This window comes from Grampus griseus (assembly GCF_964374135.1).
Source record: "Grampus griseus genome assembly, chromosome: 15".
Classification (NCBI taxonomy): Eukaryota; Metazoa; Chordata; class Mammalia; order Artiodactyla; family Delphinidae; genus Grampus; species Grampus griseus.
Window position 1 is genome coordinate 55598030 of NC_139009.1, and position 72089 is coordinate 55670118.

At 40.0% G+C, this 72089-nt stretch overlaps 1 long non-coding RNA gene across 2 annotated transcripts; it reads left to right on the forward strand.

Moving 5' to 3' along the window:
* Positions 1-2904: 2904 nt before the first annotated feature.
* On the forward strand, positions 2905-56455 carry LOC309834022. 2 transcript variants are annotated; one of them, XR_014297832.1, is made up of 6 exons: positions 2905-2920; positions 36622-36674; positions 42383-42437; positions 42537-42598; positions 53174-53332; positions 55993-56455. It is a non-coding gene; the product is annotated as an uncharacterized lncRNA (long non-coding RNA). The 2 variants fall into 2 exon arrangements; XR_014297833.1 differs by having other exon boundaries at positions 56123-56455.
* Positions 56456-72089: the final 15634 nt, after the last annotated feature.

Consider the following 72089-nt stretch of genomic DNA (forward strand, 5'->3'; position numbering starts at 1 on the left):
ACAGTCACAGTTACCTGCGTAATGACAAGAAAAAACAAGGTATAGAACATTCCTATCATTCCGAAAGTTCCATCATTCCTCCTTCCAGTCAACTACTCGCCCCCTCCCACCCACGTAAAGCAATTTCTGACATGTATAATCAAAGGTAGTTTTGCCTGTCCTCAGACTTCATGTAAATGGAAGCATAGAGTATATAGTTTTGCTTTCTCTCTTCTTTGTGTCTGCATGATTTTGAGGTTCACCCGTGATGCTTTGTGTAACAGTATTTTGAACCTTTTTATTGCTGAGTAGTATTCCATTGTGTAGATTTACTTGGTTTTTAAATAGGGGCTTTGCATGAATGAGAGCCTTTTTTTCCAAATATGGATCAGAATCTTGCCACCGAAAGGGAAAATGTAGAACTAAAGGATGGAACGATCTGCATGGCAACCTCACAGCTGGATCACCCATCACATTTCTCCTGTTTTAACGATGTACCTTTAACTAGTGTCAGTGGGTTTCTCCCTCCCTCTGAGTGTCAACAGGAGGCTCCACCCTTGTCAGTGTCTTGGTCTTACCCTCCAGGCACCTGGCTATTTCAGGCTCTCACTCTTGGGGGCCAGACCCACCAGGTCTTTCCTATCACCGCCAATCCACTTTCTTAGACGTGTGATCCACCAGCCGCTTCCTTTGCCCAGGCACCTCTACATGCTGCAGGGTGGAGCTGCAGTCCCAGGTCCTTGGCCGTAGGTACCTGGCACCAAGGTACCAGAGAAGAGATTTCACCTGGGCGCCTCCTTTAGCTCATGGCTGTTTTCTCATCATCCCACTTGCTGCTTGGATTGTCAAGACAGGCAGAGTGGGATATCTGAGGCTAGCAGGGAGGGAAACTGCTCATCTTGGGGCTTGTCTTTGAGAAGCAGCTGATATTCCTTTTGATCAATTACTGAACACTGAACAGAGCAAGGCTGGGTGGCCTGAGGAAGTGTGTACGATGTGAAAAAGGCATGCTCTATGGGTGTCTGGAGGATACGTAACTTCAAATGCACAATTTTAACAAAGTGATAAAATAAAAGATTTTTCTAGAGAAACATACTGCATTCTGAAGGGTGACTTGGCATGGTCAAGTCCAGTTAGCTGCTGCATGGCCTCTTGCAGCTATTACTCTGCATTCCTGAGGCAGTGAAGAAGGCCATTACCGCCAGAGAGAGGCCTGGGATTAGCCAGGTGAACTTGGCTATCACCACCTGTCTTACGCTCCGTTCATTAGTTTCTTTAACAGTTTGCCTCAGCTATTTACACAGATAGGATTCCTGTCCAGCAGGGAGGAAAGTGTCAGGGTAAGCAAGCCATGGTCTGGAGCCGGAGGGTTAGTTTTATCCGACCATTCTTTTCTTCCCCATGATACAAAGGTTCTTTCTCCTCTTTTGAAAATCAGGCTTTCAATGGATGACTCCATTGTGGTACATTCCTATAGTAAAATAATATGTGACAATGAAAAGTGAGTAACCTAGAGCATGTATCAAAGTGAATATATCCCAAGAAGTATGGAGTTAAAAAAGCCCACAAATTATACATGTACAATAGGATACTACTTATGCAAAGTGTTAAATATGCAAAATGATCCTGTATATCGTCTAGGGAAATTTACATTTGTATAAGAGTATAAAAATACGCTCTAGGATGATAACCTCCAAATTCAGAAGCAGGGTTCCCTCTGGTGGGTGTTTGGACAGGAATGCATTTGGGAGGGGTGCACAAGGAACTACAACTATGCTTGTACTAGTTAATTTTTTAAGCTCGGTGGTGACCCCCATATTCTATTCAACATAGAATAGAATTCAACATATTCTATATTGTTATTCATCCTTTTTTGTGTATTGAAACATTTTATAATAAATAAACAAAAATTAGTCATTACAATAAGATTATAATTGGTTTTTATTCTCCATATCATTAAACTTCTAATATTCATTCATTTTCACCAGTTGCCAAATTACAGATTTTGGCTGAGAAATGAAGTTTAGGGGGGTGTTTTTTGATTTCAAAACTTGTAAGCGTTGATGAATTTTTCTTAGAAAGCAGGTTTACTTTCTGAAACAAATACATGGTATTATGTCAACCTAATTAATGATGTGGAACACAGGATTTTGAATAAATGCCGCTATAACCCTTTTTTCCAAAAAATTCTATAATTTATACATTAATTGATGAAGTATTTATTAAGACTACCATGTTATTGCACTGGGGTAAGTATCATGGTGGGTGGAGATGGAAAAAAATTTACGTAACAAAATGTAGAACACAGAATGAAAAGTGGAAGAATTTTAGCCAGTTTCCAAAGAGGAAATGCATCAAAGTACGATGTGCGTAAACCCACTGGGAGCAGCTGTACTAGAATGAATGAATGTGGTTTGCTGAGCTATTTCAGCCCTGTCCCAGCCTGGAATGGGGTGGCAGGAGCTGGACTTGGGTCAGGGCCTTCAGTAGCTGAGATCAGACCTCTCAAACTCCATCCAGGCCCATGTGCATCCTTTCCTGGATTCCCAATGTTATGAATCCAGGATTCATAAGGATCCCCTCCCCCTCTCCCCAGCCTGTCCCAGAGCTGTGGGTAATGCTGACATCTGGCACGCATGAGAATGCAAGGGGCACCTTATGAAAATGGAGATGTAAAGCCAGAAGAAGAGAAATGATGCAATTTCTTTCCCAGCTGAGGAGAAGGATAGCAGGAATGAATGTGGTCTGGGAAGAAATTTATATTAGGGGATAAACAAATGAGTTTTGTGCCCACCCCTTTCAGTCTCCTCAATGCCATGTTCATTTCTCTTTTTTGATTACCAGGTAGTGCTGTCCTCAGTCTCTTGGGACATACTTCTTTCTGGATCTGGCACAAACTACCCCTCAGGGCTTAAAGACATGCAGATGACAGATGATCAAGGTATGCATGTCTTAATCAAGCTGCCGTATTCACCCATCTAAAGAGCTGTTTAAAAAACACATCTAGCAGGTCTCAGCCTCCAATATTCACATCTTATTTACTCCAACTTTCACTTTTGAAAAATCTAAAGACATTCTCATGCAGGCTGTGACCAAAGGAAAGGGCAAGCTAAAATTCCGTCTGCAAGGGAAGGACATTTCTTTATTTGAAATTTACTTGCTGATTTTATTAGCTGCTGTCCTGACCTTTCAGCCAACTTAAGGACTGTTTACGTTAACACTGAAAATGTAAACTTGCATGGCCAGAGTGTTTTTCTAAATGATGCTCTTTAGATAGTTTTTCATTTGTTGGATGATAACGACTATTTTCTCTTTTGACTTTAAAACTGAAGGAAAGTACTGTGGCACAGCTTCCTTCTCTGTTTACAGACCGAGCACCTGCCACATGCCCAGCCCTGGGCTGGGTTCTTTCTACCCAATCCTATCCCTTTGCCCAGAGACCAGAGTCACATTTCAGAAATATTATTTCCACCTCGTACACTGTTGGTGGGAATGTAAATTGGTGCAGTCACTATGGAAAACCGTGTGAAGTTTTCTCAAAAAACTAAAAATAGAATTACCATATGACTCAGCAGCTCCATCCTGGGTATATATTTGAAAAAAAACAAAAACACTAATTCAAAAAGATACATGCACCCCAGTTTTCCTAGAAGCGTTATTTACAATTGCAAAGCTATGGAAGCAAACTATGTGTCCATCAACAGATGAATGGATAAAGATGATGTGATATATAAAGATAAAGATGATATGATATGATATATACATATATATATATATACACACACACACACACAAAATGGAATACTACTCATAAAAAAGAATGAAAACTTGCCATTTGCAGCAACAGGGATGGACTTGGAGGGCATTATGCAAGTGAAATAAGTCAGACGGAGAAAGACATACTGTATGATATGACTTAATGTAGAATCTAAAAAATACAACAAACTAGTGAATATAACAAAAAAGAAGCATACTCACAGATATAGAAAACAAACTAGTGGTTACCAGTGGGGAGGGGGGCAACATAGGGGTAGGGGAGTGGGAGTTACAAACTATTGGGTGTAAGATAGGCTATAAGGATGTATTGTACAACATGAGAAATACAGCCAATATTTTGTAATAACTGTAAACGAAGTTTAAATTTTAAAAGTTGTATAAAGATAAAAAAAAAATTATTTCCACATATCTACAGATAGAAGAGACCAGATATTAGAGAGTATCTCAGCACAAAACAAAGCAGTTTTGACCCTGGTATTCTAGAAGATTCCACTTGTTTTACTTTTGCTGATATTCCTTCAGGAAAAGTAATTTCATAGTGAAATGCTACAGATATAGGATGGGACACCACAAGTAGAAGATGAACAAAAAGGCTTACCTAGTAAATTTCTAAGTAAGCCCCTCTAGAAGTGCTCTGGGTGGGGAACACTTCATGGAATTTCTCTGCCAAATTGACCCCCTCCCCTGGAAATCACCGTGGGGGGTCCTTTCCCACGCTGGACTCCTGAGAAATGCAAAGCAGCTGATCCTCTTAAACCAAAGTTTGGGAGCTCTCACTTAGAAAGAGGTGCATGAAACAAAATGAAGTACGTATTTGACCATTACCTGCCGTTCTTTCCAGTTGGAAAATTCAGATCTTCCTTGAGCTATGATGAGATGCCATAGTAATAAGCCAGATTTCTACCTCACTTGGTGTTGTACATGATGTGCCTTATTAAATATTTCAAACTCACTAACACATGCACTGAACTATTCACTCAAGACCAGAGTGATCTGCTCAATGAAAAACCATTCATATCTTTGAAAAATAAAATGTACTGCTTTACAACAATTGATAATTCCCCTTTTCTGTGTACTTGATAAGTGTCAGGCCCTTCCAAGGTGTTTTTCATATATTATTCCTAATCATGATAAAAATCCAGAGAGGTGAGCATTATCGTAACTATTTCATAGGCGAAGAAACTGAAGTCGAGAAACAGTAACTGACCTGCTCAAACTTATACAGACAGAAAGTGGCAGCACTGGGGTGGAAAGTCATTTCTTATCTGATGCTGGAGTGAGCCCTTTGTTCACTTTACCAAACCTCTCCCATGTTTAAGACCATCAACATGGTCAGTGCGTGCCTGGTTAAGTAAATATGGTACCGAATCCATTTGCCTTGTTTAGAACAACCAGGAGAGAGATGAATTTCATTGACTTGACAGAGGATGAGTGTATTACAATTAGACATGTTTCATGATTCATGGGCCTTATCTTTGGAGAGGATCTTTGACAGGGAATTTGCCTTTTTGATAATGCATAGGACATGGGAGGGATTTTGCCAAAATAACATACTTTCTAGTACTTACCCTTTGCAGGGGGTTTTGATTGTTTCTCTTATCATTACATGGGATATTAACCTGGAGAGTTTACTCTCTTAGCTAATGAATGCCTGGACACAGTGAAATTTTAATTTTCAATCTTGCCAGAAATAAAAGCGTGGCAATGAGACACGTAAATATTACACTTAACACGGCAGTCCTTTCAGTGGCAGGAAAATTGCTTCTTTGTGGTACAAAAGAGACTTTCTATCTGCAACTTGTATAAAATAAGCCCTGATTTGGGGTTGTTTTTGGAGGGCAAAGGGTGATGTTGCCTATCTGATTGCACTTAGTGTTACATTTTAATCTATGATTTTTACAACCTGACATTGAAGTTCAGTTAGCTCAGATTACAAGCGAAGTAATTCACTCCTTAATGAAGTGTCCCCTGCATGACATATTGACCACGTGAGCTGACAATCATGGCTCTAAAACAGGCCTCGATTACATTTTCTTTTGTCATTGAAAGTAGGTTGTCAGTTAATAAACTTAAAACAAGGCATGCTGACCTGCCATTCTTCCAGAAGTATTTTATTGGAGCATCAGAGAAGCACATACTAACATCAACTATTGAAATGGAGGGAAAGAGTAAAAAATGCATATATTCAGTGTTCTTCAGATGAAGAGCCTTCCCCATGAATTTATACAAGTTCCCCGCCACATTTTTTTTTTTTTTCCCGGTACGTGGGCCTCTCACTGTTGTGGCCTCTCCCGTTGCGGAGCACAGGCCCCGGACGCGCAGGCTCAGAGGCCATGGCTCACGGGCCCAGCCGCTCCACGGCATGTGGGATCTTCCCGGACCGGGGCACGAACCCGTGTCCCCTGAATCAGCAGGCGGACTCTCAACCACTGCGCCACCAGGGAAGCCCTCCCCTCCACTTTTAATTCTGAAAAGAACTTTCAAACCTATAGAAAAGAAAAGTAGAAAACAGAGCACCATGAATATCTGTACACCTTTCACGTGCATTCAACCAACTGTTAACATTTTGTCACCATTGTGCGCTCTGGGTGTGTGTGTTTGTATTATTTTAGAGTAAATTCCAGACATCATGACACTTCACTCCTAAATACTTCAGCATGTATCGCCTAATGATTAGATCATTCTCCCCTATAACTAAATAACCATTATCACACACCTAAGAAAATGAACAATTCAATAATATAGTCTAACATATAGTTTATATTCCAGTTTCCCCAGCTGTCCCCAAAATGTATTTTAAAGCTGTCTTTTTAAAATGCAGATGTGAATCAAAATTTATACCCTATATTTGGGTGTTAAGCATTTATACAGAATTTTACCAGTAAAAATGAAGGCAGCTTTGATCCACAGTGATCTGAAAGGGCTGGTGATAAAGTGTTAGGAATGTTTTGTACCGGAGTATTTCTAATAGATTCTACTTGCAAAGTATGTATCCATCTTAGTGGTCGTTTTTTCCTAAAGTATTTCAATCAATTTCCCTCTTTATTATATTTAAATTGGTGGAATGGGGAAATATTATTACTGATTCATGATTTAAAAAATTTCAATCTCGGGGTTCCCTGGTGGCGCAGTGGTTGAGAGTCCGCCTGCCGATGCAGGGGACACGGGTTCGTGCCCCGGTCCGGGAAGGTCCCACATGCCGCGGAGCGGCTGGACCCGTGAGCCATGGCCGCTGAGCCTGCGTGTCCGGAGCCTGTGCTCCGCAACGGTAGAGGCCACAATAGTGACAGGCCCACATACCGCAAAAAAAAAATTTCAATCTCATAGAGCTATTATATGTTTTATTCTAAGGTTTCAAATAGTTGTTGGATTAAAACCCCAATCTAGAGGATTCATTCCAGCCCTACACAAAAAGGAAAAGAATCATGAACTTTCCTGTTTAAAGCAAAGTTTTTCAGCAATATGTTTAGGATGAATTATGTTTCAGATAATTGAGTTTTCTTCTAATTTAGACTTCTACTTCTCTTGAAAGCAAAATGTGTTACAATTAAAAGTGGAAAGAAAAATTAATTTCAAAGAATATTCACTGGGGCAAATGATGGTTTTATTACTGCCATGGACATTCAAAGATCAAGTTTAAGGGAATGTGATTGAATTCAGTGTCACAAATGCACTTGTCATGGATAATTACATGTAGCTAAGGTTTTGTAAAGTGGCTGTATGATTGCTTTAGAGTTGTACTTAAAGGAAATACCGAGAAACTGCATTTTGTGAGTTAGTTTTTGTGGATCTTATGTACTCTATTTTATGTCATATTTTCATCAGCAGTGCAAAAACTATTGCAGAAAATAGAAGAGGGGAACTGTGACCTTTTAAGTTCACTTGGTAGAAGACAGTAACTTTGTTTTCCAAATAGCAAAACAATATTATCCTTTTTCATATTAACTCATAAAAAGCCTTATGTTCAATGCAGTATATTTAAAAACACACTCCCCAAAACCCTTGTCCATTGGTGATTGCTATTGAATTTTAAAATTAGCTAGAATTTTTTTCCTCCAGAGTAGAAAAAAGATAGTAGAAAAAAGATAGTAGAAAAAAGACATATTTCATCACATCTAAGACATTTTTCAGCTTTTAATATTTGAAATAAAGCTGTATCTTAAAAGAGAAAAATTTTAAATTAGGAGTATTTTTTTCCTTCCTTAGTGATATTATATAAAGTTATTGTGCTTCTTATAGTTGATGGCTTCTTACTTTCCATAAAAAATAATGCTGAACAATACAATATTATGCTATACTATATGTACCCACCTATGAGTAATCCATAACAAACAGACATAGTTTAGTTTTTTATGAGGGTTCTAGAACTGAGTATTTGTATGGTTGAGAAATTAGACATGTGGTCCCAAAGACCTTATCACACAAAGAATGGGTCATCTTTGCATAAATCAGCAAACATTAAACTAGATTTACTCAGAAATATCAGTGGCTGATTTATCAAGTGCCTCTTTTTTTTTTTAGAAGTTTAGTAATTTATTTATTTATTTTTGCTGTGTTGGGTCTTCGTTTCTGTGAGAGGGCTTTCTCTAGTTGTGGCAAGGGGGGCCACTCTTCATCGCGGTGCGCGGGCCACTCACTGTCGCGGCCTCTCTTGTTGCGGAGCACAGGCTCCAGACGCGCAGGTTCAGTAGTTGTGGCTCACGGGCCTAGTTGCTCCGCGGCATGTGGGATCCTCCCAGACCAGGGCTCGAACCCGTGTTCCCTGCATTAGCAGGCAGATTCTCAACCACTGTGCCACCAGGGAAGCCCTATCAAGTGCCTTTGAAGGAACATAATTTAATGGTTTTAACCTAGTCAGCTCCTGCATTTCTATTTCTGGTTTTGGTCGGATTTATTTAAAGGGTTTCAACTTTCTATTCAGAGCATCAACCAGTTCTACTATTAGAAATGATGCTTTCAAAGTGCAGGCAATGTGGATGTCAGCCTGGTATCCACTCAGTCTGAGAGGAATGTTTCTATAGATAAACCATTTTGCTACTGAAAGCAATCTTAATACTGGAAGAAAGAATTCCCAGATTATTCTGAAGATACTAAATTTGTAGTTATAGTGTTTCCTTGTTTTATGAATGTGAAAACTAGCTGAATATTTCTATTGGAACCTGTCTGGTGGCCCAAGGAAAACAACTGTTTCAGCATTGTGGGAGATTTTGGACATTGGGATAACTTAATGCTGTTACAGAGGATGAGCGTTGTCATGAGGGCTCCCTGTTCTGGTCTGTGGAGCCTTCCGAATACATGCACAGGTCCTGGTAACTATACACACTTTTCATGTAGTTTAAGGTTATTCTGACCTCTCAAGTAAAAATTCTGTGTTTAAGCTGCAGCTTCAAAGTGCTACATTGCTACAATCACTAACCAATGGTCAAAATTCACTCACGGCCCAAGCCAGCCTGGCTGAACAGGGCTGCAACTCTAGAATATCAACTCAGCATGTACAAAGAACCTTAACTGATTCATGAAAAACCAGAGGCATCCACCCAATTTTCTATAATGAATCCAAGATCCTCTTAGACAAACATTTTGCCACAGACTCCTGGACACTAAGGCCTGTATGGCAGAGGCTTTGCTTTTTTTTTTTTTTTTTTTTGCGGTATGCGGGCCTCTCACTGTTGTGGCCTCTCCCATTGCAGAGCACAGGCTCCGGACGCGCAGGCTCAGCGGTCATGGCTCACGGGCCCAGTCGCTCCACAGCATGTGGGACCTTCCCGGACCAGGGCTCGAACCCGCGTCCCCTGCATCGGCAGGCGGACTCTCAACCACTGCGCCACCAGGGAAGCCCAGGCTTTACTTTTTAATTTGCATTTTCAAGTACCTTTTCTTGAAATCTATCTATAAACAGAAAAATACATAAATGATAAGCCTAGTGAATTTTCACAAACTGAATGTACCTGCAGGAAGTATCCAGCTCTAAAAGCAAAACATTTCCAGCTGCCCTAACCCCCCGCCCCCAGTTGCCTCCCTCGTGCCCCTTCAATTCAACTACCCCAAGGGGAATTTTTGTACCTTACGGATTTTGATCTCCATGAATGAGCTTGTTCCACATTTTGCCCAGTCCCATTAATTAAATGGACACAAACTCTTCTTTATTTTTAGTAACATCCTAAATACAGAAAGCCTGTCTCTTCAGGCCTGGATTTCTCAAAGCTGTCCTCAAGGAGTTGGTAGATATGAGGGGAAAGTGATGCCTTAGTTTTTTCACAGAAAATTCTCAAAGGATGTAGATGTGATCTTTCACCTCCATGCTTGCAGGGAAAAGGCTGCTTCATACTCTAGTTTCAGAAAGAAGCCGTTGAGAAGAAATAAAATAGGATGTCGGGGGCATCTCCCAAAAGAGTTATAATAGAGGCAGAAGGGGTGGTCTTGAGGCAAGTACACAGTCACGTTGATATAAGTACCTTAGTTATGGCAGAGGGAAAGCTGGGGTTTTCTGTGTCAGATAAGCAGAGTATCTAAATGCCTTTAAATGCTGGGGAAACCAAGGGCTAGGAGGAAATCTTGGAAAGTTAACTTTTTTGAATGTGGAAATGTAATGGGGACCACCTTCCGTATCTTCCAGTTTTATTGCCTACATGAGCTCCCAAATGTGATTAGTGCTAGGACCAGAAAACAAAAAAAAAAACTATTTTGTGAAATAGTTCCTTGTTATTAATGGGACAGCAAGAGGAGTGGGGAGCTCAGTTAGTCTCAGCTCCCTGTGCTGGGGGCTGCTGTGGAAGGAAATGGACTGGAGCCATCAACTCCTTTCCATGATTGTCGGTACAGACTTTATGAAAAGAATTCTAGGGCTTCCCTGGTGGCGCAGTGGGTAAGATCCACCTGCCAATGCAGGGGACATGGGTTCGAGCCCTGGTCTGGGAAGATCCCCCATGCCGTGGAGCAACTGAGCCCATGAGCCACAACTACTGAGCCCATGTGCCACAACTACTGAAGCCCACGTGCCTAGAGCCCATGCTCCACAACAGGAGAAGCTACCACAATGAGAAGCCCACGCACCGCAATGAAGAGTAGCCCCTGCTCGCCACAACTAGAGAAAGCCTGCGCGCAGCAACAAAGACACAACACAGCCAAAAATAAATAAATTTAAAAAAAGAAAAAAAGAATTCTAGAGATGTTAATATTTGACTCTAAGGCTTTTAATTGTGTATGGCTTGGCAGTGGGGCAGGGTTGGACATGTCACTGAAATTTGCAAGTGATGCATGCCCACCATTCTGAGAACTATATCCCCTGCCTGTATGATTTAGCATGACAACCAGATTACATTTATACAATTAATTAATGTTTGCTTGACCACTTTTATCCAATTTCTTTCCATAGCACATAAAAGAGAACCTGACATAAATTCCTCTTTCAAAACAATTGACTTAGCAACTGCTGACCTTCTGTTCTGTCATTCTAAGGATTGATTGGATATTGTTGAATTGTTTCATTCTACAGTAATTAAACATAAAATTAATTATGCTAGTAACCCATTATTTCCCTGAACCAAGGACTAAGTCATTTGTTTTCGCTTGGTTACTCTGAGAATCTGCCATTAGAAGAGCAAGAGAAAAAAATCACACTGTTGCAAACAGAAACTAAATATTTTAAGGCACATTTTAATGGCTAAAATATAATCTGAAAGCTCCTAATTTCCATATGCATAACATTGAATTTGTTTAATGTCATTTAGGCTATAAATTTTTTACCTTATGATTCGGTCATTTAAATATTTTCTCAGGTGGCTAATCATTTAGAAAACATGTCAAAGAAGAATATATGTTAAGAAAGAGAGATGGATGGATAAGACCAGAAGCGACGCTAAAGTCATCATGAATCTCTTAGTTCTTGATCTGGTTTGCTGCTCAGCCAAAATGAAATTTAGTTCACAAGTCATTTTCTTTGTTGGTTTTGTGTAGAAAATGCTTAAAATTACCCTGATATTATGAACATTAAGTCTGGTGCTGAGAGGCACACAAGGCTGACAGGACTAAATTGTCAAAATGTGTGTGCTGAGAGAAGCCAAAATAGGTTTTTGTGGTTTTCATTAGTGCAGGTCATATTAATATAATTAACATGATTGAAGATAATACCACTGGATGAGGCAGCAGATACCTAGCCTTGACCTATTACTCACCCGTAGGCTATAAAATGATGCACCTGACAAATGGGTATTGCAATCTTACATATTTAATATTTGGAATCAGCCTTTTGCTATGGGTTTCCCTATGGCTTTGAGGTATGCTCTGAACTTCAGTAGAGGAAATTCTTGGTGCTTTTCAAAATTCACAACTATGATCAGCATTTTCAGTATTGAGCAAATTTTTGTATTATGGTTAGACTTCCTGCAATTTGGATTCTCATAGTATCTGTTGTTTCCTTTGCTGTGTACCCCGTCCTTTCATCTGGCAACTGTAGCTCTTCCTTATGCTGGAATCTTCTCCTAACCTGCCTGTGGTTCTAGTTGGGGCTGTGAATTGTGATCTCCCACTATTCTGGTCATGGAGTGGGCGTGGGACCCAAGAGAGCCATTTCATGACCCTTTTCAGGATTTGTCCAGTTGGAAATAAGAGGAATGTCCTGTGGCAAACAAACTGCCTACCAATATCTATTGTCCCCTTTTTCCTGATGAACAAAGTCCCACTTTTTTTTTGTTTTTTAGCGCGGGTATGTTCCCAGTTGAAAATACCCATCTCCTCACACTGTCCTGGGACCACAGATGCTCATTTGCAGCCCATGTGGTATAAATGAAAGTCTGCTATGTGGGGCTTCTGGAACATTATTGTCCTGATGAAAGGGGTCACTGTCAGCTGGCAAGTGAATTTTGCCCTTACTTCTGTCCCCTCTGCTGGAAACTTGTGCATGATGACGTCTTCAGCCTGCTAAGAACAATGGAGTAGGACTTGGGAGGACCTTGAGTCATTGAGAACATCTCAAGTAGCTGCATCAGCCTCAGTCTGCTCACCTTTGTAAATCTTACTATGTCAGAAAACCTCTATTTAGTTATGCTACTGTGTGTGAGTTGCTGTTACATTCAGAAGGACATGGTCCTAACGGGTATGGTCCTTTCCCTACGTTGGGACTGCATATAGAGAAGGTAAGTCTGAGAAAATGAAGACCATCTATAGAAAAAAGAGTCAAGAGACCAATAACAAGTCCAGATTTTCAAGTCTCTTGTGTCTAAATTTCTCTGCAGCCTGAGGCTGTGTTATATGAACCAATGGAATCCTGTTCTGCTGAAGTTTCTTAAAGTTTGGTTTCTGTCACTCACAAATAACAATTCCTGGAGATATGAAAATAAAAGCACACTCTCCATGCAAGAAATATCCCAAACCTATTAGTACTTCCCTTAGCTCCCTAGCTGCTGGGATGAGAAGAAAGAATTTGAGTTCTTGATTTGATGGTGCTTGTTTAGGGGCTTTGGAATATCACCTCACATTTCCTCATCTTCAAAAAAACGAGAGTGGATTAGATGACCCCCTAAGATACTTTCGGTTCTAAATGATTATGATCCCATGCTAATTTTCCACAGTATGGGCTAGGAAAGTAAGTATGGAATACATAAATCAATAGAAAAGAAATGTATTTAGAGATTTTCCATAAAAACCCACTTCTACAAATTAATAAAAAAGAAAGAAGTTAGGGCACAAGTAAAATTTGCTGTGGATGTGGTCATGCAGGTCCTAAGTGTTCTTTGTCTACGAAGGTGGTATTCACAGAGTGAAGGAATGAGACAGGCTTTCCTGAGGATTAAATGACTTCTAAGCATCAAATTGTAGATCTGAAGAGGACTTCATCACATACTTAAAACCATCATAATAACAATAATTATAGCTAACTATGTACTATGAACTCTGCTAGGTATTTTGCACCAATTATCCCATTTCATCATCATAATGATGCTTTAAGCTATATGATCATATTCCCATTTTATAGCTATTTGTTTTATTGTTTTACTTATAATCTGAATAAGTCCTGTTTTGAAAATAGTCGGAGCTTAGTATTTGCTTTTCTTAATAAAGCAGGGAAATCTGAATACCAATGTTAAATCCAAAGCTATTTCTCCATTTCCTCATTGCATATTAAAGGAAATAACGGGTTCCGATGGAAATGCTGATTTGGAGTTAATGGTGTAATTGCATCCAAAACAATTTAGTTTATTAATATAGTGGTGCAAGAGAGGCTTCTTCCACTACATGGTCAGCGGAAATTCAGAGGCACTCATTGAAGCAAAGTTGCACTGACCTGGGAGAAAATATGGATGAACAAAAATCTGTATACAAAATTGACTTGGTAGGGCTTCCCTGGTGGCGAAGTGGTTAAGAATCCGCCTGCCAATTCAGGGGACATGGGTTCGAGCCCTGGTCCGGGAAGATCCCACCTGCCGCGGAGCAACTAAGCCCACGTGCCACAACTACTGAGCCTGCGCTTTTGAGCCCGTGAGCCACAACTACTGAAGCCCATGTGCCACAACTACTGAAGCCTGCGTGCCTAGAGCCTGTGCTCCGCAACAAGAGAAGCCACCGCAATGAGAAGCCCTCGCACCGCAACGAAGAGTAGCCCCCGCTCGCTGCATCTAGAGAAAGCCCGCGCGCAGCAACGGAAGACCCAACGCAGCCAATTAAAAAAAAAAAAAATTGGCTTCGTAACAAATGTTGAATTAGACTTAAGAGCCATCAAATGGCTTCTGTCCAGACAATTTTTGCCTCTGGGAGTAGGTTTTATTTATTTTTTATTTTTTATTATTTTTTTTTTTTTAGGTACGTGGGCCTCTCACTGTTGTGGCCTCTCCCGTTGCGGAGCACAGGCTCCAGACACGCAGACTCAGCGGCCATGGCTCACGGGCCCAGCCACTCCGCGGCATGTGGGATCTTCCCGGACCCGTGTCCCCGCATCGGCAGGCGGACTCTCAACCACTGCGCCACCAGGGAAGGCCCCAGGGACTAGGTTTTGAAGGGAGACACAGCTAACATTTGTTGAGCCCCTTCTGTGAGGCAGGCATTGGGCTAAGATCCTCTCCACACTGCATCTCATTAAATCGCCAAGGCAGCCCAGGGAGACAGGTAGAATTGATTCCATTTTACAGAGGAGAAACGGAGAGATTAAATGACTTGCTCACGGTCACACAGGCAGGCAATGGTGGATGGGGCTCTGAATCCAGCTGTCTCACCCACCAGAGTCCAAGCTCTCATAGCCGGTGGGAATGTGGTATGTCAGTTTCCCAAGTTCCATGATGAGAAAAGTCCAGATGTCTAGTGAATGAAGGCAAGTGTCAGCTGTTGACTGTGACTGGTTTTGTACTCTGAGATAGCAAAGAGCTGAGAATGAAGAGTTTAACCTAAGGAAAATTAGTTGAGTGGGCTATATAACTGAATTTGTTTTCATTCTCCAAAGATTTTCTCTGGAAGCTCCCAGCCTATGTTGAAAGCAGCCTTTTGTAAGTTTTACTGAGTTGACGTCTGGGCTTTTTCTTCCAAGGAGATAGATGTAAACCTCTTGATTTGGTGTTTTCCCAGCACGGGAGATAGAAAATCAGAAAAGTATCTTGTCCTGGTTGATCTGTTCTTATGTCTCAAGGAAAGGGTATAAATTGAACTGTTTCAATGTTCCATGAGTCTGAAACACTCTCCTTGAAGTGAGAAAAAACAGAATATTTTCATATCGCTCGGTTTGGGGAGCAGAAGAAGAGAAAGTATTTAGTTATCCCTGTTCACCAAAAGGTAGTGGAATGGGTTTGGGTCTCCCTGAAAATAACTGGTGCCACTTATGTCCTCTCTTTTGTCTTCCTCACCATTCAAGTAAGGTCTGTAAGTTGTTAAAAACCTCTAGGGAGGCAGATAACAAACACTTCCTCTTAGTAACCCTCTGAGCCCGTCTCAGTGCTTAATAATCCGTATGGAGGGACATTTCCCCTCTAAGTAAACCTAAATTATTATCGTGCAGGTTAATTCCATTTCCTCTCTTCTCTCCAGTGTGGAGGAAGAATAGCTGTTTACCATCGTCCTCAGAGTAGAATTGAACACACCCGAACACAGAGGCATCCACTCATCCTTAGACTCCATCATTCAAGCAGAATAGCCTTGATATGTCAGTTGTTCTCAGTGGTTCTCTGACCAGAAGCACCAGCATCTCCTGCGAACCTGCTAGACATGCAGATTCTCAGGCTCCACCCCCAGACCTGCTTAATCAGAACCTGAGGGTGGGCCCAGCCATTGGGGTTTTGAGAAGCCTTCCAGGGGATTTTCATACTCCTTCAAATCTGAGAATGACTGATATGGTAGTTCTGATCAGATGTGGGTAATTATTACTAATAATAATCCTAACGATTCATTTTTTTTAAGTTTGTGTGAATGTCTGCATATAACAATGCATACATTTATGCATTTATTTATGTGAGACACTGGCAGCTGTACCTAGGTTTCCGTGTAATCGGAATTTAACAGATGGAAATGGTGCTCTCTGTTCAGGCACAAACGTGCAGAGCTGACATTTCGCTTGTGGCCACCTGGGTTTTACATCATAAGTGTACAGCTCATACAAATAAGAGAAAATACAGGTGGGAAAAGAGAAAACAGTGAGAAAGGAAAACGCTCCGAACAGATAATCATTATTCTCTTTATTTTTGTTTTCTCTCAGATTTTGCTTCCTATACACAACAGAGAAAAAATTCTCCCAAGTGAAATAATACTATGCACACGGTCTTCTTCTTCTTTGTTTTTACCCATTTTATCAACATATTTTATTTGACTCAACCTCTTCAAAATATTATTATTTCAACATATAATCAGTATAAAGTTATTAATGAGATATTTTATGCATACAGTTTTCTAATCTGCATTTTAACTTAAGAATATGCCATGAGTGCCAGCAAGACAACACACACACACACACACACACACACACACACACACGGTCATTTTTAATAGTTCCATAGCCCATGGCTAATTACCTATTGATGGACCATTAGGTTATTTTCAGTTTTCCCCCTTCCTTCTCTCCCTCCCTCCCTTCCTTCTTTTTTCCTTCCTTTCCTTCATTCTTTCCGATTTTAGAAAACTAAATGGAAAACTAAAGAACTAATGGAAAACTAAAGTTTTCCATTAAGCAATGAATAAAGAGGTGAGACAAACGACAAAATCCTCAGACTTGTGTGGCTAAGACCTCACTGTTCTCTACCAGTTTTATGAAAACTAGAAAACCAGTGTTAGCTGGCTTTCTGTTTCATTATACATCCTCCATTTTTTGAGGAGTTTCAGGTATTCTTTGGGCTTATAATTAGACATGATTGGGAAGACTTTTTTTGGGAATACTAATGTGTGGTACATTCTACACGTAGCCTTGCTATTCTTAAGAAATCTATTTTGAAAGTTTGATCAATTTATATTGATGTTGATTCACTGGTACCTTTCCCCTGATTTGCTGTGACTGCAAACGTATGTTTTTAGAAAGATGATTCAGGTTTAGGAGCAGTTTATACCTGTGAGATATGGTAACATTAACTAGAGGGCCTGAGAATGGCACCCTTGGCTTTGGCTTCACGAGCTCACAGTGGAGCAAGCCTTTAAGAATTCCAGTGGTAGTACATCCTGTACAGAAGAACTGTAGCCTGAGGAATGTTTTGAGTTTCTCCCAAACGTTTTAAATGATGTTGCTGTAGTCCTTATGCAATTTGTAGCATCTCTTGCTTTGGACTTTATCCTTTACAGAGATTTTGTTATGATAAAACTAACTAGGCAAAACCCGTCTCCCACCATTTTATTTCTTTTCTTCCCATGCTGTCACATTAGGATGTAAAAAGTGTTTTCTCTGAATAGAGTAGAAAAAGAAAGATCTTATTTTCAAATTAACTTGGAAAGGTGTAAATTTTTTAAAAATCAAACATTCCTATAGCAGACAGTTTTGTATTTTAGAAATAGTAACTCATTTAATGTTTATATGAGTTGGGTATGACTATTATTCTCATTTTGCAGGGGAAAATGAGGCACAGAGTAACTTTCTCAAGGCCACACAGCTAGGAAATAGAAGAACTGGGATTCAAACATAGATAGGTTGGCTAGAGTCCATGCTTTTACCCATGTATTATGTAATGTACTATGAAGCTTTTATGGGATTATTGCTCTAGTTAAGTCATTCAAGGTCATTGCCTCTAACCTTGGGTTTAAGGTAGAAAGGTTCATGTTTGAGGATTTATGGATTAGGAGCTGCAGCAATGGTCCAGATTTTCTATTTTCCTCCTATTCAAAGTGATGAGATTAAAAATCTGACATTTGTAAAGGACAATCATTCCTGAATTGGGAGGGGGTGTTGTTTCTACTATTTAAGTAGGGGTTTTGTAGGAATGGTTGAATTTATTGAGAAAAATGTGCTGTTTTGTATCTGGATTCCAATACTATATATTTTTTTCTAATAGAGGTTAACTTCTCAAAAGGACAGTTGGCGAAGAAAGCTTGAACTAGAACTAGGCTGTTGGCATACACCTCCCATCTTCTCCTTTTGCTCTATCCCTTCACCCAACCTTGCAGAAAGTAAAAATGCCAGGAAGAAAAATGGAGAAAGTGATACTATTAAATATAGAACAGGTGCTATTTTCATAGATGTTTGTGGTGTTGGGAAGTTTTCGCTCTCTTATTTTTTATTTTCTCTATAAAGGTTTATTACCATTTTTCAGAGACATACATACTGCAACAGACTCCAAGATTACTAGGGAAAGGGCTTTTATTCACTTGTGTTAGGGAGGAGGATTTTGTGAGAGAGAAGGGAGAAAGTGTGAGAGCCTACTAGATCAGGATCTATCTTAACTTGGTGCTCAATTGAATAAAATGTTTGGAGTGAAGGAGTAGAGTTTTCTGATTTTATTTATCTTTTATGGTGAATCTTGTTCAACTTTCTTACAGAAAAATACAAACAAAGATAACTGCCATGAATCCCAGCTTCCCTAAAACCAGAACTTAATTTAGCAGCTGCTCCAAAAAAATCCCCCCAAGAAAAAACTACCAATTCTGTTTTCAACTAAAATTGGTAAGAAAAGATAGCACAAATAAAGTGTTGAAATCATAAGGCTTTTTTTTTTTTTAACAGAAATTAAGGTTTTATGTACTTCAACTTGCAGACTTCAACACTTGCAAATTAAGGTGGCAAAAGGTTAGAGCCTTTCAACTCTAGTCAACAGATAAAGTCTTGATCGTTAATATTCAGTGAATATATGCACATAATGGAAAATATGTTCTAATTGCTAATTCTTTTGCCAAGTGTTAACAAAGATTGTTTCACAGTTTCCAACCAGTCGTAGAAGTTAGTTTCGCTTCCTTCTCTTACCTTAGTTAAACATATTCTAAATTGGTATGTAAAATCCCCATATCTTTTTTTTTTTTTTTTTTTTTTTGCGGTATGCCGGCTTCTCACTGTTGTGGCCTCTCCCATTGCGGAGCACAGCCTCCGGACGCGCAGGCTCAGCGGCCATGGCTCACGGGCCCAGCCGCTCCGCGGCATGTGGGATCTTCCCGGACCGGGGCACGAACCTGCGTCCCCTGCAGCGGCAAGCGGACTCTCAACCACTGCGCCACCAGGGAAGCCCCCCCCATATCTTTTTGACTTCTCACTGAGAGTTGACACATATTGCAAACAAGCAGTTAAGCCCTGTCATTAAAACTTATGACAATACTATTTGTGTACATATAACCTTCAAGGTTATGTGAAGGTGGTTAATTCATCTCTCTGTGATGATCTTTATTTTTTTTTTCCCTTTACTTTTGAAAATGAAGTGAATAAGGAATAAAAATGCCTAGAGCCAGCACGAAGATCTTGGACCAAGTGACCTGGGTTTCAAATGTGATCATATTCCACTGAAGAATCGCGTTTGGGGGGAGTTGAATGTACATGTGAATGGTTGTGCCGAGGAGGAGGTGGTCAGGAATGGGGAAGATGGGGGTGGGTGGGGTGGAGAGTAGCACAAAAAGAGACCACAGTTTTCTACCAGGCGCTGCTGGTGTTTTCAGATTAAGATGGGGGATTAAGGAATTTTACTCAGCAATTTGAGATGCTTTGTTAGGGGCTGAGGAGATTTGAGCTGCTTTGTTCTCAAACCACATGTTAGTGAAAAAGCAAACAGGCACTTAATCCTGACAGACAGCAGAACTTGACATCAATTTGCCCCTTGGGAGGTGACCAGGAGTTCTCTGTGACGGGCTAAAATGGCCAGGCCTTGTTTTCCTGAAGCCTAATGCCAACATTCCATTCTAACCTGTGTTTCTCAGCCGTGTGGCCATGACTTGGATGGTTGGACTGACCAAGAGTTTCTTCATAATGGAGATTCTTACCCTTTTTTCTAAAAACTAACAAAAAAAAACCTTTTAAAGGCAAACAACCTACAAGGTGCCAGATACTTAAATAGATTTCAAACAGGTCTAATATATTGGCCACTTAGTTTTGAAATGAAATATAGAAAAGCTGAGATTCTTTCCTTTTGAAAATAATGGATTCTTCCTTTTGGCAATAGAGTCGCAGGACAACATATCCATTTTTGAGCCTATATATGATTATGAAATAAACATCAATTCTTTTTTTTTAAGCATCTTTATTGGAGTATAATTGCTTTACAATAGTCTGTTAGTTTCTGCCTTATAACAAAGTGAATCAGCTATACATATACATATATCCCCAATCTCCTCCCTCTTGCGGCTCTCTCCCACCCTCCCTATCCCACCCCTCTAGGTGGTCACGAAGGACCGAGCTGATCTCCTTGTGCTATGCGGCTGCTTCCCACTAGCTATCTAGCTTACTTTTGGTAGTGTATATATGTCCATGCCACTCTCTCACTTGGTCCCAGCTTCCCCGTCCCCCTTCTATGTGTCCTCAACTCCATTTTCTACGTCTGTGTCTTTATTCCTGTCCTGCCCCTAGATTCTTCAGAACCATTGTTGTTTTCTTTTTCTTTAGATTCCATATATATGTGTCAGCAAACGGTATTTTTTTCTCTTTCTAATTTACTTCACTCTGTATGACAGACTCTAGGTCCATCCTCTTCGCTACAAATAACTCAGTTTCGTTTCTTTTTATGGCTAAGGAATATTCCATTGTATATATGTGCCACATCTTCTTTATCCATTCATCTGTCGATGGACACTTAGGTTGCTTCCATGTCCTGGCTATTGTAAATAGAGCTGCAATGAACATTTTGGTACATGACTCTTTTTGAATTATGGTTTTCTCAGGGTATATGCCCAGTAGTGGGATTTCTGGGTCATATTGTAGTTCTATTTTTAGTTTTTTAAGGAACCTCCATACTGTTCTCCATAGTGGCTGTATCGATTTACATTCCCACCAGCAGTGCAAGAGGGTTCCCTTTTCTCCACACCCTCGCCAGCATTTGTTGTTTATAGATTTTTTGATGATGGCCATTCTGACTGGTGTGTGGTGATACCTCATTGTAGTTTTGATTTGCATTTCTTTAATGATTAGTGATGTTGAACATTCTTTCACATGTTTGTTGGCAATCTGTATATCTTCTTTGGAGAAATGTCTATTTAGGTCTTCTGCCCATTTTTGGATTAGGTTTTTTTTGATGTTGAGCTGCATGAGCTGCTTGTAAATTTTGGAGATAAATCCTTTGTCAGTTGCTTCATTTGCAAATATTTTCTCCCATTCTGAGGGTTGTTTTCTCATCTTGTTTATATTTTCCTTTGCTGTGCAAAAGCTTTTAAGGTTCATTAGGTCCCATTTGTTTATTTTTGTTTTTATTTCCATTTCTCTAGGAGGTGGATCAAAAAGAATCTTGCTGTGATCTATGTCACAGAATGTTTTGCCTATGTTTTCTTCTAAGAGTTTTACAGTGTCTCATGTTACATTTAGGTGTTTAATCCATTTTGAGTTTATTTTTGTGTATGGTGTTAGGGTGTGTTCTAATTTCATTCTTTTACATGTAGCTGTCCAGTTTTCCCACCACCACTTATTGAAGAGGATGTCTTTTCTCCATTGTATATTCCTGCCTTCTTTTTCAAAAATAAAGTGACCATATGAGTGTGGGTTTATCTCTGGGCTTTCTGTACTGTTCCATTGTTCTATATTTCTGTTTTTATGCCAGTACCATACTGTTTTGATTTCTGTAGCTATGTAGTATAGTCCGAAGTCCGGGACTTATCTCTTATAACATTCTTTATTTTGATGTCTATTTTATCTGCTATGAGTATTGCTACTCCAGCTTTCTTTTGATTTCCATTTGCATGGAATATCTTTTTCCATCCCCTCACTTTCAGTCTGTATGTGTCCCTAGGTGTGAAGTGGGTCTCTTGTAGACAGCATATATATGGGTCTTGTTTTTGTATCCACTCAGCCAGTCTATGTCTTTTGATTGGAGCATTTAATCCATTTATGTTTAAGGTAGTTATCGATATGTATGTTGCCATTTCTTTCTGTTACCATTTTCTTAATTGTTTTGGGTTTATTATTGTAGGTCTTTTCCTTCTCTTGTGTTTCCTGCCTAGAGAAGTTCCTTTAGCATTTGTTGTAAAGCTGGTTTGGTGGTGCTGAATTCTCTTAGTTTTTGCTTGTCTGTCAAGGTTTTAATTTCTCCATCAAATCTGAATGAGATCCTTGCTGGGTAGAGTAATCTTGGTTGTAGGTTTTTCCCTTTCATCACTTTAATGTCCTGCCACTCCCTTCTGGCTTTCAGAGTTTCTGCTGAAAGATCAGCTGTTAACCTTAAGGAGGTCCCCTTGTATGTTATTTGTTGCTTTTCCCTTGCTGCTTTTAATATTTTTTCTTTGTATTTAATTTTTGATAGTGTGATTAATATGTTTCTTGGCATGGTTCTCCTTGGATTTCTCCTTTATGGGACTCTCTGTGCTTCCTGGACTTGATTGACTATTTCCTTTCCCATATTAGGGAAGTTTTCAACTATAGTCTCACCAAATATTTTCTCAGTTCCTTTCTTTTTCTCTTCTTCTTCTGGGACCCCTATAATTCAAATGTTGGTGTGTTTAATGTTGTCCCAGAGGTCTCTGAGACTGTCCTCAATTCTTTTCATTCTGTTTTCTTTATTCTGCTCTGCAGTAGTTATTTCCACTATTTTATCTTCCAGGTGACTTATCCGTTCTTCTGCCTCAGTTATTCTGCTCTTGAGTCCTTCTAGAGAATATTAAATTTCATTTATTGTGTTGTTCATCATTGTTTGTTTGCTCTTTAGGTCTTCTAGGTCCTTGTTAAATGTTTCTTGTATTTTCTCCATTCTATTTCCAAGATTTGGGATCATCTTTACTATCATTACCCTGATTTGTTTTTTGAGGTAGACTGACTATTTCCTCTTCATTTGTTTGGTCTGGTTGGTTTTTACCTTGCTCCTTCATCTGCTGTGTGTTTCTCTGTCTTCTCACTTTGCTTATCTTACTGTGTTTGGGGTCTCCTTTTCGTAGGCTGCAGGTTTGTAGTTTCCGTTGTTTTTGGTGTCTGTCCCCAGTGGCTAAGGTTGGTTCAGTTGGTTGTGTAGGCTTCCTGGTGGAGGGAACTAGTGCCTGTGTTCTGGTGGATGAGGCTGGATCTTGTCTTTCTGGTGGGCAGGACTGCATCCGGTGCTGTGTTTTGGGGTGTCTGTGACGTTATAATGATTGTAGGCAGCCTCTCTGCTAATGGGTGGGGTTGTGTTCCTTTCTTGCTAGTTGTTTGGTGTATGGTGTCCAGCACTGTAACTTGCTGGTCGTTGAGTGGAGTTGGGTCTTAGCATTGAGATGGAGATCTCTGGGAGAGCTTTTGTCATTTGATATTACTTGGAGCTGGGAGGTCTCTGGTGGACCAGTGTCCTGAACTTGGCTCTCCCACCTCAGAGGCACAGGCCTGACACCCGGCCGGTACACCAAGACCCTGTCAGCCACATGGCTCAGAAGAAATGGGAGAAAAAAGAAAGAAATAAAAAAATAAAGTTATTTAAAAAAATTTTTTTAATTATTAAAAATTTTAAAAATTAAAAAAGAAAGAAAAAAAGAAAGAAGAGAGCAACCAAACCGAAAAGCTAATCCACCAATGATAACAAAAACTAAAAAGTTTACTAAAGAAACCCACAAAAAACAGACAGACAGAACCCTAGGACAAATGGTAAAAGCAAAGCTATACAGACAAAATCACGCAAATCCACCGCCTCAATTTTGAGATGATTCAGTGTCGATTCAGTATTCCACAGATGCAGATGCAGATCAAGTTGACTGTGGAGATTTAATCCGCTGCTTCTGAGGCTGCTGGGAGAAGTTTCGCTTTCTCTTCTTTCTTTGCACAGCTCCTGGGGTTCAGCTTTGGATTGGCCCCGCCTCTGTGTGTAGGTCGCCTGAGGGCATCTGTTTCTGCCCAGACAGGATGGGGTTAAAGGAGCGGCTGATTAGGGGGCTCTGGCTCACTCAGGCCAGGAGCAGGGAGGGGTACTGAGTGCGGGGCGAGCCTGCGGCAGCAGAGACTGACATGACATTGCAACAGCCTGAGGTGTGCCGTGTTTTCTCCCGGGGAAGTTGTCCTTGGATCACGGTACCCTGGCAGTGGCGGGCTGCACAGGCTCCCGGGAGGGCAGGTGTGGATATTGACTTGTGCTCGCACACAGGCTTCTTGGTGGCTGCACCAGCAGCCTTAGCGTCTCTTGCCCGTCTCTGGGATCTGTGCTGATAGCCGCAGCTCACACCCATCTCTGGAGCTACTTTAGGCTGTGCTCTGAATCCCCTCTCCTCATGCACCCCGAAACAATGCTCTCTTGCCTCTTAGGCAGGTCCAGACTTTATCCTGGACTCCCTTCCGGCTAGCTGTGGCGCACTAGCCCCTTCAGGCTGTGTCCACGCAGCCAACCCCAGTCCTCTCCCTGGAATCCGACTTCCGAAGCTGGAGCCTCAGCTCCCAGCCCCCGCCCGCCCCGGCGGGTGAGCAGACAAGCCTCTCAGGCTGGTGAGTGCTGGTCGGCAGTGATCCTCTGTGCGGGAATCTCTCCGCTTTGCCCTCTGCACCGCTGTTGCTGTGCTCTCCTCCGTGGCTCCGAAGCTTCACCCCGACCCCCCACCCCACATCTCAGCCCGTGAAGGGCTTCCTAGTGTGTGGAACCTTTTCCTCCTTCACAGCTCCCTCCCAGAGGTGCAGGTTCCGTCCCCATTCTTTCGTCTCCGTTTTTTATTTTGCCCTACCCAGGTACGTGGGGAGTTTCTTGCCTTTTGGGAAGTCTGAGGTCTTCTGCCAGCGTTCAGTAGGTGTTCTGTAGGAATTGTTCCACAGCTAGATGTATTTCTGATGTATTTGTGGGGAGGAAGGTGATCTCCACGTTTTACTCCTCCACCATCTTGAAGGTCATCAATTCTTATGTAGAGCTTTGTGGGAGGTTCTACTGACTCACCAGTTACACTAAAGTCATGTCCTTCAAAGTCACTGAAGTAGGACAAAAGCAAACAAAATGAACAGAAAAGAAACGAATGACTTCTTGAATTGGTTTGGATCCATTACTAAATTTAAATGTACACAGTTATATAGTCTGGCACACAATCTGAAATTGTGGTATAAAGGCTAATTTTTGCCAACTTGAGTTTGTGCCACCCTTAATCCATTGACCTCAAATGCACTTTTAGTAGGCTATTGATTTATGAAACTTTGGCATGGGTAGGAAAACCATTTTAAAAATCAGAACTGAAGCAGAAAAGTTATAAAGCATATTTCAAAACAAATTTTATTACATTATAAAGATTTTCTGGATGAATATTCAGCTAAGCAGTAACTCTTGTACTCTGGTAGGATGTGAAAATCTGTTACATCTTAATAACTAAAAAACAAAATTTGTCACTAGTGCAAGGTTGTTACATTTTTGCAATGTTTACACACACAACTTTGAGCTCAACTTTGAGCTTTGCTCCCCTGGCTCCTTCCCCCACCCACATGAGCTCAGGAAAATATACCTCTTTATTAACTAACTGCTAACTACTACACTTCCCTCTACACTAATATTATAGGTGATTTATTCCATTCTGCTATGAACTCAAAATTTTCTTTTAAATAACCAGAGTCATTATTCAAATAATCTTTTTTTTTTCAGGATTGGTGGGACCCTCTTTATGTTTAAATAGCATCAAACTCATTTTCAAATGAGTGGGAGCATCTTGTGTAAGAAAATTGGTATCACTTCAGATTACCCAAAAGAGAACCATATTCAAGTTTGAAGGTTTAATTTGAAGGAAATTTACCTTTGCCTTGGCCAATGGAATAAACACATAAAGGGCTTGTATGTTTAGTTGCCAATTCTGAAGACCAGAGGTTATTTCCAGTATTTTGTATGTCCTTAATTGTTTTTATAAACACCAGTGGGAGAGAAATCTGAAATTTAAAATACTTCAAAGGGACACCCGTTCATTTGCTTATTTTAAAACAGTATATGCTAGCCTTAAATGGCCATTAAGTTGTGTTGTCGTTCTCTGTTTTTGTGAAGGTTTACCAGGCATATTATAAGGATCAAATACAGGATGAACTACAATCAGAAACACAATATTCATTCATTTAACTCTGGTACAGTAGAGCAAATTCAGGGTGACTCGAGGGACACAATGTCTTGTAAAACATATGTACTTAATATAAGGGTCATAAAACTTATTAAATTAAAACCTAGGTTAAAAATAGGAAGAAAATTTATGCTGCTGTCTAAAATAGCAATAATTTCCCTTTGGCCTTTCCCTTTCCAAGTAATATGGATTCTTTTCAGGAGGAAAAAAAAAGCCAACTTATGAATTCTTCATTTTGTAGGGCCAAATGCAAATCTCTTTTAACTGTACCATGCATTTTAATGGGCAAGTGATATGACAGAAAATAGAGGAACAAGAAGATAGGATGTTAAACCTTGAAAAGTGTACCTGTGTCTAGGTTTCAAGGAGGCTTTGTTCCTGAGCCTGAACAACAAGCCCCCTTAGTGTTAGCTGGTGTCTAGGGAAAGGAGCTTAAGGGATATGAAGACAATAGAAACAATGTCTTTTAAATAGTTGATCTGGCTATGGGGCAGCAGTGCCGTGAAAAGGGGGGCACAGGACATAGAATTGCTGTTCATTCAGGGCACAGCAAAATGTCTCTGGACAAAACCTATTTCTGTTCAAGCAAAGTTTGGGGTGTACAAAATCCATGGAAACCAGAGAATTTGAAGTCAAGATTTTTTTAAATTGAAGTGTAGTTCATTTACAATATCATGTTAGTTTCAGGTGTACAGCAGTGGTTCAGTTATATATATATATATATTTATATACATAAATTCTTTTTCAGATTCTTTTCCCTTATAGGTTATTACAAAATACTGAATACAGTTCCCTGTGCTATACAGTAGGTCCTTGCTGGTTATCTGTTTTATATATAGGAGTGTGTATATATTAATCCGAACCTCCTAATTTATCCCTCCCCTCCCCCTTTCCCCTTTGGTAACTGTAAGTTTGTTTTCTATGTCTGTGAATCTCTTTCTGTTTTGGGAGTAAGTTCATTTGTATATTTTTTTTTACGTTTTTTTGATTCCACCTATAAGCGATATCATATGATATTGGTCTTTCTCTGACTTACACTTAGTATCTTAGTATGATAATCTCTAGGTCCATGCATGTTGCTGCAAATGGCATCATTTCATTCTTTTTTATGGCTGAGTAATAGTCCATTGTATATACGTACCACATCTTCTTTAACCATTCATCTGTCGATGGACATTTAGGTTGCTTGCATGTTGAAGTCAAGATTGACCTCTATTTGTGCCTCACTCTGCTGCCCATGGGCCACGCTGGGGTAGAAATTGATACATTACCCTGACAAACAACTTCAAGGGTTTGGGACTGAGGGTGGTCTCAACTTTTTAAGCACTTGTACCCCTTTTTAATCCAGCCAGTGAAACTATGTTTGAGTTTATCTTCAACATGACAGCCATTTTCCTAGCTGGTGCTCCTTGGTATAGATAGCATTTTAGGAATTTGAAACCAAAATAAATATCAATTTCCTTCTACTATACTCACACAGGGATCTGCTGAGAATTTTATCTTCATACAAAAGTCTTAAGGCTGTTGAGAAGGAGCTATGCTTGGTCATTTACCTGTTCACTCTTAAACCCATTCCTGCCCTTTCCTTGCTATTTTGTATTTTAGGGGGCTTAGCCCTGCAAAGCACATTGCCATCTGCAATCTCCCTTCTACAGAGGGAGATTCTGAGCAAGGAGGAGGGGAGACTGGGAAATCCCAACCCCTCAACCTTCAGCCTGCTTTGGAGGTGGTTCTGGCAATGGCAGCATCTCCTCTGAGGTCCCAGAGCCTGCCCCCCTTCCCTTTGTCCTGTAGGTCTAGGGGTGGCAGTGGCTTCCTGCTACTGCCAAACTCTTGGTGGTCTCCAGGTAGCCTTTCAGTTCTTCCAATGCTTTTGTAACTAGGTCCCTAGTTTATATCCCTCTGTTGAAGTACCTGGTGGTGATTCTATTTTCCTGACTCAACCACAGCCAATGGCTTTTTCATTTGTAGTTATTGGTTCAAAAGATAAGAGATTCTCTTTGAAGTCTTCAGGCCCTTTTTTGGCCAGTGGGTAGGCTGCTGGGTCACAGCAGTCATTTTGGCAACTGGCACTCTCTTTGGTAAAGTGGAACAAACACGTTCAAAGGCAAAGTGAGGAAGTAAGAACCATGTAAGGGCCTTATAGGAAGTATATTTTAGGGGTATAAGAGAAGGCACATTGAAGAGGCCACGTGGACATGCTGTTGACCTTGGCTAACTCCCCTTAGCTGGATAGCACTGAAAACGGAGGCTTCCTATGGCCCTTGAAAAAAACTCTCCGAAAACCCCATAATACATTTTTCTTTTGTCCTTGAAGTCTTTTTTTTTTTCAAATTTTGCAAGTAACTACAGTGCTAGTGTAAAAATAGCCTTGTTTGAACTAAGATGAACAATACATACATGTATACTCAGAGGTCCAACTAACTCCAATCAGTAGAGGAACCCTCAAAATCATACACCAGTTTCTCTCTCTTTTTCCCCTCTTTCTGTATGTGATCACATTCCCTAACAAAATTAAAAATTGGTTTCCATGATACAACTTCATAGGCTGTTGTCTGGAATGAGTTTGCCCAAAAGAGTTCTAAATATTGGGGGGATAAAAATACCCAAACCCCAAACAAAACAGCTTTGCCATTCAAAATTCCATCTTGCAGTCTGACATTTGCAGAGACCTTGGGAATATAGCATGTGGGGACTTTGATCCTGTTTCTCCAGTGGCAGCTGGGCCTGGTCCAAGCAGCCCTGCTGCTAACATTGTCATTGGGTGAGATGAGTGGAGCTGGAGGGGACATTATTTTTGCTTTTAGCCTCAGAGGCTTTGGGCATCCATTCACCATTCAAGAAATTCATACTGGCTTCAGCCATATTTTCATCAGGCTCTTAGTAAGGCTTGGGAAAGCTTGAAAACAGAATGCTCATTTTTTTGGAAGTCTTTCTTTAAACCCACTAGTTTTATGAAATTTAAGCACATTATTCATTGTGTAATTATAGATGAAATATTAGAGAAGTGGACTAATTATACACAGTGCACTCAAGCCCAATTAAACTAGCCTCTGTGGTGAACGTAAGGGTATTCTCTCTTTCACTAATAAGAAATACTTTCTGAACAACAGAGAATAAAATCGTTAAATTGGATATGCTGTAGAGATTATAAATATCCTATTAGCATATAAAATGAAGATTAACCTTATTTAATCACTGCACACCAGATCATCAAAAGTCATATTGAACTCTGGTAATGTTGCTGTATCCATTCTGCAAAATAATAATAAAAACCCCACTATTAATAAAAATAGCTCACTAGATGCTATTCTCATGTGCTAAATTAAACTGTTGGAGAAACTCAAGTATTCTCGTAGCTGCTTGACAAAATAGCAAAACTACTTTTACCTATTCGTTGTTATATGATGGCTGGTTCAGATTTATGTCATCCTAGTGGCTGGGAAAAGTGTGTCTCCCTGGCCGGGCAAATGAGCCTACTGCAAAATAAGTAAAATATACAATTCATTCCAGCTAGCACCACAAGTGACCTTTTGAAAATGTAAATTAAGTGATTGCACACACCAGGGGTGTGTTGAAAATGAAAATGTACGTGCTTGAGACATAGTGCCACCACCGCTTCGGGTATTAATTGGCAGGCTCTGAATCCAGGAATATCTGTGTTTTAATCGGAGTCACAGGAAATTCCACTTGAAGATACTCACGAGCCTTGTTTTTGTGATAAATCATCAGGGCTGGGCAGAGCAACCTCTGGAGTTTAGCAAGAACAAGGGGTTATTCAAATTCAAGTTATAATATTAAAAATATTGGTTATGAGAAGCAACAAGAAATCAGCAAAGGTGAAGGAAGCAAATTTATGTATCACTTTCATGGACTGTGATCTTTCACAGCTGAAGGACAGAAGTCAGTGAAGAGGGGTAGGTGGCTAATGAACAGACCTTTGCTGGGATTGAGGGAAGGGGCTGAAGCCAATCTCTCTTCCTCTTTCTTCCCTCCTCCCTCCCTCCCTCCCTCCCTCCCTCCCTCCCTTCCTTTCTTCTTTCCTTCCAGTTCTTGTTTATAGTCCTTCTGAGATTTGATAGCTGTTTTTCTTTCATTGCAAAAATCTTCAGGAAACTGGAATATGAACACATTTATAAACATTGAGAATGATTGTGGCCGTTACAACTTCATGTTCCTAATTAAACGCATTTATTTTTAAAACAATCAACATGTACACCTTCTCTTGGGTGGAACCCTTCCTCTTACTTTACTTAGGTGTCTTGCCCAAGAAAACAAGTTCAGTCCAAATTTCTATGAAAACTCAGATGGAAAGAAACTGAGAATAAACTGGAGGTAACAGGTCTGGAGGGGGCTAGGCAGTGCACGCTGTCCCAGACTTATGGAAATAAAATGTGATTTGATTGCATTATGTTTCAGGATGCTATTGCAAAGCAAGCGAAGTGTACGTGCAAGAGAATGATAGTAACTTCTTTTGCATCCTGGGACCAAAGCTAGCCAAGCCAATGAGCCTTTCTTTCAGTTTAGTGCCATCCACTGTTTGGGTTTCTCTCCAGGTTTCTTTAAGGCCACTGGCACAATAAAAAAATATATATATATTCAGAAAATCTTCTGTGGCTTTTTTATGCTATGGAGAGGGCAACATGAAGTGAGTACAGTGTTAATAATAACGACTATTTTTGCCCTTTTGGACAAACCAACAATCAAAGAGTTTCAGCTTTTATTTTTGTTCTCCTTAAACCCAATTAAAAGTTACTTTGCCTTGTAGGGCCATTTTTACAATTTATTTGAAGTGTTGGGCAACTAAAGAAAATCCTATTTCTTCAGATTTTTGATGAGATTATGGATTTGCCATGACAATATCACTTTAAATAGACTTTTTTATTTTCCCCAGGTCTAGCTTGCATAGAGCAATTTAGCCTGGGCTCCGAATCGTTGTATTATGGGTAAATGGTTTGGTTGTGACACCGGATCATTCTGACTTCAGAAAAACAGTAGACAGTGTCTAGAAGAAAAAAAAGGTCTTTATTGAGACGATCAAAAGGGACATAAAGGCAAAAACTGACTTTCACTGAAACAGGTCTGGGGACCAGGCCTCCAGTGTCCTTATTGTAATTCATTGCTTTTTTCTAGACCCCATGATAGAATTCTTCCATAACAGACAGAGGACTTTGTGAAATTGTAAATGAGTATGACTTCAAGCTCTCTGTGGAAATATATTCTCCCCCCTATAGCCCATACATTATTTCTGCTTAGTTATGGTAGCTCACATTTCCCGTAAGTATCAGAGAGAACTTAATTCAACTCACACCGCATCACTTTAAAACTGTGCAGCTCTCTTAATCAACCTTTGTATCAGACACAAATGTGCAGTATGACCTAATTTGAAAATGTCTCAAAGTGCTGACTCAAACTGTTAGTGAATAAAGGCTAGTCGTTACCATTATGACACTAATGTGATGCAAAATAAAATTGAGTTGCATCAGCTGAACATTAGTTCGCAAAAATATTAGTGATTGAAGCCATTTTCTGTTCATATTTTATTTATGCTTATATATATGTATATGTGTACATATATTTATTTATTTGAAACAGCCTTGTGACAAAATTTTTAAGTGCGGAAGAAGTTCCTTTTTTTTCTTTTTAACATCTTTATAGGAGTATAATTGCTTTACAATGGTGTGTTAGTTTCTACTTTATAAAAAAGTGAATCAGCTATACATATACATATATCCCCGTATCTCCTCTTTCTTGTGTCTCCCTCCTAAGTTCCATTTTTAACACTGACAAAGCCACAAGATTAAAAGTAGATCATATGTACATCATGGTCCCCCTGCTATAAGATGAAAACATATTGTTGCTGAATTCTTATTAGAATATTTATACACATCTAAGCAATAACATGAAAATTCTCACCTTCCCCTGTACTTTGGTGGCAGTTTCCAAGATTTTTCAACAGCTCTTGTACTACTTACTATTTTATATCACTCACAAATTCTCTGACCTTTGTCTTTTTGAATAAGAAGGATTTGGAATTTCTTTCTTTCCTTATTTGACAAAAAAAATTTTTTTTGACATAGAAATATGTACTCAATATACGTTGGTGATATTACATTTGAACAAAAGAAAGTAGGATATGGGACTAGATATTATTTAGCCTCACCCCTACTGATAATACTTTATAGAATGAAGCATAAATTATCTTTTACTTATACAGTTTAGGTGGTTTTGAAAAAAAATGCATGTGGTTATTTAATTCTTATACATCCTAGAGCTAGTATTGGTTTCAACCAATAAACTGATAATTAATAATTGAAAATAAAACAGCATGAACCAATCTTTCCTAAATTAGGGAAATTGTCCCAATCGTCAGTCAAAAATTCTGCCCTGTATCCCATTTGGGATCTCCTGAATCCTGAAAATTCTGAACATAAAATGTATACATTCGTGATCAAATACTTCTGATTTTACTTATTTAAAAGGAGAACAAGCCAAGCACATAAATACCCAGGAGATAGATTGTTCTTTAAAAATTTCAAGGACGAGAAGTTTTGGCTATCAATAAATTATTTAATGTGCTTCAGGTTGAGAGAGTATATATCTTCATATCGTATCACTATGAACAATCGGTAGAAAATACAGCTAAATTAAAATGCTGGCAAGCTTCATTCATTCACTTTTTAGAAAAACAAGTAAAACCTTCAAGCAAGATGTGTAGAAATTTGCTGCTATGCGATGACTTCAGTATTTCAGTCCATTTTATATTCTGTAACATGTGGCTTGGACTGTTTTTATGACCTATGTTTTATTTCCACATTAAGATCATCCAGATTTTAACAAAAGTAAGTTTGAAAAATCTCAAGTGGACTTTGCCAAAACCAGCGCTCAGAAGCATGATGCTTCCACGCACACGCACACAGGCACACTCCCACGTGATCCTCTAAAAAAAGAGGATCATGGTTTTTCGCTAAAATCCAATTGTTCTTATTTTTAGGTTACAGGAGGGAAAAAGGTATGTGGGTGTGATGGCTGCAAATGTATTGCCAGCATCTTAACAGTTCATCATTCTTAAATGATAGAAGTGTAGCAGCACCCTTCTGAGAAAAATCTTTCCTGTGGATTTTACTTTGTCCGTGCCAGGACAAATTGCGTGCTAAGTTGGAATAATTCTGAGATGGAAGACACCTCCATGACTGTCCTTGGAATACTGAGGAGCTGCCATTCCCCTTTGGAAGATGAGGGGAGACTATCCCCTACCCTCTTAATTGATGATTTACTGTGCTCTCCCCTGGGGCCACAACCGATGATCTGTAAGCTTGTTGAATTTCGAAGCAAATACTAAATATAATCAATATATAAAAATAAAAAAAAGAGAGAGGAAAAAATGCAATGAAAATTTATGACCTTAACATTCCTTCAGGGTCAAGCAATTTATCAAATTCTCTCACTTTCTGGTTTCAATTACACAGCCATTGTGGAAGGAACTTATTTTAGCAGGTTCATTTGCCTCAGTGGGGAATACAGGACTTTGGCCTAATGCTTCACCTTTAGTGCAGGCCATTTGAGCCTTAGAACAAATACCAATCATCACTCTTTGGAAAAAAGAATCTGCATCGGCGTGGCCTATTGGAATGGGGTTTCTGTCAAGGTAAACGGTTGTCGGCAATGACTGTGGTAGAGTGGCGATAAATCCCATTTTATTGCTGAAAAATTCCAGCTTCACTCCATGCCTGACAGCTCCCACATTCTCATACCCATTTGGGCAATTTCTGCACTCTGTCCATCTGGTTCTCATTACCTCTCAACCTGCCTGCGTCTGATCCAGAAAAAGTGCAGGTCAGAAACAGGGGAAAAGAAACTGAGGTGATGGACAAAACAGAAAGCAGGGGGGTGGCCCTTGGAGGTCGGGGTAGAGGTGAGGGAACAACAGGAAAGGGGAGATCCCAGCTTAGGCTCGGACCAGTCGCTGGAAGGGGCTGCTTAGATATATTAGAGAAAGGTAATGACAGAACCTGAGCTGGGAGACCAGAGGAAACTGTAGCTTACATTCAGGCCTTTCAAAGGCACCTGCTTTGGGGTGGACGAGAGTGAAAGAATGTGGTAGGTATGGGTGGATGGGGACAGACTAAGGGACAGTCCATCCCATCCCATCTGTCAAGGCACTGTGTCACAGAGTAGAGGGCCTTGTCTAGAAGAGCGTCAAGTTCAGCAACAAACAACATGGGGCCTGGAGCCCCATGTACACAGCTGGTATGCTTCCAAATACGGGGATAAAACTCTGCTGGAGATTCAGTTTTGGTTCAAGAATATAATTTTTTTAGAAGAAGAAAAACTCTAGGGCCACCAACAGCATTGTCTCCCTTCATTCTTCTAAGAAAATTAATATTTAAAAACAAATGTGTCCTAATAGGCACATTTATGGGATGGTTTATTCATGGAATGACAGGACTAGCAAGTGAGTTGCCTGGGTATTCATAACTCCAATGACATATATGGTCATTTTTTGGAGTTGCTGTGCGTTTATGCCTTTGGAAAGTTAGCCTCATTCTCTGAAGCTGAAATCCTTTTGATCATAATTGCTTCTGACCTAAAATTACCCACCGTCACCATAAGATGCCTCTTGGGGACAAAGAAATAAATACAGTAAATATCTGATAATAGATATAAATAATAAGCCCACGTAGACATTATCCTAAATTAGACTAGGATGAAACTGTATAACTATATATGTAAAAATATAAATTTTTCTTCTCATTTTGATGGGGTCATTATAGTTAATACTAAAATAAAATTTGGAACGTATATCGAAGTACAAGGGATGAATAAATAAAAATATTTTTATTCAGTAAAAATATTAGAATCAGGTGAATGGTTAGATAGATGGTGGTTATTTCACCACTTGTTCTGAAGGCAATTTTGCAGTTTTGTCTTAAAACCAGGTATGATTGTGTATTCTTAAATATGTTGGAGAGCAGAGTCATTGCTACGATTTGCAGACAGAACCTCTTATACTAGATATGTTTATACAGACAGTATGTCTTAGCGCTTTCTGGATCCCAGGGGTACAGAGAGCATTCCAGGACCGCAAAATTCACTTTTTCACAGCCAGACCCCTAACTACTGCCATGCATATCTCAGTTTTATTGGTTGAATTCTAATATCAAGATGATGTGAAATTTTAGTTACTGAGCCAGATCTTGCAGATAAGAAATGCTGGCTTCCAATATTTAAGATTTAATTTCAAAATTTTCAAGTCATGCATGTGCAAGAGAATTTCTATAAAATGTAATTACCTGAAATTGTAAGTGAACTCCGCATGAGATATTTGAGTGGAAAAGGAGATCGTTTATAAAAATTTTAAGTTAAAATGACTAGACAATTTGGAGTGAAGTAAATTACAGATGATCAAAAACGGAAGTTTATTATTTGGCAACTTTAAAGTGAATACTTTTAGTCAACAAATACAGCTCTGAAACAGACGTTTTCTTGTATGCGTATTAAAAGGCATAAATTTTTGGCTACTATTACATATCCATTAAAATAACCATAATATATGACATCTCTAATTTGGAAAGGAATTGCAGGTTTTTAGCCAAAAAAGAATCTCATTTGAAGTTTACTTTTCTGGGCTGTACATATGTCAGAAAGATGCGATCATTGAAACTCCAAAGAATGTTTGTTTCTTTTAATAGCATAGCAGAAAATTAATGGCATGGGGGAGGGTGAAGTGACAATTTAACTTGATGCTTGATAGCTGTTTACTTATCACTTTGTGCCCAGATTTCAGTGTCCTGTAAAAGAAAGGGGGAAATAAAGAAGCCACAGCATTCATACGGCTTTTAGGGCACTTAAGACACATGGAGGAAAGTGCCTAGAAGGCTATTGAAATATTTGCAAAACAAATCATTTACATTTACCTTTTGTGTCTGTAAAACCCAGAGTGCCTACAAAGACAGAACCAACTTTAGCTGTAAGAAATATTTCAGCATCAAAATGGTTAATAGTATTATAGCTTCAAAAGAGCCTATTGGCTCACCCTCAAGGATGCCCTGCAGTTGTTGTTAAAGTCATCAGATGAAGCTAGCCTTCTCAGCTAGCTTTTAGATTTGTCTGCTAACAGTAAAAATACTATAATAAATCGGTAACATATGTTGCCAGGCAAGGAAAAGTGATATAAATAAAGAGACTAGGAGACCCAAACCAAGTACAATGTGAAAAGAATTTAACTTTCAACCTATTCGTTGGCTAATTAACATTTGAAAAGCAATTTGAAAGTGTAACTGTTATTTGCTTATATTCTTCCTCATTTTTTTTTTTTTCTCTCTTCAGATTGCATTCTTACCCAAATACTCCTTCGTGATTGCCTGTTTTGCGGCTTTGGGGTAAGTCCCAGTTTTCCACAACCTTAAGAAAAAAAAAAAATGCATAACATAAAAGATGCCAAAAAGACTTATGTGTCCTGATGCATGGGTTTTGTGAAATATACATGGGTTTGTTGTTTGGGGGGGGCGGCTAATGAAATAAAGAGAAGGGGTTTGTTTCTGCAAGGATCCAAGAGTGTGTGAAAGTGTGCATTGCAAACGAGTCTCCCATCAGGAAAGCCACCTCTGGAATGGAAATGACAAAGCTTGGAACACACACAATCAATTATTTTCACTAGCATTTAAAATATAGAAAACAAAATCTGCTTTGGGAATTGACTGAATATTTTATTTAGCTTTTTTATTGAGACATCCTTTGAAAAATGGCATAATATAAATAGTTTTACAAAGCAACAATATAATCAATCTCTAAACTAGAATATAAATCAAGGATTTCATTAACTGCTGGTAGCCAGTTTGAATTGTAGTCGTGTCCATAATGCCTATCTATCTATGTATGTCCGAGTTATATTAAAAACCTTTAAATGGCTTTGTAATATCAGCTACATCTAGCTATTATAATAATTAATGGTACTGTTTTATAAATCAATACATGTATTCTTGATAAATTCATATCCAGTTAATGGTGTAATTTAAATAAAAAATTAATGTAATAAAGGACATACAAAAACAGGCAGGAAATCTTTAAAGGTTAAGAGACAAATTTGTCTAAATTCATTTTTAACCTGTTTTGAAAAAGTTTGTTTAAAATCGGTGGAGATTTACCTTGTTTTTGTGAAACTAATCCTGTCATGTCTATTGGTATCTAGTATTGAATTTGTAAGATGTTTTCTTTTCTAACTGCTAAGCTTTAATTACATACTTATGATACTGTGGGATGTTTTACTACCATTGTACTCGTTTTTTTCAATAATTGAGTATTCGTTAGAAAAATAGAATAAAACAAACTAAAATCCTCAAACGATTCATTTATTTTCAATACATGAATGAAATGTAAATGCTTTATGTTTTTTTGATATCACTAAATGAACTGTGCTGAAAATCTCCAAAGTCATATACAAATTTTATTTAGGGGGGGAAAAAGGACTGATTAGTTTAATGAATTTACATGTGTAAGAGCCAGAGTTTTTACTGCTTTCACTGAATGAACATCCTAGGAATTTTAGAAAGAAAAGAAAAATGCATTGACGAGTTCACAATGTATTTTAACGCTGCACATGGGTGGAGAAACATTCTACAAAGAGTGTATTATTGTTCTAATTTTAAAAATACACACCAAAGGCATATTAAGGAATAATGAGATTTAGAAAAAGAACTGAATGTTGTAGGTGATCAAATACAATCTTAAATCTTTCCAAATAAAATTTCATTTCGTTTATAGAGGAAGCATTTTACACAAAATATCTTTCAGAATTATGCAGACCAGTCTGCCCTGCCATTCTCGGTGACATGGTGCAGAATGTTACTTTAATCCACTGAGCTTTTTCTGACATTTTTCTTAACATTGCTGAGCCTTATTTAGAGCAGCAAAGGAGATGTGTGCAGTTTCATTTGACACTGATGGGTGTTTCAAAATGTTACAGGAGAGAGAGAGAGAGAGGAGAAAAGATTTGCTGCTAGTCATTTCATCAATAGAGCTACAGGAGCAATTACTATTTGTTAAAAGTTTCTATTTCAAATGAAGCTAAATTTTAAAGAAGTCTCATCCCTTTAGAAGAGCTGACGCTTGGAAGAGGAGGGGAGAGAATGCACATTAGTGATTACATGTTAAAGTGCGCTCAAGTACTGGAATCATTTCAAATGTATTGTGTTTTTAGATGAAACCTACAGCAAAACCACTCCTAAGAGGCTTAATTTAGGTTTTATAGGAAGAACATAAAAAAGACCAAGTTACAGCCACACACTGAAATATGGGGTACATTTAAAATATCTTCATTTAAAAACGTATGTTTATTTTCCCTCCTGGGATCACTAACGTGTGTCTCGACAGAGAAAACGAGGACATGCTACATTCTTAAAAATTATCTGTTAAAGGGATCACATTCTAAGACAGGTTTGAGCATTTTTATGACTACAGATAACCTCTTAATTATGTCGCTGCCTTCCACTTGTTAATCAGGGGCATTCAACACTCGTTAACCAGCGAGTGGTTGCCTTTAGAAACTACACTATTTTTAAGAATTAGAAACACTTTATTCCCATCATCATATTATCGCATGTATGATTTTAGCACTGCTAGAAACTTACCTGCTGGAAATACCAAACACCAAAGACAAGGTCTAGATGCCTGTAACGATGTTGTTAATTACTTCAAATTGTGCAGCTCATGAAAAGCTTTAAGAGATAGATAATTTTACTTTTCTTGTCCCCCCACCCCCGTGCCTCCCCTACCTCTCACACAATTCCTATTTGAACCAATTTTAGGTGTCTTCTGCCACCACCAGCGTGTGAGATACTCAGAGACACTTTCAGAGAGCAAGGTATAAGTGGAGTAAATAAAATCATTTCACTATTGCTTTATCAACCCTCCTAGGTAGTTTTCCTGCCAGCCAACCTGCACTGTTAAAACCCATAAAATTATGCAATAGTGACTTCTTTGGAGGTTCTTTAATCAGATAATGGCCAGTGTTAGGAGGGAAGGGCCCAGGGCCATGTTGCTGGCACTTAACACTGGGCTTGGTCATTACGTGTCTGGTAGAGACCAATAAACAGCTGATTACTACCCTATAAGGAGCCAATATTTTTACATTTATCCTAGTTCTTTTTTCTTTTCTTTGCAACTTCTCATAATGGCAAGGATTTGTCAAGAAGACCTACGAGCAGTAACCTCACAGGCCCCTTAAAAATAAGAATCTTCCTAGCGTAAAATGATGCCTTTGGTGAAATGGTGAGAATGATTTTGGCTTTTACAAGAGCAGAGGTTTGATTACTTTAAAGCCCATTTCTTTCAGATGGGGAGACCCCCGGACACCATCCCTCACTCTCCTGTCCCCTTCTCTCTTCTGTGACAGGTTCACAGGCTGCAACCAAGGGGTTTTAAAATGCAAATATTTATATTTGAACTCTGGCAATAACAGAGTCATTTTGCTTCCTCCGTTAGCCTGTGAAAATTGATGCTGCGTACCTGGAACTACGTTTCATTTCTCTCTTTACACGTGAAGATATTATATAAATAAAAGATAATTTATGGAAAGGAAACAGCCATTTGAAATAATAATCCTAAATTTGACTGGGTAATCTTTTAAGGCTTTAAGAGTCAGAGATGCAGATTTCCACACTTTTAAAGAAAACTTGATCGCAACCGGGAAATATGTGCTTTTGAACACCTACTGAATTTGAATGCCGGCGTGGGTCAAAAAAGAAAAAAAGAGGGATAGAAGGAAGGCAGGAGAGAAAAAGGTGTGAATTTTACACATGCTTTAAACTAAGGTATTCAACCACATGTTTAGACTTCTTGTTACAATTTTATTGACTCTCTTTATACCTGAATATAATTTTTTCATAACCTATGTAAATTGCAAAACAGTGAGTCTTAGAAAATGCCTCTCTTGCCTGGGATCCTCATCTTAGTATGAACAGCACGATACCCAGAAGAAATGGACCCTAATTTCAGAACCTCATACAAAGCCAGGCAATTCTTGAGCCAAACAAACAAAGGGGGTGTAAGCGATTTCATTTATTTTGATAATCCTCCCCCTGCACGGGAGCATTTTGCTGTCTTTGTCAAAGTGAATGACAACAATTTGGCCAACTCTCTCTGAGCTGCACTCAACAGTGACAGGCAAATTATCAGAGGCCCTGCACTTCTTATTATCAGAGGAGAAGCCATCAGGGGGACGCATGGAGGATACCTCTCCCTTGTCACTATTTGTCAGTGGGACAAGGGCCACTGCTATGGGTAGCTGACAGGTAATTTCAACAATAACAATTACTCCTATTACTGGTGTCATAAACAATTCGCCCAAGGCGTGACAATAGCAAAGCTTTATAATTCCATGCCATATAAATAAACGCCAGCAGGTAACAAGTAATTTAGCTCCAATCAAGCTTTCACCCTGGCATTAATATTGTTATTGCAAGAAAATGGAAAATTGAAAAAATTCAATATGTTAATGAATTAAGAGGGGTTCAAGGGCTAGACAAGAGGGGTTGAAAAAGGGAAACCAAAATTATTATGGTATCATATTTGGTGCCATGCTGAGGGCCAAACAGCAGTATAATTACTTTAAGATTAAGAAGGGGATCAAAAGTACTGTTTGCCTTAGACTTCAGACCTGGGAAAAACATGACACAGCCTTTCAAAATCCTCCTGTCTCTGATTTCTGAAGAACATAAGTAGAAATATAAGAATGTGTATATAATGTAGCATCTCGCTAGCTTTTTCTTCCACCTGAAATCTTTCATCGGAAACAGAGGCATGAGTACCAGAGGAACATTTCCATCTGTTTAAGGAAATCGCATCAGCACCTGCTTCCTTTACATTAAGTCTCATACTGAAACTATTTTAATAAGCCTATTTTTATCTGTGCTGAAGGTAAAGCTGAGAACCCCTCTTTGCTCTCCAACTGTCCACAGTTTGGAAGTGGGCTCGAGGATACAGTCCAATCTTCCTCCGTAAAACTTCCTGATCAAATGAATGTACAATTTCACTATTTGTCCGGCAAGACAATGTGCCATCACAGTGACAGCAATAAAAGAATTTGAAAATCTCTAATTAGGGGAGCTGCAGAGCAATTAACGCATGTCAAATTTTACTTCATTAAGTGCCACTCTAATTTTCCCTCTAAAAATTAATGGATTTTTTTTCCTTTTGGTATGTGTGTGTGTGTGTCCCCTTAAGGCAATGTTGATTCAAATCTGCTCAAGATGCAGTGTTGCACAGCTAAGCATCTTCTTGATTACAATCCGCCACACTTCTAACTGCGCTCATTCTCACTGCCACGGATACTTTGTCAACAGTCAAATTACACCACGCTGATAACAATGCATAATGGTCTTCCTCCTCCGAGGCCGCTGGCAGGAGATGGGGTTCATAAAAATGTGATGTTTTCTTCTCAACTGTTTCTTAAGGAAGTTTGTATGACCAGGTCACTAGTCAGGCGTTAATTTTTTGAAATGAATTCGTTAATTTCAAGAAAAAGGGTGAAATGATGGCGTACCAAAATACCTCATTAAAAAAAGAATCAGGAGACGAATAAGGAATTGAAAATATCTAGAGCCAAAGTTTTGCTTAAACACTTTGTTCAGAGACATTTTCAAGAGCACTATTCTTGGTTAAATACCAGGGTTTTTTTTTTTTTTTTTTTTTTTTTCCTTTACTTATGGGCTATAAACATTGGAAGCCTCTCTCGAACAGACAGTATTTAGATTATGAGAGAAGTTTGTTTAACTGACATATTTGCCAGAATCCTCAAAACATCACAGGACATGGAAGACAGATGACTTTTTTTTAGGTCAAGACTGTATATTCCAGATAAATGTTGATTCATTTTAACTATTTTTTATCCTAGTTGCTTGTTGCAGATCTGTGTGTCTGAGTCATCAGCCCATGAGAGGAATATTTCTCACTGAAAAATGAAAGAGACACAGCGATTAGATGATCTTACAGTCTTTTTAGAGATCATTCACATTTTATATGTCTAAAACATGATCAGATCCAGAACAAAAAGGGGGAAATTGAACAAAATGCTCAATGTATCTCTTTGCAGATTCTTCAGGGAGTAGAGAACATTCACATGGATGACATCCCAGTTTTCTCATCATGTAAGTATATTTTTGGTTATATGTTTTCTTTAAACATATTTATTCAGTAAAAAATTAAATTCATGGAATATACACTTCTTTTTTTTTTTTAATTCACAGGTTGAGTCCAGCTTTTCATTCACTGACAACGAACTCAAAAATCTAAAATTTGATATTTTGAGGTTTGTATTTCCTAATATCAAAAATTCCTTCCTTCTCGTAAGGCATGTTCTTAAGTGGTCTATTTCAAACAAAAGAAAATGACATTCCCCTTTCAGCTAGCAAATGTTAGATTCTCTCAAAGTCGATTGGGGGCTCACTTGGAAGTTTTGCCATTAGAGACACACAAATTGAATTATTTTCAACTCTCCCAAATATCATTCTTCGAACTTTATAAATATAGCAATACTAGGTTTAGCATTTCGTGAGGCTTGTTTACAGATAAAGGTATCTCGATAAAAAAAACCAAGCTCTGTGTACTTTGAAAAGACAAAAACCTGGAACAATCTCATATTAAAACATTACCAAAGGATTGTAAAGGGAAATTTAAAGGGAGAAAACTTGATTATATAATGCAATCCAGCAGTAATCAATTTTACCTTCAATATCTTGCTTTTGTTTTCCAAATGCTAAATAAACAATACATAATGCATCCCTCATCAACCAAACCATGGAGGCTCTGTGCTCAAATAACAGGAAACATATTCAATTTTCCTAACAGAAGACAGTTCATTAAGCTGTGCCACATCAAATAAAACTTTAATTTCTCCGGCATCAGAGTCGCAATGAAAGCAATTGAAGAAGATGAGCCATATGGTACTTCTATCAGCAAACACATATTGCTCATTCCCCCAAAGTTTTCTAATTCTGCTCCCCAGACCTGCGTAATATAGATAATGTGCTCCGAGAGCAGCAACCATGAGCTATCTAGTGTACACTTCTAATACTGTATTTAATGGGAAATAATGAATCATAAAAGCCTAGAGAAGACGTCTTTTGCTAACCTAAATCTCAGCTGTAATTTCATTGTTCTGTGCCTAAGATGCTGTTTGCCCTTTCCAAACAACAGCAGTTGAGCATAATTATGCTGCTTCAAACCTGGGCTGGCAAAAGCATCCCTAATAGAACCAAGTTTCTATTAACTCCTGAATTTCTGAATTTGATGATGCACTGATGCAGACATGGAGATAACCAAGCATGTGTCATTTTAAAACCCAAAGAAGCGTTTTCTCCTTCTGCTCTTTAGTCAGACTGCTCAATGCTTTTATATTCACTCCCTCCTCCCCACCCCCTCTCACCCCTACCCATGCAACAGGAGTGGCATGATTAAAAATGAGGAGATTTTCTTGTTATTAGCAAATTTGACATTTGTCTGATGAAATGCACATAAAATGTGAAAGCTACACAGTGCTCAGAAGAAATGTCTCCGCTCCAATCCAGGCTACCAAGATGAAATAATTTAGGTAAAGCAAATGTAAAGATCCTCGTACATCTTTACTCAGAATGCTAGGATTGGATTATAAATGAAAGAACCAAATATTGCTGAGCTTTTAGAGCGATGGTATTTTGACACACGGGAAGCGTCTAGTGTTTCATCTCTCACCTTAACTGCCTTGATTATTAACCTAAACATCATACATATGCTCAAATGCAGCAATTTCTCTGTCCTGGGTCCAGCCTGTCTTCTGGCAAGAGATTGGGGTTGGGACTTAATTCCTTTTTAGAGAAAAAAAAAATTCCCCCCCCCTAAATAGCTTAATGATTTTAGCTTTTCCATTTTTAAAGCTCATCAAATCAATATTTTCCCAACACAATGCTCATTTAAAACACCATCAAATAACACTGCGGATACATATTGAAAACGTATTTTAATGGTTTTGTTTGTTTTGGCAGCAAACTAACCAAGGACGATTAAATTAAAAAGAGACTTTTAAAAGTTAGAGATTGCCTTTTTAACGCTTATTAAAATCAGCATGTTACATGCCTGTCTTTGAATTAGCTCTACACACTTGATTGCCATCATTAAAACTAGTTGTTTGGGTGCTGGTCTGTGATGGCTCAAACCCTTCCTCAAAGCCGATTCTTACTAGTTATTAACTTGACGTCTCTTTTCATTGAAATTAAAAAGAAAAAAATCATTCTGGCCCGTGGAAGAAACAGTCACCAAAACGTGAAATAGCTCAGCGAGACAGCAGTATGAAACTATGAAAAGACCAACAGGTAAAAGAACTACAGTCACATCTAAAACATATTCAGGAAAAAAAAAAATCACAACGACAACACAGAAGCAGTCCATTGATTATATTTCATGAATGCCTTAAAACAAATGTTTAAACAGTTTTCTGAAACAGTGCAGAAAACCCCTGCATGCTCCACTGGCTTGCAATGACAATGGCCTATTGCAATGTAAAACACGCTGGAGAATAAAAAGGTGCTTTTTGTTACCATTTTATCAAAGCTGTTCATCTTGGAGCTGCAGGCAGCATTTTGCTGGAATTGCAGATATTTCTCTGTCCAGGCTCTTTTGTTTGTGCATCTCATTTGCATATATTTATCTCCAGCTGAGGGTGCTTTCTGCTCATTAAGGCCTCCCTTCCCATTATTTCATAAGCCAGCTGCTAAGAGGGATTTCACCTGTGGTGACTGAGAAAAGAGGGGTGAAAAACTAAATTCTTCATAAAAAGGAAATCTTCTGAGTCTCTTCCCCTATAAATGGGCACCATTTGTGTTAAACAGCCTCTTGTCATGATAGATGCCTCCGGAGGTCAGGGGTTAAAGTTGATTGGAAGGTCAGCAGTAAAACAACAGACAAACCAGACGCCAAACTGGTTCCTTAGCTGTCGGTGGGAGCTGTGGTGCAAACAGGTCTTGAACCTTTTTCAACCTCTAATAAAACAGGGGATGAATCTGAAGTGGATCAACCAGGCCCCTGAGGCAGCAGCACAGAAAAACACAAATAATATCGGTATCAGGCAGCCACAGGAAACAATGGGGCATTTCTCCGTGTGCTACGTGCATACTGCTATTGTTTCAAGGGCTGGGGAATTAATTCCACTTATTTATTTAAGGCGTGTCAACTCACTGCCTAAACCTGTTTCAGTGTCAAGATGAATAAAACTTTTATGGCTCATAAAATAGAGCCATTCATCTCAATGCTCTTTGTGGTGCGGGTTTTTTTTTTTTTTTTTTTTTTCTGGCACACTGAGCTAGGCCTCTGCTCCTAGATGGTTACATCTGAACTGTTGCTATGATCCACACCATATTAGAGAACAAAATGATTTCACCGGCAAATGGATCTCAAAAGAAATGACACAGGAAGGCATTTTAGCTGCGATATAATAGTCCCCAAATTCCTCTGAAATCCTCATCATGCACTTGTATCTGTTTTGAGCATGCGTTATTGACAAAGCAGAAGTTTTGTTATTTTAGAGGAAAGTTAAAAAATGCTAACAAGAAAAAGTTAGTTTTCTGGAATATCATGCATTTCATTTGACTTTAGAAATGCAACCTGGTTAGGGTACCTGTTTCCCATTCAGCACCTTTAGCCCAAGTTTTCACTGCTGTGTACTCAGTTTGCCCTGACGGAATAATTCAGATGCCTTCTTTAGCTCCACAGCTTTGAATTTTATGTTTGATTTTGAACAGAAAATGCCAAATATAAATATAAATGGAAAAGAGGATGCATTTCAGCGCATTTTTGCATTATACATTTTTCAAAGTTCAGTTGTAGAATCAATTTTACTTTGGATTTCCTACTGATGACTTTAATAATAATATAATACTAATAAACAAGTTAACATTTATGAAGTGCCACACACAGTGCTGAGCACACACATGTTCTCATGCAGTTGTTAGTGATAATTCAATCCAAGCCGCAGAAACCCATTTAGAATAATAATGATACTCTTCAGTACCCAGACCATACCTTAGAAAACAAAAAAAATTCCAATCAAACAATATCATTCTAGCAGATGCTTTAACAGGGAACATCATGGGAACCAGATTGCTTTATATTAAGATGAGCAAGAAGAAACAACTCCATGGCATTTCACAAATTCTCCAATCACGGGTCAAATCTCATACATCACAGCTCTTTGCTCTGTTGCAATGTAAATTGATTTGTGGGTGATTCACTTACTCTGTTGTCCCAGGTGCTTTGCTTTTGAGATCTCCAGTGAATATTGTAGCCTTTACTTATGATGCCGGATTATTTCTAATTTAGTCAGTCGGCAGGTCAGTTTTTCCACATGAATTCAAGTTTTTCCAGCAAGTAGATTATTTGAGGATAGCCCAAACAGAAGTTGTGCTTTCACATTTTGCTCATGGGTGAAGATGTGGCCCTGGGGAAAGAGGGGTTCGGTTTCTGGGTGCCAAGCACTGCTTAAGATTCAGCTGCTCTTTCTTTCCCATTTGAACTGGTGCGTGTACCAGAGCTCTGCATAGGGGTGGTCCCTTTACCAAGCAGCCCTGTTTGAAAGTGGAATTGCTTTCAAGTGGCCACCAGACCCTGAGAAAAATATTTCAGCTCAAAATTGATTAGGTTTTGGTAATCTATGGCAATGTGTTCTCATTTAAGCACGGAACAGGAGATTTTTCTTCTATAACCCATTACAGTTTAAAAAACGCAAGAAGTCTTGCTACACGCAAGACGTTCAACTTGTGGTTGGAGAAATTTTCCAACTTATTAAATGTTGTTTATATCCTCCTCTTTGTACACCGTCTGCCTTCCCAGAGCTCCCTCTGTATCCAAGTTACCAACTTTCTTTCGGACCTTTCACATTAAATTTAACCCCACTCCCATCTGGCAACCTAGACCCTCCAAGTGACTAGAGCAAAAATACACAGTTTACTCCCCCCCAAGTCTGCACTCTCGTCCCTCGTTTTTCTTTTGCTCTAATCTAATCACTAATTCTTAAGCTTGGCCAAATAGTTAAAAATGTTAAGTGCTAGCAAGGCCTTCTACCTCCCCCTCATATCTGTCTCTGTTTATGGAATGGGCTCAGTTTCCTCCTCTTCTCCTTCGGCCTGGGGTCTTCGGGTCAGAACACTGTAAATACACACAGCTCTGGCTCGACCCATAAATCTGAGCAAAGGGCAGGCTTATATATTCAGATAAGCACGGGTTGGGGCGGGAACATGGAAGGAGAGCGAACCAGCAGAATCTGACGCTCTGCAGCAATGTTCAGAAAAGAGAAGTGAAAAGGCCAGGAATCTTTAGTGGGGAGGGAAAAAGATTTTTATCTCGAAACATCTCTCCTTATTTCTAAAGGATGAGGTTGGCACTGCTTCCTCTTCTTCTTTTTTTTTTCCTTCAATTTTTTACTTTTTCCACATTGCTTATACTCACATCCTTACTGAACATATTATCTTAGAGGCAATCAAATTAAACAATAAATTTCATTTATTTCCAATGTCCTTTTTCCTTTTTAAGTGTATTGGCTTGTGTTTTGAACTTTGTATATGTGGGGGGGGGGGTGTGTGTGTGTAATGTGAATTAGAGTCCTTTTCCCAGAAATTCTCTTCTTCTGGAATTTTTCAAACCTAAGGTCGTTGCCTAAATAACCACGTTGTTAGTCACCACATTGAATCCCAAAATAAAACACGGCTGAAGGAGCTGGGAATGACAAAGTGATACATAAATGCTTACATAGCCTTCAGTCTTTAAAGCTTCTACTTGATTTCCAAGTTCAAGTCTTTTCTGTTGGGTTTTCAGATCTCAAGATTTTCTGTGACTCCTGAAATACCGCCCTTCTTGGGAGATGTGCCCCTTGTGGACATAGATATTGTCGCAATGGAAAATCTTGAGCCAGGTGACCATGGCTGAAAGCGTACTTTCTACCATTCATCTGCCCTGACTCTGCCTTAGGGGCCATGAGCCACCCCATGAATTTGCCTCAGTCACTTAAGAATCTAGGAAATGTGACACTTGCTTTGTTTTCAATCCAGGTTTTATATTTTATCATACACATATATACAATTTTTAATCTCATTTCTCTAGGTTATTCTTTTGGCAAATAGAGAACTCATGTTCCTCAAAAGGACCTTCTTTTCTTGGGTTGAGATATTCGTGACAATTCCATGTAGGTAAGAGAATTTTATGGGAAAAACTGCCAAGAGGGTAACGGCGCTGGCTGCCCAGACCGTTTTCTATGTTCTCGCCTCACCTTCGACAAATAGAAATGATAATAATAATGATCACCATTTACTGAACACTTACTTTTGGAAAGCAATGTGCCAGGTGCTTTATATGCATATTAATTTAAATCCTTATAACAGTGTGACACATGAAGTATTATAGTCTCCATTAATGAATGAAAAACTCTGGTTGGAAAAGTGAAGAAACGTCTCCCAGAACGTACATTTAAGCTTAGCATTTGAACGTGAGTCTGGCTCTAGAGCTCTGTCTTCTGAACTGCCTCTCAGGGCCTCAGGTTCTGCGTCTTCAGGATGTGGGTCTTGGGTGGAACGGAGTCTATTTAGCAGAGTATTCCATGTCTGGGTTGACTTTCTCTGCCCACACCTCTCCTGAAGCTTAGTCCTGGCATTTTCAACAGCCCTCTGGTGTCATGGCCTGGCTCTCACAGACCTCCTGCACTCATGTCTGAAATGGAATTCATCGATTCCTCACCCAACCTGCTTCTTCTCTGTGATCCACGTAGTGTCCTCTGGGAGCACCGTCCAGTCTGCTCTGTAGTTCAAGCTCAAGGCTCTGCCAGCTAGCTCTCTCCCTTCTCACCTGCCATGATCATCAGCCGACCTGGCAGAGCAGAGACACGTGCAGGAGACATTACTGTCCCACTACCTGGGTTTGAATTTGGCTCCCCTATTTACCAGCTATGCAGCATTGGACAAGGTGTTATATTCCTCTGTGCCTTGATTTTCTCATCTGTAAAATGGGGTCCGAAATACTACTTGTTTCATAAGGTTCAGTCTCCTGGTATCGTTTGACTGAATTGTTAAAATAACCTTCAGACTCGCTTCACCAGAGTTGTCATTATAAAATAATAGCCATGATACCCTCCTGCTTAAAAAATCTTTACTTCCCTGTTGCCTCCAGGCCTAACTATGGAGTTAGGCAAAGGCCTTCATAATCTCCTGCCACTGGCCTTTCCAGGATCATTTTCCACCATGTCCCCCTAAGCAATTTGTGCCCTGGCAGCAAAAATTATACATGTGGTACGCTTTTGTGCCTCCACACTTTTGACCGTGCTGTGCCCTCTACCAGAAATGCCCTTCCTTTCCGTTTCTGCCTAGTGATGGGCACTTATCTTGTATGGCTCAGTTCAAAAGTCACCTATTTTTTAGGGCAGCGTAAATTGAGTCAGTCACTTGTAGAGTGTATTCCTCTGTTTTAGAACCTAACACGTTGAATGGTAATTATATGCACTGTCATTATATGCACTGTAACCAGTAGGCTGGGGACTCCTGTGGGCAGAGACTGTGTGTTTTCCAACTTGATATGTTTTGTTCTAGAACCTCATATATAGTGGGAGCCCCCAAATTTTGATTAATATATAAAATGTTATTCCTCACTCTAAAAAATTACTTAAAGTAAATAAATGTGTATCAAATGCCTGTAATGTGTTAACTAGTTGAATTAAATCTTGTTAGCTTGAGATGAGAAAGACAGTGAACTTGTAACAAAATTAAATTAAAAACTCAAGAGCATTTAGGAGTTTGGGATTAACAGATTCACACTATGATATATAAAATAGATAAACCACAAGATATAGCACAGGGAACTATATTCAATATCTTATAATAACCTATAAGGGGAAAGAATCTGAAAAAGTTTATATATATATACACATATACATATATATATAAATAAAACTGAATCACTTTGCTGTAAATCTGAAACTAATACAATATTGTAAATCAACTATACTTCAATTAAAAAAACCTCAAACACCACTGAATTGTTCTTACTGTCTCCAAGATGAAGCCATCATATTTTTTCCTAGTACACATGTTAAATGTTACATTTTTTGACACCTTAGGAAAATCTGATAATGGAAATTCTTTAGAATATCAGTGAAGTCTCTATATTTTATATATTTCATTAGAAAAAGAGCCAGTTTTTTCCTTATGTGCCTTTACTCTAAGCATAATACTTCATGGGAGGCAGTATATGAGTGATTACGACCATAGGCTTGGAAGCTAGAATGCCTGGGTTTAAGTCCTGGCACTGCCACCTACAAGCTGTGTAATTGTTGGGAACAGTTTTCTCAAAGCCTGTTCTCTTACCTGTAAAATAGGCATCATAGTAACATCTACCACAGAGGGTGTTTTGAGCATCCAATGAGTTAGTGCATCTAAACACTTAGATGAATGCCTGACTTACAGTAAATGCTCAATAAATATGCCCTGTTATCCAGTTGGTGTTTACAGGAGAGTCGCCTGGAATCCTAGTAGAAAGGCGAGGTCTATTTCATTGTCAGGGCACAGTGCAGAGAGGCGGGAGAACCTGGAGAGATGGTGAATTGGCCCATTCACCCGTGCAAGGACTAGGTATCCATTCAGACATCATTTCAACACGTAAGCAATTTAATGTTTCATTTTGTCATTGACACATGGAGCTAAATCTAGGAACAAACCCAGATTTTAAGTTAGCAGTTAGGACAGTTGGCTGTAGAATCATTCTGCCTGGGTTCAAATCCTAGCTCTATGACATACTGGTTGTGTGAACTTGGGAAAATGTTTTTATTTCTATAAGTTTAAGCTTTCTCATCTGGAAAAGGAGGAAAAAAAGACTAATTTTAACCTTCTACCTGTTGTGAGGAGTAAATGAAAACAAAACAACTTGACATGCTTATCGCAGTGCCTGTTGCATAGTGAGTGCATCATTTCTGTTAACCACCGTTTTCTTATTGAAAGTATTATTGTAATCTTTTTACTATACGATGTGCTTTTTTTTTTTTTTTTTTTGCGGTACGCGGGCCTCTCACTGTTGTGGCCTCTCCCGTTGCGGAGCACAGGCTCCGGACGCGCAGGCTCAGTGGCCATGGGTCACGGGCCCAGCCGCTCCGCGGCATGTGAGATCTTCCCGGACCGGGGCACGAACCCGTGTCCCCTGCATCGGCAGGCGGACTCTCAACCACTGCGCCACCAGGGAAGCCCCTACGATGTGCTTTTTAAATTTACTTTACTGTGAAATATATCATACCCGTGTCTTGCTTTTTTCATTCAATGGTTGCAACAGGACTGATGTGGGTAGTTCTTATTCCATCAGTTTTACTGCTGTATAGCATTTTATTATACCAACACCCCACAATTAATTGTGTTATTTTATTCTATTGATGGGCATCTGGACTGTTATTAATTGATTTCTACTACAAACACTACTGCATAGAACATTCTTATATGTGCCCTGGTGCACATGTGAAAGACTGAAAGACGTTCTTTAGGAAGTTAAACCTAGAGTTGAGATTGTAGGACCGGTGAATATTCAAACTTACTAGGTAGTGGTAAACTGTCTTCTAAGTAGCAGCTCATGAAGGATTTTTTGACAGGAGATCATTACAAACGTATTTTGGGTCCTCATAAAGATTACTGTATGTTGTAGTCAGTCTCTAAGATTTTATGGTTTCAAAATAAAATCCAAATGAGCCTCTTCTTTTGGTATTCACACCCTCGTGTGGTGCTCTCCCACACCGTACCAAGGTTGGTCTTTGTGACCAACAGAGTATGGTAAAAGTGATGGTACGTGTTACAAAAAACTGTAGCTTCTGTTTGTGGCATCCTTTCTCTTTCTGTCTCTTTTGAATCTTTCACTCTGGGGAAAACAGCTGCCGTATTGTGCAGCTCTATGGAGAAGCCCATAAGGTAAGGAACAAAGACTCCAGCCAACAGCCAGTTAGGAACTATAGTCTACCAAAAACCATATGAGTAAGCTTAGAAGTGGATTTTCCAGCCGCTCAGGGCTTGCGATGACTGTAGGTTGATAGCTTGACTAGAATCTCATAGGAGACCCTGAATCAGAATTGCCCAGCTAGGCTGCACCTGGGTATTTGATGCACAGAAATTGTGTGAGATTGTAAATATTTGTTGTCTTAGGCTAAGTTCTGGGGTAATTTATTATTCAGAAAAGATAACTATACATATTGCATTAAAAGGCAAAAACTTCCAAGTTCCATTAAAGAATTTTTGAAATAAAGCAGGATATTAAAACAAATTTGAAAACAGATAATGAAAAGGTTGGTGCACTAACAATTGTAGATGTTTTTAAGTTGGTTGGTCATGTAAAAAAGCACCTTGAGGGTGGGAAAGCAAGGATAATTTATGATTTATAACCTGCAGAAACATGTTTACATGTCTTCAAATTTTTAATTTGATCTGTATTATTAATTATTAGAGTCTTTTAGATGTGTGTATAATGCAAAATATTCATTATAACATAATAGCAAAATAATAGGCATCATCTAAACATACATAAATAAGAGAATCATTAAGTAAGTAGTATATCCATTCAATAGAGTATTAGAAAGCCGTGAAAAGAAATATATATAAAGTAATGACATACTCCCAACGTAAGTTAAGTGAAAAGGGCAGAATATACCCTACAATCAGTATAAAACCAACTCTACAGGGATTTAAAGGTGAAAGTGGGCATCTCTCAGTTGGATTGTGGGGTTTTGTTTTCTTCAATAAACTTTTTCTGGGCTCTGTAAGTTCTTTCTAACAAACTTGTGTTATTACTTTTATTATTAGGAAAACGCATTTACCACCTGAGGAAATTATTCTTGGTTTACTTTTAGCATTACAAAGAAATGAGGACCACAGACTTCTACCTTCAAATTGGAAATAGCAACCTTATCAAACAGATACCGACAGCAGAGCATCTGTAAAGTTTCTGGATGCTGCTTCACGTTGGCTGGCTTCCTTCTAAATCATCTTGGTCTTTGGACATAATCAAGGTCTTTTATCTTGTTATAATTGATGATCTTGTTGATTTCACTTATATAAACAAATGTAATCTATGTGTTGTTTTGTTGACATCAGAGCTTCTGAAAGAGAATCTGAGGATAAATTCATGGAATAGTCTAAACTTTCATGTGACTACAGTTTGTATTCTTCAGCATCTGTTCATGAAATTGAGAGGAGGAAGAATGAGGTAGATGAGATTTCATGGAGAGGCAATGTGGTGGTGAGGGCTGCCTAAGACCTTTCAAAATGGGAAGTGTGTTTGTCTAAGGCAGCCAATGGTGGCATAATTGAAGGAAGGGCTTTGTTAGGTTGAATGGGGTCTAGAGTCACTGTCTGAAAAATGGTGCTTCATAAGAGAATAAATATGAATCTTTTTTTTTATTTTTTTTGCGGTACGCGGGCCTCTCACTGTTGTGGCCTCTCCCGTTGCGGAGCACAGGCTCCGGACGCGCAGGCTCAGCGGCCATGGCCCACGGGCCCAGCCGCTCCGCGGCATGTAGGATCTTCCCAGACTGGGGCACGAACCCGTGTCCCCGGCATCGGCAGGTGGACTCTCAACCACTGCGCCACCAGGGAAGCCTTGAAAATTTATTTTTGATAATAGTAAAAGAAAATCTTAAAACTTAAGTATTTAAATAGACTAAAAATATATTTTGTTCTTAAAATTCCCTTTATAAAAATATCTTTGCCCATTAAATTAAACTTGGAAAGACTTTGAAATACGGTACTAAATTTGAAAGCGTTAACTAAAGTCCCACCACTTAAGGAGAACTGCTTCAACATTTTAGTGTATTTATTCTGATATTTATATTCTCTACGCATCTCCATTGCATACTGTGCTTCTACCGTCATGCTTTATTGTTACTGTATCTTCCCTTCTAGACCATCAGGTCTGTGAGGACAGTGGCTATGTCATTCTAACTTACCATCCTTTCCTCAGTCCTTAGAGCAGAGTAGGTACTTAATAAACACTTGTGGAATGGCTAAACTGTTTGGACTACACAAGGAAAAGAGAACAGCCAGGAACAAGTGAATAAGTTAAAGCAAAGCTCTATGCCAATTGAGACTATTGGCAATTTGGAATGCTGTTCTCAGTACCAGGTGCCACTGAGGACAGACACCAGGTGCCACCTGAGTGTGCCAGGGCCTGTGCCAGGTGAACGTTCAGGGAAGCTTTCTGTGAGGGTGTTCAGTCATTGCCAAGGAAAGAGTAGTTTTCTGAACTCCAATGGGGCAACCAAGAAGATGGGGCTTGTAACTGAACCTTCAGAATTAGGAGTAAATCATCATGGCTTCTAGGTTTATTTGAACCATCTAATACCGAACCACATTTACTTCTCAAAACAAAGAACTGTTTTGTTTTATCATGTACAGAATACTGATCACAAATATTTCAGGCTATAAGAAAAAATATTACCAGTTATGGCAAGCACTGGAAATTTATAATTTGGTTACTTCATACAGATCTGATCATTCTAACATCATGTTTCCAAGCATTATTTTATTAAGCACTCCATTTATAGGGAATCATGTAGCCAGAATTTATTGTTTGTTTAGATTTTTCCAATGCCCTCATCACTGAGGTCCCTGGTTGCATGTGTAGAAGATTAAGAGATACAATAAACTAAAAAGAATAGACCAAGCAACACATACTAGATTTGGGTCAAACTAAATAAATATGTCTACTTCTAAGTCCCGGAGTTCAACAAGAACAAAAACAAACTCCTACATATAAAATAAGGAAAATTTTCATAAGAAAGAGATTCAGCCTTAATTTGATCTGTTTGCCCAGGTTCAGCAGTTGTTTAATCTAGAAGCCAGTATCCATAATTATTTTATATTTTCCAATTATACTTTTGAAAATAATATGGGCCTCAAGGAAGCACAACCAAGAAATTAAAATTCCCCCAGGTGTGAATTAAAGCCAAGGCATGTGTTTTCAACTCAGAACAAATGATCTTAAAATCCTGTTTGCATCTGCTATTAATAAAATCGACAAGAACAAAATACAGCTGAATGCAACTCTTCCTAGTGTCAGGTTAAAAGCCAAATTCCCTAGGTTTAATTTCTCTTTGTGTGAGGGTGGACAAATTGCTCAATCTCTTTGCAACTTGGTTTTCTCTCCTGTAAAGTGGGGGCAATAATAGTATCCATCTCCTTGGGTTACTGTGAGACTCCCATGAGTTAATGCATGTGCTGGGCACAGGATAAGAACTATATAAAAACTAGCTGTAATTATTATTAAACAGTGAAACAAAGCACCTGCCTACTGTTACGTATGGTGTCATCTTCTTTTGTCTTGACAAGAGAACACCCTAGTCCATCTCTGCAGCTTTAGTCTTTCACATTCATTCTTAGCTTAGATTGTTCCCTTCCTCCTTCCCTCCAAGAATGTTTCCCTTGCTCTTCTCTTGGCCAGATCTGACCCATTTTGACTTACCCTATAAAGTATCAATAATAGGCTAGGGCCAGAAAATGGCTCAAGGCTCACGTCTCTGGAAATTAGTGCTTTTGTATTTCCTGACATTCTCGAATTAGCAAGGATACCTCAGAAGACCTGATGCACTTTAGAAATCTATAAGGTAGTAAGAGCCATCTCTGCAAATGCTTCTCTTCTTAAAATAAACCTCTTCAAAAATTTTTGTCCCAGAGCACAGGTGATGGAGTGTCCCATTTGGCTATTATTTTTCAAAAAGGGGAATAAACGGAAAATTCTCTGCGTGAGGATCGTCACTGCCATGACTGTGCATCAAGAAACTGAATACAGTTGTTCATTCCAGGCAGATCTGAAGGCAGAAGCCAGTTTCCCGTTCTGTGTCCTCTCCACTCGCCATATCGTCATGGCAAGGGCCTGCAGTGGAGAGAGGTCTCCAGGCATAGCGGCAGCCGACATCTCGGCCTTCCACCCGTGACTGCAGGTTCTATCACGTGGACCAGTCACTTCGATTCCCAAGCCTCAGCTGTCTTGGCACCATTACGCCAGCTGAAACACCATGGCTGCATCAAAGCAGGGACGTGGTCCAGGTGGCCGTGTGATGTCCTACCCAACTCAATTCTATGACTCCCTTTACTTGTTTTACTGTGAGAACATTGTAACTTCTCCTCCCAAGCGTAATGCCTTTAAAATCTAGCCCTCAAATAAAGAAACTTAGACTTTCTTCTGGATTTCTTTGCCTTCAGCTGTGGCACTGAAAAGCTTCTTGAAAAAATTTTCTCTCCTCCCATACAAGGCTATAGTAATCTTCCTAAATGCCATTTGGATCACGTTACTTCCCTGTGTAAAATCCTTCAGTTGCTCTTCTTTGTGTGTGGGGTGATAGAGCAGTATGTGCATGGCATTCCTACCCTTCATGTGGGCCCCTGGGGTCCACTGCCCCACGGGTACCCTGGGCTCTGGCCCTAACAAGCTGGACAATTCCCCTCCTTTGCCATCTCCTCTCTCCTCCATGCCCTGCTTTTGGATGGATTCTTTCCTCTGAAGTTTCCTCTGCTTGGCTAAATCCTTCTCCTCCTGTACATTAAACTCAGGCACCTTGTCCTCTGGGAAGTCTTCCTGAACCTCAGAGGGGGACAAGATGGCCCTCGTCTGTGCCATCTGACCCTCCTTGCTTCCCCTTGCAGGGAAGGCCATTCTGCGTTGTACCTGCTTTTTGGTGTCCCTAGTGCCCACTGGTCTGGAAGCTTCTGAAGACAGGGACTGGATCTTGTATTTTGGCAACTCCTGCACCCAGCCCAGAGTCTGGTTACGGTAACAGGGTCAGTAAACGTTTGAAGCCTCAATTTGACAAGATCTTCCTCGTGATAACTAGGGACACTATAAACCTGGAGGAGATTATATTTAGGTATGTATAGCTGGTGGAAAACTGTTCCCAAAGAATTTAGAGACGACAGACCTAAATCAGACAATAAATGTGTGATGATTTATAAGAATTAGAAAGGGTGGGAGGTAAGATGCAGAGATTACTGAATGTGGGAAGGATTCCTTCAACAGGTAACACACCCAAATGATTCAGCTTTGAAACTGATGAGGTGTAAAATTCTGCTTTTTGGTCTAACAGTTCATTAAACTAATACAAATTGTGGGAGGAGAACTCGTCTGGAAGTGACCCCAAATGAACCAAGACTGTGATAGGAACTGCCCACAATTTTATTATTTTTTTTTTAATAAATTTATTTATTTAATTTATTTTATTTTTGGCTGCGTTCGGTCTTCGTTGCTGCGCGTGGGCTTTCTCTAGTTGCAGCGAGCGGGGGCTACTCTTTGTTGTGGTGCTCAGGCTTCTTATCGCGGTGGCTTCTCTTGTTGTGGAGCACAGGCTCTAGGTGCGCGGGCTTCAGTAGTTGTGGCATGCAGGCTCAGTAGTTGTGGCGCACGGGCTTAGTTGCTCTGTGGCATGTGAGATCTTCCCGGACCAGGGCTTGAACCCATGGTCCCTGCATTGGCAGGCTGATTCTTAACCACTGCACCACCAGGGAAGCCCCTATTATTATTATTATTATTATTGGCCACTGTGTATTGAGCACCTACTATCTATGGGGCATTTTCATCAGATGCTTTAAATTCATAACCTCATTTATTAAACCCCACAGCATCTCTATGATATAGGTAACATTAGCCCATTTTGTGAACAAGGAGACTGAGATCAAAAGGGAGATTGAGGTCACACAGCTTGGAAGAGACAGCACCGATGGGGTGACCCCCAAAGGCCACGGATTAAAGGAGGGGCAGCCTCACTTAATCTGCACTATCACATGAAGGGGGAAAGGTTGGTTCCATTCTGAGAGCCCATTTGAAAATGGTCATAGACCAAGTAGAGCACATTCCCAGTGGGGAGGCTGATGAGGATTTAGAGGTGACAATCACACCCTTGTCTTCTCAGATTTCAGATTCACCTGAGAAACACACAGAGAAGTCAGGTAGATAGAAATCCAAATGTCAGCTTTTTCAGAAAGAACTTGAACTGTGGTTAAACAGACATGTGAATCCGGTCCCCCAACCCAAACACTAAGTGTAGCTGCCAGAACCACAGGCCTCTGCCTAGAAGGGGTTAAGCCTGCCGGGTAAGCTCAGCACAGGCAGGGAGAAGGTCATACTCTGCAGGCAGGTGGGTCTGCTACCAACCCTGTGCGTACTCAGCCAGGAACGCTCAGCGACGTTTCCTAGATTAAACAATCAGGCTGCCAGCCAATGTGACTCTAATTCTTCTCAGAGAAACATAAAACCAGGGAATGAAGTCCTTGTCCCTAGCAGTGGCTCGAATTCTAACTGACATATCAATGAAACCAAAGGGTGAAATGATGTGATGGTTAATTTTATGCATCACCTTGGCTGGACAGTGGTGCCCAGTCATTTGGTCAAATACCAGTCTAGATGTTCCTGTGAAGGTATTTTTTATATGTGATTAAAATTTAAATCAACAGACTCTGAGTAAAGTCAATTACCTCCAGAATATGGGTGGGCCTCATCCAATCAGTTGAAGGCCTTAAGAGCAAAGACTGAGGTCTCCTGAAGAAGAAATTCACCTCAAAGCTGCAACACCAACTCTTACCTGAATTTCCAGCCTGCCTTACAGACTGCAGCCTCTCTGGTTCCCACAACTGCATGACCCAATTCTTTCTCTCTCTTCCTCCCTCTCCCCCCACCCCACCTCTCTCTCTCCCGCCCCACGGGGTGTGTGTGTGTGTGTGTGTGTGTGTGTGTGTGTGTGTGTGTGTGTATTTTACTGGTTCTGTTTCTCTGGAGAACCCTGCTAATACAGTGTTGAATCTACTGAAAGGTTAAAGTGATGGCCATGAAAGCCATGTTCAAGTTTTTGATGGGTTCCCATAGGATAAGGTATTGGGTTTATTCAACGTGTCCCATCAGTGTGGATTATCTGAGATGCCTGAGCATCTGAAACGGTTTAAATAGTGCCTGATGGCCCTTGTCAGTGGTGCTATAGAAAAGATGCTCATATTATGAAAAAGCTAAATCAGATGGCTGGCTGCTAGGGGTACTTCAAACTATTTTGAGGGCAGTGACATTACCTTATGCTTCTGTTACATAATTATAATGCAAATTTCTCCCCATTTTAACATTTGTGAGGTCTCTTACGTCTATTAATTTACTAGTTTTCCCATAGTGCCTAGCACATAACTAGGCAATTATTATGGAATTGAGTCGAGACGGTAATAATGGCAAATTAAGAACCAACTTTCAACTTTAACCTGTATTTCTCTATTTTCTTCACTATGCTTTGTCCCTATGTATTTCTTTTAAAGCACTAGCTTTTTATGAACAGCGTATTGGTAATGTTCTATTATTACTTGGTTATTTAATTATAAATTAAAATGCATAGCTCATAGGATTTCTGACCAGAACTAAGCAAGAAATTAAAATATACAAACGAGAAAATAAACAAATTTGGAAATAACACTTCTCTGAACTCAATTATATTATTTTCATAGGGAACACAATTGGAAGCAGATCTCTGTCTGTTGAATTCATCCAAAAGAATAAAAGTTATTGGAATACAAAAAGTACTGTCTCTTCAAATGTTAATGAACACCAGCTTTATCATTTCTAGAGAAGAGGGTTTTGCTTTTACTTTTCCGCTTCCAGTGAAACATATTACTGCCTCCTGCCCGGGAAAGGGCCATCGTCTTATTTATTTATTTAATTTTATTTATTTATTTAACTTCTTTATTAGAGTATAATTGCTTTACAATGGTGTGCCAGTTTCTGCTTTATAACAAAGTGAATCAGCCATACATATACATATGTCCCCATATCTCTTCACTCTTGCGTCTCCCTCCCTCCCACCCTCCCTATCCCACCCCTCCAGGCGGTCACAAAGCACCGAGCTGATCTCCCTGTGCTATGCGGCTGCTTCCCACTAGCCATCTACCTTACATTTGGTACTGTATATATGTCCATGCCACTGTCTAACTTTGTCCCAGCTTACCCTTCCTGCTCCCCGTATCCTCAAGTCCATTCTCTAGTAGGTCTGCATCTTTACTCGCATCTTGCCCCTAGGTTCTTCTGACCATTTTCTTTTCTTTTCTTTTTTAGATTCCATATATATGTGTTAGCATACGGTATTTGTTTTTCTCTTTCTGACTTACTTCACTCTGTATGACAGACTCTAAGTCCATCCACCTCACTACAAATAACTCTGTTCCATTCCTTTTCATGGCTGAGTAATATTCCATTGTATATATGTGCCATATTTTCTTTATCCATTCATCTGTTGATGGACACTTAGGTTGCTTCCATGTCCTGGCTATTGTAAATAGAGCTGCAGTGAACATTGTGGTACATGATTCTTTTTGAATTATGGTTTTCTCAGGGTATATGCCCAGTAGTGGGATTGCTGGGTCATATGGTAGTTCTATTTTTAGTTTTTTAAGGAACCTCCATACTGTTCTCCATAGTGGCTGTATCAATTTACATTCCCACCAACAGTGCAAGAGGGTTCCCTTTTCTCCACACCCTCTCCAGCATTTATTGTTTCTAGATTTTTTGATGATGGCCATTCTGACCGGTGTGAGATGATATCTCATTGTAGTTTTGATTTGCATTTCTCTAATGTTTAATGATGTTGAGCATCCTTTCATGTGTTTGTTGACAATCTGTATATCTTCTTTGGAGAAATGCCTATTTAGGTCTTCTGTCCATTTTTGTATTGGGTTGGGGTTTTTTTGGTATTGAGCTGCATGAGTTGCTTGTATGTTTTAGAGATTAGTCCTTTGTCAGTTGCTTCATTTGCAAATATTTTCTTCCATTCTGAGGGTTGTCTTTTCGTCTTGTTTATGGTTTCCTTTGCTGTGCAAAAGCTTTTAAGTTTCATTAGGTCCCATTTGTTTATTTTTGTTTTTATTTCCATTTCTCTAGGAGGTGGGTCAAAAAGGATCTTGCTGTGACCTATGTCATAGAGTGTTCTGCCTATGTTTTCCTCTAAGAGTTTGATGGTATCTGGCCTTACAATTAGGGTTTTTTTTTTAAGCCATTTTGAGTTTATTTTTGTGTATGGTGTTAGGGAGTGTTCTAGTTTCATTCTTTTACATGTAGTTGTCCAGTTGTTCCAGAACCACTTATTGAAGAGGCTGTCTTTTCTCCACTGTATATTGTTGCCTCCTTTATCAAAGATAAGGTGACCATATGTGCGTGGGTTTATCTCTGGGCTTTCTATCCTGTTCCATGGATCTATATTTCTGTTTTTGTGCCAGTACCATACTGTCTTGATTACTGTAGCTTTGTAGTATAGTCTGAAGTCAGGGAGCCTGATTCTTCCAGCTCTGTTTTTCTTTCTCAAGATTGCTTTGGCTATTCAGTGTCTTTTGTGTTTCCATACAAATTGTGAAATTTTTTGTTCTACTTCTGTGAAAAATGCCAGTGGTAGTTTGATAGGGATTGCATTGAATCTGTAGATTGCTTTGGGTAATAGAGTCATTTTCACAATGCTGATTCCTCCAATCCAAGAACATGGCATATCTCTCCACTATTTGTTTCATCTTTAATTTCTTTCATCAGTGTCTTATAGTTTTCTATGTACAGGTCTTTTGTCTCCTTAGGTAGGTTTATTCTAGATATTTTATTCTTTTTGTTGCAGTCGTAAATGGGAGTGTTTTCTTAATTTCACTTTCAGATTTTTCAATCATTAGTGTATAGGAATGCCAGAGATTTCTGTGCATTAATTTTGTATCCTGGTACTTTACCAAATTCATTGATTAGCTCTAGTAGTTTTCTGGTAGCATCTTTAGGATTCTCTACGTATAGTATCAAGTCATCTGCAAAGAGTGACAGCTTTACTTCTTCTTTTCCAATTTGGATTCCTTTTATTTCTTTTTCTTCTCTGATTGCTGTGGCTAAAACTTCCAAAACTATGTTGAATAAGAGTGGTGAGAGTGGGCAAACTTGTCTTGTTCCTGGTCTTAGTGGAAATGCTTTCAGTTTTCCACCACTGAGGATGATGTTGGCTGTGGGTTTGTCATAAATGGCCTTTTTACTGTTGAGGAAAGTTCCCTCTATGCCTATTTCTGGAGGGTTTTTATCATAAATGGGTGTTGAATTTTGTTGAAAGCTTTCTCTGCATCTATTGAGATATCATATGGTTTTTCTCCTTCAATTTATTAATATGGTGTATCACGTTGACTGATTTGCATATATTGAAGAATCCATGCATTCCTGGGATAAAACCCAATTGATCATAATGTATGATCCTTTTAATGTGCTGTTGGATTCTGTTTGCTAGTATTTTGTTGAGGATTTTTGCATGTATGTTCATCAATGATATTGGCCTCTAGTTTTCTTTCTTTGTGACATCTTTGTCTGGTTTTGGTATCAGAGTGATGGTGGCCTCGTAGAATGAGTTTGGGAGTGTTCCTCCCTCTGCTATATTTTGGAAGAGTTTGAGAAGGATAGGTGTTAGCTCTTCTCTAAATGTTTGATAGAATTCGCCTGAGAAGCCATCTGGTCCTGGGCTTTTGTTTGTTGGAAGATTTTTAATCACAGTTTCAATTTCAGTGCTTGTGACTGGTCTGCTCATATTGTCTGTTTCTTCCTGGTTCAGTCTCAGAAGGTTGTGCATTTCTAAGAATTTGTCCATTTCTTCCAGGTTGTCCATTTTATTGCCATATAGCTTCTTGTAGTAATCTCTCATGATCCTTTTTATTTCTGCAGTGTCAGTTGTTATTTCTCCATTTTCATTTCTAATTCTATTGATTTGAGTCTTCTCCCTTTTTTTCTTGATGAGTCTGGCTAATGGTTTATCAATTTTGTTTATCTTCTCAAAGACCCAGCTTTTAGTTTTATTGATCTTTGCTATCGTTTCCTTCATTTGTTTTTCATTTATTTCTGATCTGATCTTTATGATTTCTTTCCTTCTGCTAACTTTGGGGTATTTTTGTTCTTCTTTCTCTAATTGCTTTAGGTGTAAGGTTAGGTTGTTTATTTGAGATGTTTCTTGTTTGTAAAGGTAGGCTTGTATAGCTATATACTTCCCTCTTAGAACTGCTTTTGCTCTGTCCCATAGGTTTTTTTTTTTTTTTTTTTTTTGCGGTATGCAGGCCTCTCACTATTGTGGCCTCTCCCGTTGCGGAGCACAGGCTCCGGATGCGCAGTCTCAGTAGCCATGGCTCACAGGCCCAGCCGCTCCGCGGCATGTGGGATCTTCCCAGACCGGGGCACGAACCCGTGTACCCTGCATCAGCAGGTGGACTCTCAACCACTGCGCCACCAGGGAAGTCCTGTCCCATAGGTTTTGGGTCATTGTTTTTCATTGTTATTTGTTTCTAGGTAATTTTTGATTTCCTCTTTGATTTCTTCAGTGATCTCTTGGTTATTAAGTAGTGTGTTGTTTAGCCTCCATGTGTCTGTATTTCTTACAGATTTTTTCCTGTAATTGATATCTAGTCTCATAGTGTTGTGGTCACAAAATATACTTGATACGACTTCAGTTTTCTCTAAATTTACCAAGGCTTGATTTGTGACCCAAGATATGATCTATCTGGGAGAATGTTCCATGAGGACTTGAGAAGAATGTGTATTCTGTTGTTTTTGGATGGAATGTCCTATAAATATCAATTAAGTCCATCTTGTTTAACGTATCATTTACAGCTTGTGTTTCCTTATTTATTTTCATTTTGGATGATCCGTCCATTGGTGAAAGTGGGGTGTTAATGTCCCGTACTATGGATGTGTTACTGTCAATTTCCCGTTTTATGGCTGTTAGTAATTGCCCTATGTATTGAGGTGCTCCTATGTTGGGTGCATAAATATTTACAATTGTTATATTTTCTTGGATTGATCCCTTGATCATTATGTAGTGTCCTTCTTTGTCTCTTGCAATAGTCTTTGTTTTAATGTCTATTTTGTCTGATATGAGAATTGCTACTCCAGCTTTCTTTTGATTTTCATTTGCATGGAATATCTTTTTCCATTCCCTCACTTTCAGTCTGTATGTGGCCCTAGGTGTGAAGTGGGTCTCTTGTAGACAGCATATATACGGGTCTTATTTTTGTATCCATTCAGCCAGTCTATGTCTTTTGGTTGGAGCATTTAATCCATTTACATTTAAGGTAATTATCAATATGTATGTTCCTATTACCATTTTCTTAATTGTTTTGGGTTTATTATTGTAGGTCTTTTCCTTCTCTTGTGTTTCCTGCCTCGAGAAGTTCCTTTAGCATTTGTTGTAAAGCTGGTTTGGTGGTGCTGAATTCTCTTAGCTTTTGCTTGTCTGTAGAGATTTTGATTTCTCTGTCAAATCTGAATGAGATCCTTGCTGGGTAGACTGATCTTGGTTGTAGGTTTTTCTTTTTCATCACTTTAAATATGTCCTGCCACTCCCTTCTGGCTTCCAGAGTTTCTGCTGAAAGATCAGCTGTTAACCTTATGGGGATTCCCTTATGTGTTACTTGTTGTTTTTCCCTTGTTGCTTTTAATATTTGTTCTTTGTATTTAAATTTTGATAGTTTGATTAATATGTTTCTTGGTGTGTTTCTCCTTGGATTTATCCTTTGTGGGACTCTCTGTGCTTCCTGGACTTGATTGACTATTTCCTTTCCCATATTAGGGAAGTTTTCAACTGTAATCTCTTCAAATATTTTCTCAGTCCCTCTCTTTTTCTCTTCTTCTTCTGGAACCCCTAATTCGAATGTTGGTGCATTTAATGTTGTCCCAGAGGTCTCTGAGACTGTCCTCAGTTCTTTTCATTCCCTTTTCTTTATTCTGTTCTGCAGTAGTTATTTCCACTATTTTATCTTCCAGGTCACTTATCTGTTCTTCTGCCTCAGTTATTCTGCTATTGATCCCTTCTAGAGAATTTTTAATCTCATTTATTGTGTTGTTCATCATTGCTTGTTTCATCTTTAGTTCTTCTAAGTCCTTGTTAAACGTTTCTTGTATTTTCTTCATTCTATTTCCAAGATTTTGGATCACTTTTACTATCATTATTCTGAATACTTTTTCAGGTAGACTGACTATTTCTTCTTCATTTGTTAGGTCTGGTGGGTTTTTATCTTGCTCCTTCATCTGCTGTGTGTTTCTCTGTCTTCTCATTTTGCTTATCTTACTGTGTTTGGGGTCTCCTTTTCGCAGGCTGCAGGTTCATAGTTTTCGTTGTTTTTGGTGTTTGTCCCCAGTGGCTAAGGTTGGTTCAGTTGGTTGTGTAGGCTTCCTGGTGGAGGGACTAATGCCTGTGTTCAGGTGGATGAGGCTGGATCTTGTCTTTCTGGTGGGCAGGTCCACGTCTGGTGGTGTGTTTTGGGGTCTGTGGCCTTATTATGATTTTAGGCAGCCTCTGTGCTAATGGATGGGGTTGTGTTCCTGTCTTGCTAGTTGTTTGGCATAGGGTGTCCAGCACTGTAGCTTGCTGGTCGTTGAGTGGAGCTGGGTTTTGGCGTTGAGATGGAGATCTCTGGGAGATTTTCGCCATTTTATATTACGTGAAGCTGGGCGGTCTCTTGTGGACCAGTGTCCTGAACTTGGCTCTCCCACCTCAGTGGCACAGCCCTGATACCTGGCTGGAGCACCAAGAGCCTGTCCTCCACATGGCTCAGAATAAAAGGGAGAAAAAAGAGAGAGAAAGAAGAGGATAAAATAAAATAAAATAAAATAAAAATTTTAAAATAAAAAATAATTATTAAGAAAAAAATTTTTTTATAAGTAATAAAAAAAAAAGGACAGACAGAACCCTAGGACAAATGGTAAAAGCAAAGCTATAGAGACAAAATCACACACAGAAGAATACACATACACACTTAGAAGAAGAGAAAAAGGGGAGAAAAAATGTATATCGTTGCTCCCAAAGTCCACCTCCTCAATTTGGGATGATTCGTTGTGTATTCATGTATTCCACAGATGCAGGGTACCTCAAGTTGATTGTGGAGCTGTAATCCGCTGCCTCTGAGGCTGCTGGGAGAGATTTCCCTTTCTCTTCTTTGTTCTCACAGCTCCCAGGGCCTCAGCTTTAGATTTGGCCCCGCCTCTGCGTGGAGGTCGCTGAGGGCGTCTGTTCTTCGCTCAGACAGGACGGGGTTAAAGGAGCCGCTGATTCGCGGGCTCTCGCTCACTCAGGCCGGGGGTGGGCGGGGCACGGAATGCGGGGCGGGCCTGCGGCGGCAGAGGCTGGCATGACGTTGCACTATCCTGAGGCGCGCCGTGTGTTCTCCCGGTGGAGTTGTCCCTGGATCCCGGGACCCTGGCTGTGGCTGGCTGCACAGGCTCCCCGGAAGGGGGGTGTGGATAGTGACCTGTGCTCGCACACAGGCTTCTTGCTGGCGGCAGCAGCAGCCTTAGCGTCTCATGCCGCCATGTTAGCCGCGGCTCGCGCCCGTTTCTGGAGCTCCTTTAAGCAGCGCTCTTAATCCCCTCTCCTCGCGCACCAGGAAACAAAGAGGGAAGAAAAACTCTCTTGCCTCTTCGGCAGCTACAGACTTTTCCCCGGACTCCCTCCCGGCTAGCCGTGGCGCACTAAACCCCTGCAGGCTGTCAGTCCTTTGCCGGCGCTCCGACCGAAGCCCGAGCCTCAGCTCGCAGCCCCGCCTGCCCTGGCGGGGGAGCAGACAAGCCTCTCCGGCTGGTGAGTACTGGTCAGCACTGATCCTCTGCGGGAATCTCTCCGCTTTGCCCTGCGCACCCCTGTGGCTGCGCTCTCCTCCGCCACTCTGAAGCTTCCCCTCTCCGCCACCCGCAGTCTCCGCCCGCAGCCTCCGCTCGCGAAGGGGCTTCTGGTGTGTGGAATCCTTTCCTCCTTCACGGCTCCCTCCCATGGTGCAGGTCCCGTCCCTATTCTTTGTCTCTGTTTTTTCGTTTTTCTTTTGCCCTACCCAGGCAAGGAGTTTCTTGCCTTTTGGGAGGTCTGAGGTCTTGTGCCAGTTTTCAGTAGGTGTTCTGTAGGAGCTGTTCCACAGGTAGATGTATTTCTGATGTATCTGTGGGGAGGAAGGTGATCTCCGCGTCTTACTCTTCCGCCATCTTGAAGCTTCTCCAGGGCCGTGGTCTTGAACCTGAGATTTGAGACCATATAAATAGCTGATCTGGAAATTTCAAGGCAGTTTCATCCCCTTCCCTTTAGCATGGCTTCATGCCCTCCCCTTTTCTCCTTGAATGATCCTGTCAATGTTCTCGGTTTTGCCACTGTTGATACAGCCACTCTGTCCTGCCTCACTGGCTAAATTTGCACTCTCTAAGGACCAGAGGAGTCCTTTTGGAGCTCTGACATCCATCCCTTTTAAGATGACCTTGCAGGGCAGGAGGTATCATAGGAAGTCAGAGACTGAGCGTATTAGCAAGACTTGCCCTTGCTACTTCATGTTGAAGATAACTCTAGCAAACTCTAGCATAGCACTGAGGCGACAGATATTATCTCTTCAGAAGGGGTGTTCAGCCCTGTGGCATGTGAAGCCATGCCTGCTGGAGTGAACGTTCTCTCAGACCCAGACCTTTACAGCAAAGGTGTGTCCAAGTGTGGTCCCTGGACCGGCAGCATCGGCATCACTTGGGAACTTGTCAGAAATGCACTTTGTCAGGCCCCACCCCAGAATCTCTGGGGAAAGGGCCCAGTAATCTGTTGAATAAACCATCAGGAGATTCTGGTGCACACTCCAGTTTGAGAGCTACTGGTGTATAGCACTTCAGTTCCTCACAAACCCAGGTAAGTCTATATTTGGGGTTTTCAAAATAAGACCCAAATCACATTTCTGTGGAGTATTTCCTCAATGAAGAAGGCTCTGGTCACGTCAAAACACAGTGAATGTTTGTATATTTGTGTGTGTGTGTGTGTGTGTGATTTGGGGATAGGAATGATAATAGGGAAGGCCCCATTCAGAGAGCTCTGGGATCCTGACTGCAGTGACCCCGTGAATAGGGCAGAGGTAATTTCTCAGGACCGTTTTCATCTGTTTGTAGGCCTGGATTCCTGGAAACTCTTCCCTCTAGATCCGTAGAGCAGAGATGGCCCAGCCTGGGCCTCGGCACAGTATAGCCTCAGGGTGTCCGGGCTGAGGGCAAGATGGGGTGGCCTGTTTGGCTGAGACTGGAGGCACTGGTATTCTCCTGCCCGCTTCCCATCAGGGAGGACGGGGCTGAGTCTGGAGGCCTGAGCATGAGTCCCAGACCCGCTTCTATTGGATGTGAGACCTGCAGCAAGTCCCATCTTTGGGCCATCTGTGGGAGAACTGGTCAGATGGTGGGCACTTGGGGGTCATGATGGCGTTGACCACACAGGCCTCTTCTCTCCCCATTACCACCTGTTGTGCATTGAGGACTTTAGCAGAAGATATCTTCTTACCAAGGACCTCTCCTACCAGAAAAAAATGTTTATAAATTGAGTGATTTCTAGGTTCACTTTCGGCTCTAAAAATCAACAGGCAGACCTAGGCTCGGTGTCCTAACTTTGAAGCCCCCCGTGGTGATGGGGTTTATACATGACTTCAAAGGTCTGGAGGCTTCCTCCAAAGATTTTCCTGGTGGTGGGCTTAGCAACTCTAGTTTTTTCCCCTTAATCTGTTTTTTTTAATAAAGAATAAATGCCCCTAAGTACAATTGCAACCAGATTACTAGACTCTCAATTTAAACATTACCAAAAGCTATAATTTAGAAATTCTTTTATCTATCCCAAGCTGATAGCAGATTTGCATGTCTTTATATTGTTTTCATCTGTTTCCTTAGCCCCCTCCCTTTCCGTCACTGTCTCTGGAATACGTGTGGGCTTGTTTAATTTTAGTGCTGAATGTGGGATGTGGAAGAGGTTAGTCTTAATTATATTATTTATTTATTAATAATTTTTAAATTTTATTTATAAATATTTTATTTATAATTTTATTTATTTATAAATAAATATTATTTATTTATTGAAATTTATTGAAATGTAATATTTTTATATGGACCTTCTGTGCTACAGAAGCAGTATGCTGTCTTGTGAGGACTTTGCAGAAGGGTTGCAGAGGCAAGGAACTGGGTGAAATAGGATCTAAAGCAATCTAGGAGTGGTCTATTCCTCAGCATCTCCAGACCAACTTTTCAAAGATTTCCATCAACATGAAACATTCACCCTGGCCTGGTAGCCAACCAGGTCAGTGCTGTTTTTCTCCAGCTCAATGAACCAGTTCAGCCTCTTCCAAAACAATCACCACAGGGCCTAACAAAGATTCCCCTCCTGGGGAGATTAATGCATTGAATTGGGTTGAGTTGATGGGGCATTTTTCCTCTTGTTGGCCTGGTGATTACAATCCTGTCTCTTAAACTGCACCAGGTCAAACGAACCCCAGCCCACATGTCTTTAAGTAAGATACAATGTAAAGAATAAAAAATAAATCGGTAAAGAATAGAAAATAAATCCTTGGTCAGGCTATGACCAAGAAGAAAAAAATATTCCACCTCATCAAATTTCTCACTTTGTCCACAAAATTATCAACCTTGACTTTCTCTATATTTCTTTGTGCCTGCTGGTACGTCAGGAATCGGAGGTCCCCAGCTTTGGGTGGGGTCCTAGGGCCCAGACACCACTTGCTGCTCTGTTATGAGAACAGGATGGGCTACATGATTTGTAGGGGTCAGTGCCAAATGAAAACGTGAGGCTCTATGTTGAAAAATTATTACAGATTTCAAGAAGGCGACCACAGAGCTTTAAACTGAGCATGGGGCGCTTTGGAACTTGGTGCCCTGTGTAACCTATGTGCAGCCCGCCCAGGTTCAAGGAGAGACGCCGTGCAGGAGGGGGAAGCATGCATTTCCGCCTCTCCCTTCCTGGCCCCAAGTCAGTTAGGTTTATCTCAGAGGTCTGCACTCAATTCTCCCCTCTCAGTTAATTGCTCCCCTCCTTCCACATTTGCTCCACATTTGAGACTATCTGTAAGCAGCGTGTATATTGTAGTGCCACGTAAATCACACCGCTATTGAGTCCTCAAAGGCCTGACGCAGGGCGTCAAAGGAGACGCACCTCGAGGCTTCCCCATCAAGGCTGCTCTGCTTCCTTTGAGCAGAACCTTAACTTCATCTCCAACTATGGGCTTTTCTCTCTCTCTCTCTGAGTCTGACAAAATCCTTTGTAATTCTTCTTCAGCGCTCCAGACCGTTTTCTGTTTTTCGCTTTTTCAAATCACTGTTATTAAAGCCTGCCAAATGCCTTAGATCTTCCTCTCCTTGTCTTTACTGTAAATACTTTCCTTACTCTGCCGCAGCAATAGTATCGCTTTTCAGAGTAGCAAAAACTCTACAGCTATCTGGTTTTCTTTATCCCTCTGTTCTCAAAGAATTCCAAGTCTCGCTCTACTGGTGTTTATGTAATTGTTCTAATAAGATGATCTTTTTTGAAAGGAAGCCTGATACCTATCCATAGTATCTTCTGTGAAAGGTTATCGGCCATCCCCACTCCCAGTGGCATTACCTGTTTCTTTTTTTTTTTTTTAACATCTTTATTGGAGTATAATTGCTTTACAATGGTGTGTTAGTTTCTGCTTTATAACAAAGTGAATCAGCTATACATATATCCCCATATCTCCTCCCTTTTGTGTGTCCCTCCCACCCTGCCTATCCCACCCCACTTGGTGGTCACAAAGCACCTAGCTGATCTCCCTGTGCTATGCGGCTGCTTCCCACTAGCTATCTATTTTACATTTGGTAGTGTATATATGTCCATGCCACTCTCTCACTTCGTCCCAGCTTACCCTTCCTCCACCCCATGTCCTCAAATCCATTCTCTACGTCTGCGTCTTTATTCCTGTCCTGCCCTTAGGTTCTTCATGACCATTTTTTTTTTTTGATTCCACATATATGTGTTAGCATACGGCATTTGTTTTTCTCTTTCTGACTTACTTCACTCTGACCTGTTTCTGAACATACCCAAAAAGATTGATTTTGTGATGTTGTAAGCCGGAACTCACAGTTGGCCTAGTGATAACTTGGATCCAAATGGGAGCATTTGGAAATTGCTGCCTCTAAACCAAAGAGCTACCTACCCTGCAAAGTGAGAGGCACTTTTACAGATGATTCCTGCCAAGGGTCATTGCCACCAGGCAATGAAGTTCATAGACATTAGCGAAAGGGTACTTTAATTAAAATAATTCATAAATCAGGTTCGGGACTTCCGAATGACCTCACCCGGGAAAAGTTGACAGATGCACTGAAAGTGAAAGCAAAATCACAGGACAGTGCGGACCGCTGCTCTGGGTTCTGTTCAGTGTAGCCACTTGGCTGGGGGTTTGTATGGCAGGACAGGCGGTACACCTGGTGTTTCCATTTCAGTAAGTGGGGCCTTGATTCCTCTTGTTTGACAGAGTGTGGTAATGGCCGCAGTCCTAGGCAGAAGAATCAGAAGACCTGGGTCTATTCCTCAGTACTTTCTTTGACCATTAATTCCTATGTGACTTTGGCCAGGTCACTGGGCCACTGATTTCCACTTTTTCAATATGATAATTGTGCATGTACAAATGTTTGAAAGAAAGTATTTGTCCTTCCAATGTGAACTTTCCCCTCTAGATCTTATTGGATTTTTCACTTACTTGTTTTCTCTTTTGAAGTACAGAGTCACAGCTTTGAATATTTTCTCAATGTGTAAGCAGATGTGGACTTGGATTTTGGATATATGGCTTCTTCAAAAAGAAGTCCCCTCGAAGCCTCCAGGGGTGTGTTCTTAATCTGTTAACCCTCCCCTACTGTGTTGCAATTCTGGTATAAGGATGTGTAGCCAGCACCTTGATTTATTTTTCTGGTTGAGTGTGCTGCTTCTCTTTCTTAAGGTGCTTTAGGGGTGGGCCTGTGTGCTT